Genomic DNA, 72089 nt, shown 5'->3' on the forward strand with positions numbered 1-72089 from the left:
CCTGGTATGGCGTCTCACCGTCGCCCTGACTACAACGTGTACAAGGGAGCGGGTGGCGGTGGTGTTGCTCTCGTGCAGAGCAATGACAGCATTGGCACCACTGTCCAAATTAGTTCCCACTGTGGTGGCCGTCAATCGATTACCTATGGTTACCAAGGCAGCCATGTCTATGGGTCCAGCAACCATGGCACCATGGTGCGCTATAACAGAGGTGCTCGCTTCTACGTCTCCCTCTCTCCTCTCCCCCTGTCATACCTCACTCTCCAGGCTGGAGAAGTGGGCTGACCCTCGACGCGAGCACAGACTCTTGGCTTTAAGTGGCAGGTGAGGTGAGTAGAACCTTCGTGGCTGTGGCACAGAACGGAGTCTCTGGTACTGGAGTTTGGCACTGGCTGAAGCCTGAATTTGGCTCGGGCCGGCCATCCCCACCCCTGCTGGAGGTGAGACCGAAGATGAGGAGGGCGGAGGCGGGATAGGCATAGGGAGGGTAGTAGGAGAAAGAGATGGCTGCTGAGGTGGTGACGGTGGAGGTTGAGGTGCTAGGTCAGAGGGCTGTGTGCTGAGGTTAGATTGGCTGCCTGATTTGGCCTGACTGGGATCTGCTTTTAGAGGAAGAGGTTTGGGCCGAGAGCCCCCGCTGAAACTTCTGCAGTGGGGGAGAAGCTCTTCCTGGCTATGCGATAGTGAGGTGGGTCGCCTTTTGGAATGGGAGGCGCGTGAGCGGCTGTGTGGATGTGGGTAGGGATGGGGATGTGGGTAAAGGCTACAAGAACACATCGTGGCCCGTCGAGCTTCCTCCCCTCTGTCCCTTGCTTGCCTCTTACTTTTCCTACCTCCGGTCTTCCACTTTTTCTCTCCCTTAATAGGAATCTTGTCCATAGACCAGTATCTCCTTGGTGGTGGGAATGCTGAGGGGGGCGGTGGCAACTGTGACCCCAGTCCTCCACTCCCCCCCCCTGATTCCCAACTTACACCGGCCCCTGAACTCCAAAAATCAGTACCAATCCAGCCCTGTGCCCTAGTTCCAAGCAAGGAATCATCCCGACTATTGATACTGCCTCCTCTCTCTCTCGAGGGATATGTGCCAAAGAACCACCCTCCGCCACCTATACCGCCTATCCCAGAGCTGTTCCCCCCACCTCCCTCCCAGTACCTTTCAAAATGGCCGAACTCCCCTGATGAGCCTTCATCTGAGTAACTGTCCTCTGCCCTTCTTTCTATCCTTTCCCTCTCTGTTTCAGACACTGCTCCCCGACCTGCCCTCCTTCCTCTCTGCCCTACCCGATCCCTATCTCTTTCCCTATCCTCCTCTTCCTCATCATCATCATCCTCATCATCATCGGAGTCCCACTCATGTAAGGAAAGCCCCTCTCTGGTCTGTGCTTTCTCTTTTTCATAAGGCATCAACAAAGGACGCCTCTCTCCTCCCCTGCCACTGTCATCTCTATCTATGCCTCCACTTCTTCGTCGCTTGCTGGATGGGAGGAAGGGGTGCAGGGATGTGGGGGGAGTATTTAAGTCATCTTCCCTTCCGTTCACCCAAAATTTGACTGAGGCAGGGAGTTTGTTCAGGTTGGGGTAGCGCTTGCTGGCGGCACGATGTCTGGAATGAGTGTGTGATGATTTGGAATGCCTCTCTCTACTTCTTCCACTGCCCTCCCCTTCCCTGTCATTGCCCTCCTCACCTCCATCTCTTCCCACTCTCTCCCGCTCTCCATCCCACGATTCCCGCCGCTTCTCTCCAAATGTACTCCGATACTGGGCAGAAAAGGAAGAGTAGTCCTGAATTCCTACTTCCCTCTCTCCTTCCACTTCACCTTCCCTCTCTGGCTCTATATCTCCATCTTCTGGCTCTGATCTTTTCCCCCCAGTAGATTTCTTCCTTTTCTTTGTCCTGAGTGCCTTTTTCTTCTTCCTTTTCACTTTTCTTCGTTTCCTTTCTCTCTCACGTTCTCTTTCCCTTTCTTCCCTTTTCTTTCTCTTTTTGTTCTTTTTCTTTTTCCTCTTCTCCTTGTCTTTTCTCCTCTTCTTCTCACGTTTTTGCCTCTCAGCATCTGCCACACCTCCACTCTTCTCTCTCTCACTCCAGCTTGCCCACCACTCTTGAAGTTGAGACAGCTGGCTGCCACCCCTCTCTCGTTCACGTTCTCTGTCACCCCATGATGTGCGTGGTTTCCTTGGCGGTATAGGTGGAGGCAAGCGCCCGTGGCTCAAGGAACGAGGCCGAATGATTGAGCGTTCCCGCTCTCGGCCCCTCCCAAGGAGAAGGCTTGACTCTTCTGTCAGCTCCTCATCATCATCATCATCCTCTTCATCAAGTCCTCCGGCCCTGTCCCGCGTGCTCCTGGAGGAGCTATAAGAGTATGTGGGGGAGGTGGAGCGAGAAGATGAGGCAGATGAGGATGTGGATGTTGACGACGTAGTCGACGAAGAAGATGAGGACGTATAGTGCAAGGATGCTGACGGTGAGGGAGGGGTATAGGAGGGGCTGAGGGGTACCGGCACAGGGAGTGAGAGTGGGGGAGAAAGGGGGCATGCTCTCCTTCCTCCTCCCTCCCTCACTCCATCTCGTGGCACTACCCTCCGCCCCGGGGGCAGAATGTTCTCGTACAGTGGCCCTCCAGGTTCTTTGGGCTTCTTGGGCCTTCGTCTTCTCCAAAAGGATGAGGGGAGAGGGGGAGAGGGGTGTGGCAGTGGAGGTGTAGGAGGCAGAGGGGCTTGACTCTTAGGAGGCAGTCTCGGGGTTCCAAGAGGTTTACCAGCCACTTTCCCCTGACCTCCGCTGCCACTACCCACCACCCTCTTCCCTACCCCATGATCCATGCTCTTTTCAGAATAGAAGGCCACACTGGCTGGAGGGGGCTGGGGGTGGCCCATTGGCATAGTCTTGGGGGTCTGGGACCCTGCCTGCTGCTCCATGCAGGGCCCCAGTCCCTCAGGGTCAATGGGACCATAGTATCTCTTATAGCCATCAAGTCCCCCACCTCCTCCAGCAGTTGAAGCCCAGTTTGGTAGTACCTTTTGAGCAAAAGGTCCCATGTCAGGAATACCACCCCTTACAGCCCTAGGGTTGGTAGCTGTTGCAGATTTGGGCAGTCTCCAGCGATCCACCACAGCCAGTCTGCGATCTGGCCGGGGCAGGAAGGTGGAGCAAGGGAGGGGTGCACCAGCAATGGGGGTGCTGGAGGGACCCACTGCTGTTCCTGAATGCACCACGGTGGGAGGAGAGCCAGGTAGAGGTGTCTTGTAAACCGACTGCGGTTGCTGTTGTGGTGGTTGCTGCTGCTGTGCTACAGCAATAGCTGGACTGGTCATTGACGTTGAGATAACATGTGGTTGAGATGGGACAGGAACCATAGGGGTGTGGTGATGAGAAGTCAATGATTTAGCACCCCCTGGCGCTGTTTCATCTTCAAAGCTACAGCAGCTATACATGCCCTGAGGAGAAGAGAATAAAAATATTTGATAGACACAAAATCTTAGTTCAGTGAAAATACATTAGCATATGACAGTGATAGAGATGTTCAAAGTGATAAACTATTGTTTTTAGCAAATAATAATTAACTTATAATTTTATTGCTGCAACGCATTCCAAAAAAACTGGGACAGGGTCATGTTTACCATTGTGTTACATCACCTTTTCTTTTAACAACATTGAATAAATGTTTGGGAACTGAGGACACTATTTGTTGAAGATTTGTAGGTGGAAGAATTCCATTCCCATTCTTGGTTGATGTACAGCTTCAGCTGTTCAAAAGTCCGGGGTCTCCATTGTCATATTTTACACTTCATAATGCACCGCACATTTTCAATGGGAGACAGGTCTTGACTGCAGGCAGGCCCGCACTCTTTTACTACGAAGCCACACTGTCGTAACACGAGCAGAATGAAAATAAGCAGGGGCGGCCATGAAAAAGATGTTGCTTGGATGGCAGCAAATGTTTCTCCAAAACCTGTATGTACCTTGCAGCATTAATGGTGCCTTCACAGATGTGTAAGTTACCCATGCCATTGGCACTAACACAGCCCCATACCATCACAGATGCTGGCTTTTGAACTTTGCGTCCATAACATTCTGGATAGTTCTTTTTCTCTTTGGCCCGGAGGACACAACGTCCACAATTTCCAAAAATAATTTTAAATGTGGACTCATCGGACCACAGGACACTTTTCCACTTTTCATCAGTCCATTTTAGATGAGCTCAGGCCCAGAGAAGCCGGCAGAGTTTCTGGGTGTTGTTGATAAATGGCTTTTGCTTTCCATAGTAGAGTTTTAAGTTGCACTTACGGCTGTAGCGCCAAACTGTATTTACTGACATTGGTTTTCTGAAGTGGCAGCGCGGTGAACGATTGGTTAGAGCGTCTGCCTCACAGTTCTGAGGACCGGGGTTCAATCAACGGGCCCGCCTGTGTGGAGTTTGCATGTTCTCCCCGTGCCTGCGTGGGTTTTCTCCGGGCACTCCGGTTTCTTCCCACATCCCAAAAACATGCATGGTAGGTTAATTGATAACTCTAAATTGCCCCTAGGTGTGAATGTGAATGCGAATGGTTGTTTGTTTGTATGTACCCTGCAATTAGCTGACAACCAGTTCAGGGTGTACCCCGATGATAACTGGGATAGGCTCCAGCACGCCCACGACCCTACCGAGGAGAAGCGGCTCAGAAAATGGATGGATGGATGGATGGTTTTCTGAAGTGTTCCTGAGCACATGTGGTGATATCCTTTACACATTGATGTTGGTTTTTGATGCAGTGCCGCCTGAGGGATTGAAGGTCACGGGCATTCAATGTTGGTTTTCGGCCTTGCCGCTTACATGCAGTGATTTCTCCAGATTCTCTGAACCTTTTGATGATATTATGGACCGTAGATGATGAAATCCCTAAATTCCTTGCAATTGTACGTTGAGAAACATTGTCCTTAAACTGTTCGACTATTTTCTCACGCACTTGTTCACAAAGAGGTGAACCTCGCCCCATCTTTGCTTGTGAATGACTGAGCAATTCAGGGAAGCTCCTTTTATACCCAATCATGGAACCCACCTGTTCCCAATTAGCCTGTTTACATGTGGGATGTTCCAAACAGGTGTTTGATGAGCATTCCTCAACTTTCTCCGTCTTTTTTGCCACCTGTCCCAGCTTTTTTGGAACATGTTGCAGCCATAAAATTCCAAGTTAATGATTATTTGCAAAAAACAATAAAGTTTATCAGTTTGAACATTAAATATCTTGCCTTTGTAGTGTATTCAATTAAATATAGGTTCAACATGATTTGCAAATCATTGTATTCTGTATTTATTTGTTTAACACAACGTCCCAACTTCATTGGAATTGGGGTTGTACATAAAATAATATAATTACAACTTGGCAAGAAAATATTGTCTCTGAGGATATAATCACATGCATATGGAATGAGACTGCTCTGTCAAGGTCACTGTCAAAGGAACAGGACATCCAGGCTTTGAGCAGAATTAAATTTCAATTAATCTCCTCAATTGACTGAGTGGAATTGAATTGACCCCAGACCTCACACTTTCAAACGCTCACACTCTGTAACAGATGCGAGCAGGACCAGACACACGTGTGTGCATAGAATTATTTAGAAATATTTTTGTTGTATATTTGGTGTCCTGACATTAAGAAAAAAAATTGAGAGAGACTAATACATTGGTTAGATTCAGAGGCGTAACAGTAACAGTTTAAAACTATAAGAAAATGAATGTGATGATTGCTAGTTTGTAAAAATACAACATAAGTTTAAAAAAAACTTACCCTGCTGATAGCTAGGAGGAAGTCAAGTTTGCCTGAGCTCGTGGCCATGCAATGGCGTAACTTCCAGTAGACCAAGTGTTCCCAGGCAAACACCAGTAGGCTGAGGCCCATAGCCACCAGAAGCATGTAGAAGACCCCAGCCATGTTGTCAATATCTAGTTTACTGCTCATCACCTCAATTTTGTCATTATGGCAGATACCTGACAGCCAAAGACGCTCCAGCATTTCAATTTCATCTGCAAAGGGGAAAAGTGGGTCCGGGGGGGAAAAAAAAACAAAGATGAGAAGGGAAATAGTTGAGGCTGAAATAAATAAATAAATAGATAGATAGATAGATAGATAGATAGATAGATAGATAGATAGATAGATAGATAGATAGATAGATAGATAGATAGATAGATAGGTAGGAAATTACAAAAAGGTTAATAGTAAGCAATGTTTCCACAGTATTGTGTTCTTTTTAGTTTCTTATCCACTGTGGCTTCTTGAGGTCAGGGGTCAACAATACAAAACAAGGTATGCCCAAAAATAACAATGAGGAAGGTTACTCTGAGACACTCCAAAACAATAAAGTGGCTCGGAAAGTTAAATGACACCGACAACCTAATCTCAACATAGTAAGCAAGAGAAAATGAGGAGGGGATGAGAAAGGGAGGCCAGGGTGCCCCACAGCGATGGCTGGATCGGCGAGACAAGCATGGAATAGAAGGCAAGGTATTAGGAGAGAGTCCGAAAGAATGTTTATTAAGGTAGCGAGCGAGCAGCATTCTTTCTCGGTACACGCAGGCATCAGGAGAAATGAGACAAACAGACACGGAGGATGAGAGGTTGAGATTGTGTCATAATGACAAACAGCTGGAACACTCCACAAGGCTGAAGGCGATGAGTGCAAAAGGAGGGTGAATGTGAAGAAAGAGCAGATAGGGACTGACAGAAACAGGCAGAAGGGGAAGATCATAATCATTTAATTGTGGTGGTGGATGGTCATAATCGCCATCAAGCTGGTAAACTCTCCATCAGTTAACCTGCCAGCAATCAGGCAAGACTGCTTTACCTAGAACACTGAATTGTCATTAATGAGCTCAGCGACCTAACAAATCTTAACTTCCCTTCCAACCTGATTGACTGCCAGGGTTGCTGGTGTAACCATAGCGATGGCTCACCAGAAGATGCAGCGTATGATTCATGATTGAAACAAAGGGGCGTTCCAACCAACGTAGCTCGCAATGAGAGCTTTCTGTAGCACTAATGGCAGTGGCACTGTTTAAAATTTTCTTTTAAAAAAACATGCCAGAAGGTTGCATTTTGTTGCACATTACAGGCCCCTTGCACAATTCCAAGTCAAATGGCTAAGTCATGCTGCTGCTTTGAACACTACACTGGCCTGTGAACAGCTTTCCAATGGTGCCATCATTATCTGTGCTTGCGTGGCTTACATGAAGCAGGGCTCAGTCATCTGAGTGATCTGGGAAACGAGTCTCCCGTAGCACACCAACATCATTAGCACACCAACAGATGGACACACTGCAGCTCAATGGCAGGTAGTAAGTTGTCATTTTCAGAGTTGCCTTTTAAACACATTCTGTACATTCCAAAACACCAACATCTCATTTTAACTGCACATTTTAACCCTGATGGACGAAATGTATCTCATTCATTGACCTTTAACGTGACTATGTCCAAACATGAAACCATTGTGGGAAAACAGCATGTGCCTTAGCAAAGGTTGCAGTTAGATAGAAAGCCTAGCGTCCTACGCCTCACAGGAATCCTTTCTTTATACTCCCGTGCTCGCGCAGCCAACAACGCCCGCATTGCATCATGTGACCGACGTATTGGCCCGCGCGGCCCCTCTGTGTCAATTAACACGCACGTGGCAAAAATTGTCGCTGCACTTAGAATGCCGCGGAGATCATCTCTCGTGATTGGTCCGTTTCAGTCACATCCTGTGATGACGTACTCAGCCTTCCCCATGGTTCCTTGGTTCCGCCGCCTTCTTGATCGATTTTGCTGCATAATTAAACGTATCATCTGGTCATCTAGGTCCATTTGTTCTAGCAGACACTGTTCCACGGTCGCCATTGTTGTTGCTTTGTTCCTTGTTACGGAAAGGAAAGTAAAAACGGCTACCGGAAATGGCCAAAAAATGCAGAGGAAATTCCACCCTGTGGTGTCCTAGCCACAACCAGCTGTGGCGACACCCTTGAAGGGGAACTGCAGTACATTTTCAAAACTGCACGTGTGGTTTGCGCTCGAGTATAAAGGCAAACTGCGCGCGGGATAGCTGCAATGACGTCAGCGTGATTGTGTGTGTGTGTGACACCATACGAGAGGGCTAATGTTGCCAAAACAACAATAGAAACATCTGCAACTTACCGCAAGGTGTTTTGTCAAGTTGGAAGTGGGCTGAAACATCCAAGTTTGGGCAGTCACCATTTAAGAGCTGCATAACAAAGCTGTTGTTTTTTGGAGTCTGCGGCTGTTTTCTTTTCCCCAAAATTAGTCATTTTGATTGGCTTGCGAAGGATACGTGTGCGGGCATGTGACTGCCTTGTGTCATCTGATTGGAGTCAAATGACATTAGTGATCACGTTGGATTGGCGCAACGGGCGCCCTATGCGGAAGTCGAAGATGGAATCTAAAAATAGAAGCGCACACGCAAGAATAGATAAATAAAAGTAGCGAAAGGCATGTCAATCTTTGTAACGAAGTAAAGGTATAGACCCTTCTTCACATAAATGCCCAAGTAAAAGTCAAAAGAACAGTTCATTTAAAGTACTCTGACAAGTGCAGTTTATCCAAAATGTTACTTGAGTAAATGTAACGGATTAAATGCAACATGTTACTACCGCCCTCTGACCGCTATACAACACTGCACTGCTTAGGGTTGAGCATCGAGAATCGAGAAACGATTGGAACCGGAACTAACGTTCCGGTTCTCCCGGAACCATTCAAATTTTAAAATTTCGGTTCCTAGTTTCGATGCATAGTCCTCCAGCTGCGAAGAAGAAGTGGCGAAAAGCAACGAAGAAGCGGCGTAAACCAACGAAGAAGAACGTGCACAATGACTTGCTTATGCCCAACGGCAGCGAACTAAAGTGTGTCTTAACTTTGTTAAAATGAATGACCACTCGCCTCAATGCAACACTTGGAATAAGAATATATTGTGCAAAGGAGTTTTTCCCCGATGTGCAGCGTCTGATCCGCTCCGAGCCTCAGCCTACACCGTGCGGAGCTTCAGTGAAGTCAACTCTCAGTCAATTGGGTGAGTGAAACAATAAAATACGTCTATGCCAACATTGAGACAGCTAACAAGGTAACTTGCTTGTACTTTTGCACTGGTGGTTTTTAGCGTTCATTTTAGTCTTCAAACCAACGTAAGCGCCGATGACAAAAAAAAAAGAAAGAAACTTAACATTGGGCTAAAACTTCACTGTAGCAAATTTACATCTCAATGAATTGGGACAAAATTCACGGAAACGTCTCACAGTATCACAAACACTAATCTTGTGCCTCATCGGTGGGTAGGGAAGGGAATCAGCATTTTATATCATTTCTTTCCATCCATTTAAAATAAATAAATAAATAAAATCAAAAACAATCGCCGTGTGAAAGTTACTTTTCGTGCCGAAATGCTGAGTTCCAGTGTGTTCCCTTCAAAATAAAAGGTTGCAAGCTTAAAACAAGAAGTCAAGTTAAAACCTGCACATATAAACCATTTGACGTGATGAAACAGAATACAGGGCTGCGCAGCTATATAGCATTGTTAAAATAACTATTTTGAAGTTTTTTAAGTTAACTCTCAGTCAACTGGGTGAGTGAAATAATAAAATAAAATAGTTAAACAGTAAAAATAACTTTTAACAATGCTATATTTAACTTTTAGCTGAAACATTAATTAATGAATATTAAGTCAATTGAGTTAGTTCCACACACATTGCCTTTTAGTTCGTAGGATTGATATTGATAATGGTTATAAAGAACCTCAAGTCAAATGTTCATTTTAGTCTATGCTTTGGGCTGCTAAGAAAATGGATGTTCATAATTTGGACACCCTTTATATAAACCATGCAAACTCTTTTGACCCAGCCCCCTAAAAGAATCGGAATCGAGAATCGTTTGGCACCGGAATCGAACTAATGAACCGGAATCACTCAAATTCAAACGATGCCCAACCCTAGTACTGCTGTATTTTTATTATGAAGAGACTGGAAACCGAAACGTTATTAGTTTTTCATGAACGAAGCACAGAAAAGCTTGGTCAAGGAAAATTTTCTATACTTTTGTTGCTGAGTCTGACATACACTACTAGTTAACTACGCACAAAGTCTAACTTTGTAAACACCGACATTATTGTTAGTATTATTGTTAGTTCGGTTTTGAATCATTAAATGTGAATGTACAACATTGACATCTCTTCTAATAAATATCCACCTTGGCAGTCATTTGTGGTCCGTTTTAAGAATAAATAAATGACATTGACATTCATTGGTTGCAATCGGGCGGCACGGTGGCCGACTGGTTAGAGCGTCAGCCTCACAGTTCTGTGGACCTGGGTTCATTCCCCGGCCCCGCCTCTGTGGAGTTTGCATGTTCTCCCCGTGCCTGCGTGGGTTTTCTCCGGGCACTCTGGTTTCCTCCCACATCCCAAAAACATGCATTAATTGGAGACTCTAAATTGCCCGTAGGCATGACTGTGACTGTGAATGGTTGTTTGTTTCTATGTGCCCTGCGATTGGCAGGCAACCAGTTCAAGGTGTACCCCGCCTCCTGCCGATGACAGCTGGGATAGGCTCCAGCACGCCCGCGACCCTAGTGAGGAGAAGCGGCTCAGAAAATGGATGGATGGATGGTTGCAATCGAACAGCGATGTTAACATTTGGGAGAAACCCGGCGCGCCTACAGAGAACTTAAGCGAAGGAGAACATACGCTGTACAGAAAAAAGGTTGCACCAAAGACCTACTTGCTGTTTGACAACACTGTACCACTGCGCTGCCCTTGTTCACACCGGTGTTCCTAAATAAATTTTCTTGTAAATTGCAAGTGCATGCCAGCTGGTCCTAATTATAATAAGTAAACACACTCCTGTCACCCATAAAAGGACAAAAGGGTCAATGTATCTGGTCATGTTCAAATGCCCCCTGTCTGATTTCTCTGGGAGAGGCAAGGCTTCGGTTAAGAGGTTTAAACCAATTTATGTCTACTATAGTGCATTCTGCGTTGCAAGTCTTTTTTTATATACTGTAATGATGAATAAAGAATTGTAATTTCAATCCTCTAATACTTGACTCCATAGGTCAGAAAATAGGGTTTATTGCATAGCTGGTGTAAGGTATATTTCCATGCTGCTGCTTACAGAACACTACGACACACACACACAAGATTTGTTTGTTAAAACTGATCACCCTATGTTATGAACACAGCGCGCACACACACACTCACGCACGTGCACACACTGATAACATCGCTCTCAAAAGACTATTTTAACTGCTGGTAAATGTGGCCAATTATTCAGAAAAGGAAATTGTTTTTCTGTCTCTAGGCTTGTATACTTCGTTGCCATGTACCAGATGTGGCACGTTGCCAAACATGTCCAGAGAGGCCGAGCTCCTCCACAGATGTGCAGAAAACCGTGACCTCAACAATTGTGTGCTATAATCACAACATGTCAAATACTTTGAGATAAAGCTGCTGAAAAACAGCCAGCCTCCAAAAAAAACCTCTAACCTCAGTTTCCACTGCTTCTTAGTGTCTACTTATTGGATAACATATTCTGGGAATAAAAAAAAAAAAAAAAAAGAGTTTTTAAAAAAATGGAATTGGGGCTGGCAAGAGTGCAAAGTCTACAGTTCAATCGGAAAACGAGATGAAGTAAGATTAATCGACGGTATCAATCCAGGCTATCTGGGAGACATAATCTCGCCAGTGTGTCCGGGGTTGTCCCCAGGGCCTCCACCCGGTGGGACATGTCCGGAACACCTCGCCAGCGAGGCCTCCAGGGGGTAGCCTAACCAGATGCCCGAGCCACTTCATCTGGCTCCTCTTGATGTATGATGTAACCCAGTGACATGTATTAGCCCAGCTGAAGGTGCAACACAAGGGTTGGGATGCAACCTTTGAAGGTCCTTCCGCATCAGACCAAAATAAGCCACTTCCTTAGTCATCGTCTCCAATAAAACCTTGCACTAATTCAACAGTACTCTGAGAGTAGATGCGTCCAATGCAGATAAGCACAGATGCATGCTGAAACATGTCAAGAAACTTACTTGATGCTAAATTCAAACTAGGAATGGGCATATTAGTCGATTAATCAATTAACTGATTGTGAAAAAAATGTGGTTAGTTGTGTGGAGTTGATTCTTGATGAATGAGTCTTGATGTAGGCTACATTAAATGTTGATTCAGTCTCAACTTGTTTGCGTTGTAAAAATGAACAATATGGAGTTGAATAAGGCCTACATCAATACCAAGGCAACTCATATGGGCAGCACGATCAGAACCAACTCACTTTTGCCGTAGTCAACAAAGTCAACTGACCATCTCTCGTCCGCACAGTGTATATAAGAGGTCTACACACCCCTGTTCAAATGCTAGGTTTTTGTGATGTAAAAAAAATGAGACAGAGATAAATCATTTTAAAACATTTTCCACTATTAATGTGACCTACTGTTTAACCTGTACAACACAATAGTTTTTTGTTTTCTCTTTTTGAGAGGATGTAAAAATAAACAACTGAAATGATGTGGTTGCACAAGTATGCAAGTACTCTTGCAACTAAGATGTGGCTGTGTTCACAATTAACAAATCAAATTGCATTTTAACTCATTTGGTGGTCAACAGGGGTCAGCACACACAGCCCATTTGTTCTAGCAGTCTTTTCATGACTTTTTTTTTTTTTTTTAAAGCAGAAGCCTGAAGGTTTTTTGCTTGCACTAAGTACTATTTGAAACTGTTCATAATTCGGACCCATTTTTTAACACATTTTCACAGTTTGGGAGAATTTGTTATGGTCCAATGAAACCAAGGTTGAACTTTTTGGCCATAATTCTGAAAGGGTTTGTATATCAGATATTTTATTATATTTAAAAATTAGACACTGATGCACAAATGTAATGTCATTTCAAGGGAGCAAGGTGAAAAATGTTTTATAAAGTCTATACCTTGGCTGAACATTTCCAAAAGCTCAGTTTTCAGTTCCTCAAAACAAAAAACAAAATCCAATAAAATAATATGCATTTTTAAAAACCAAAATAGGACCTAAGAGAACTAGAAGCGCCGGAATGTCAAGACTGTCTGCGCTCTCTGTTTTTTCCCTTCTCCAAGGCCAGCTATTCAATGGTAGACGCCAGCTTTATTTAATAGATCAGTATGTAAAAAACTAAAGTGTCTGCATGCCAGAAACAACTAAAGGGCTTTGTCCGCTATGCCATAAGCAAAGCGGATTTTGAGCCCTAGGAAAAGCCAAGCAAGTGGCATCCAATTGTGACAATAAATGCGTGTGGGGGACAATGTAAAATGACAATCCAGCATTTGTATGCTGATAGGAAAATGGATTTTCTCAATCACACACACAAGATGCCTCCCATAAGCCCAAATACAGCTTGTGCAGCAGACAGAGAATTCTAATAATGTTTGCCGTTGCTAATTTTCATGTATTATTTTTCCCCCTTTAACTTCAATATCACCTTTAGTTATAGGTATTGGGCTAAATCTTTCTGTAAATGTCCTGAACCCCTGTTTTGACACCAGTCGTATTGATCTGAAGAATGCTGACTGGAAGAGTTGGGTTAATATCACTATAAAGTGCCTTTGGTGTCTTCTTCAGAATCACCCAGTCATCATGAAAATGTAGTAGAATAATTAAACTCTAAAGTCTTATTATAAGTGCTCAAACATGTGCACACTTACCAGAAGAATTATAAGTCCCTTGATGTGTTTTCTTCATTTAATACCATTTTTTTCCATCGTATGTACATGATTTTGGCATTTCACACACATTGCTCTGTTAATGACAGTGTGTGTGCTACGATGTTAAATGATACTAAATAATTTTTTAAAACCAGTTTTGTTGATCATGCATATTCTATTTACGTAAGCCTACTGAATTTTGCATGTGTCCCTGAAATTGCTGTCTTCCCTGTCATCTTGGCGTAACGGCCCCTTTAAGAAACCCTCAGCTGTTTGCAGTGACATTACGGCCAACATTTTGTCTTTCTTCAATACAGGCTGAAGCAGTGGATAGTTGCAGAAACACTTGTGTTTTGTAATTTTCATCATATTATGTTACGTGTGTAGTTGGATGTCATCAAGCTTAACATGTCCACTCTGTCATCGTGAAATATCTAAAAAAACAAACAAACAACTAAATATATTCGTTAAACAATAGAGAGTCATCTCACGAACTGAATCACGTTGCTAAGTGAAGGGCCACCATGTGCTCATTAAATGCTAACATTAGCAAAAAAGTGTCCATTCTGTCAGGAAGTGCACATATTTTGCTGTCTGCATGTACATTGTCTGCTTGGGGTTAATAAAAAAAAAATACAATAAAAAATGAAATTTATTTTTTAAAAGGTGTTGCGTAACTTTTTTGGGGGTGAAACTTCAAAAGGGACTTCCTTGTGATCTTGACTTAGTTTTGTCATAGAAGAGGTGTGTGAATGAAGTTCAGCATCCCAAGTTTTTCTTCTTCTCAATGAGTAACTACAATGAACAAAAATATAAACGCAACACTTTTGTTTTTGCTCCCATTTTTCATGAGCTGGACTGCAAGCTCTAAAACTTTTTCGACATACACAAAAGGCTATTTCTCTCAAATATTGTTCATAAATCTATCTAAATCTGTGTTAGTGAGCATTTCTCCTTTGTCAAGATAATCCATCCCACCTCACAGGTGTGGCATATCAAGATGCTGAATAGACGGCATGATTATTGCACAGGTTGCATTGCCTTAGGCTGACCACAATAAAAGGCCACTCTGAAATGTGCAGTTTTGCTTCATTGTGGGGGTCTGTGGGGTCAGAAAACCAGTCAGTATCTGTTGTGACCACCATTTGCCTCACGCAGTGCAACACATCTCCTTCGCATAGAGTTGATCAGGTTGTCGATTTTGGCCTGTGGAATGTTGGTCCACTCCTCTTCAATGGCTGTGCGAAGTTGCTGGATATTGGTAGGAACTGGAACACGCTGTCATATACGCCGATCCAGAGCATCCCAAACATGCTCAATGGGCGACATGTCCGGGGAGTATGCTGGCCATGCAAGAACTGGGATGTTTTCAGCTTCCAGGAATTGTGGACAGATCCTTGCAACATGGGGCTGTGCATTATCATGCTTGCAACATGAGGTGATGGTCGTGGATGAATGGCACAACAATGGGCCTCAGGATCTTGTCAATGGTATCTCTGTGCATTCAAAATGCCATCAATAAAATGCCCCTGTGTTCGTTGCCCATAACATACGCTGGCCCATACCATAACCCCACCGCCACCATGGGCCACTCGATCCACAACATTGACATCAGTAAACCGCTCAGCCGCACTGACGCCACACACCCTGTCTGCCATCTGACCTGACCAGTGAAAACCGGGATTCATCCGTGAAGAGAACACCTCTCCAACATCTGTGGCATTGTGCTGTGTGATAAAACTGCACATTTCAGAGTGGCCTTTTATTGTGACCAGCATATGGCAACCCTGTGCAATAATCATGCTGTCTAATCAGCATCTTGATATGCCACACCTGTGAGGTGGGATGAACGCTCACTAACACAGATTTAGACAGATTTGTGAACAATATTTGAGGGAAATGGTCTTTTGTGTATGGAGAAAAAGTTTTAGATCTTGGGAGTCCAACTCACGAAAGATGGGAGCAAAAACAAAAGTGTTGCATTTATATTTTTGTCCAGTATATTTGCGACAAAATCAAGAGCACCATTGTTTGTTGCAATCAAGAACTGCTCTCAATTTAGCCTCAATTTCCTCAAGACACGATTAAGTAACAATCAACTCCATGCAATTGATACAACCAATTGATTGAACATTTGACATTGGATTACTATTCTCATTCTTAGTCGCCCATATCCCATGTCTTGGACTTTGTCTTTTATATTTTTTCCCCTTAGACTCCCTGTCTTCGTTAGTGTCAGCTCATCTCAAGTCATGATGGTCCATTTCGACACTGATTGGCCGAGAAAATGTCCTTTTTTTCCCTTTTTTTTTTTAACCCGTCTCAGCAGGGAAAGAGTACTGAGATTCAGAGCACAAAAATAAGGGAAGGCTTTTGTTGCTGTGTACCAAAAGAACTGTGTTACTCATGCAATCTTTTAAATGAACAATCATATTCCTCTTGGTGCCATTCCCTTTTTTATTTCCCACTCACGGCCTGACAGTAAAGAGACCTTTTAGGCATCTCCATAACCACCATCACCTCTCCTACACACCATTATTCCCCTTGTCACGATCAAAACACCTTACAACCATCTCTTTCTCCTAACAGCCTCTCCATCATCTACACCCTGTGTCCTCCCGTGCTCTCTCACCCGGTCCCCGGTGAGTCATTTTGCCCACCGCCTTCCCTTTGCCCCTCAATTGACTTAATTATTTCCTCTGCGCTCTCCCCTCTTCGTCGTTCTCACCATCTCCCACCAGCTGCAGAAGGGCCAAGTCAAGAGGACGTTTCCAGCGTGAGTTTTTGTGCAGGGCGATACCGTAGCCTGTGGTGGCAAAAACCTTCCCCGAGCCTATGGTCATCACCTTGGAGGAAAAATAAAGGACAACGGGCACATTAAACAAAGCTGAGTATATATGTCAACTACTCTGTATTTATGTCCACAGTGCGTAAGAACAGCGTGTGCTTGGGAGTTGGTTCGTACCTTACAACCTTCGTCCTTCCTGGCCATGTAGTTCAATACTGCAGCATCGTAAATAAAAGCATCCAGTTTCCTGTAAAGGGACCAAGGGAAAATGCATTCATCATTGAATGGGAGTAGCAGCAGAGCGATCGAGGGTGTTGGCAGAGGCAAGGGAGGATGTAGGGATGAAACGGTTACTAAGCATAATCACGGTAAAGATTTCAGACATATTTCATATATCTTGGCACCAAATTGGCACTAACAAACTAATTGCTTCTGGTTAGGGAGTTTGCGGTGCAAAAATATTCAGTAGACAGGCTCACAGAACGAGAGTAACGGCATGGAAAGTTAAGTCTTAGCATCTAAAGCGAGAATGGGTGGAATAGCAAAGCAGGTTTGGCAGAGAGGGCAAAAACAAGGAGAATAAAATGAGGCAGAGATGAGGGAAATGTACGTGTAGGAGGCAGAGGGGAGGATGGGGATTTATACTTTGTGAAGAGCGCAGCGACAAGGGGGAAAATAGAGAGAGAGGAGGAAAAAGATTTACACACTTCAGGGGGGAAAGACACGGGCTGGAGTGGTGAGGATTATAAAGTTTAAATACAGACATAGCGAGAAAACATACTTGAAGGGGAAAATGAAAAGCCCAAATAGAGAAGAAGCATGGATGTAAGATGAATGATTGGATAAAAAGTGACATTAGGTTGGGGGGAAAAGATGTAAGCAACAAACAAAACAGTAGGATACCAGCTGGCAATAGGTTCAATTATTTAAAACGCAACAACAGTGAGTTATATTTGTGGTGAAACGGCTTCAAGGTGGGACGCACGATGACAGGCTTGGGGTAAAGTATTCTGGGATTACCCAAAACACATTCGCTGGTGATGGAGATTTTTTACTGGAAATAGAAAAAGGAGGTGCTGTGCCGGTGATACAGTCTTGAAGGGGTTGGGAGTGATAGCGAAGGTGATAGAGTTTGCACGTAGAAGAAGGAAAAGCGTGACAAAAGATTAAAATGTGAGTTGAAAAGAATGCCACTGTGAGCTTTCCACATAATACAGCTGTCACACGGCAGGTGTGAGGGAAGTAAGAATAAGGACGATTGCAGGAGTCCATCGGGTTCAGTGTAAAATACAGGATCTGCTGTCACAACTAAAATTCATGCTTTTTACATAATTTTTTTCATGGCCTAGTACTGTGTGCTGTTTTTACTCAATGCTTGCTTGAATTTCTGTCATTCTCGGCTACCCAATTTGTTCTTTGTTTGTTTTGAACTCTCTCTACATCGGGCACTTTCCTTAATTATTCATTAATCTATGACCTATAGATCTGGCCATTTCATTTTCTTTCTCATTTGGATTTCCTTCTAAAGCTTAGGAACTGAGGTAAGTCTCTCCTTTGGTTTTATTTCTGTTTGCACTTGTTGTTTTTTATGCTTGAATAATAAAGATCCATCCATCCATTTTCAACACCACTTATCCTGGTTATGGTCGCAGGGCGCTGGAGCCTATCCGAGCTGACTTCGGGCGGAAGGCAGACTACACCCTGAACTGGTCGCCAGCCAATCGCAGGGCACATATAGACACGGTCAACCAGTCGCACTCACATTCACACCGTCACTGAGTGGGAACTGAACCCACGCTGCCCGCACCAAAGTCAGGCGAGTGTACCGCTACACCATCAGTGACTTGCTAACTGAATAACAGAGATGAGCATCCCATTTCTATGTGCTTGGTTTCTTTACTGGCTCAATACGGTACACTAAAATCTACTGACATAAATCAATTGTTAATCAAAGAAACTCTACTTGGCAGCAATACTTACAATGTTTCTTGTTTTGGGCGGCACGTGGACGACTGGTTAGAGCGTCTGCCTCACAGTTCTGAGGACCGGGGTTCAATCCCCGGCCCTGCTTGTGTGGCGTTTGCATGTTCTCCCCGTGCCTGCGTGGGCACTCCGGTTTCCTCCCACATCCCAAAAACATGCATGGTAGGTTAATTGAAGTCTCTAAATTGTCCCTAGGTGTGAATGTGAGTGCGAATGGTTGTTTGTTTATGTGTGAACTGCGATTGGCTGGGAACCAATTCAGGGTGTACCCCGCCTCCTGCCCGATGATCGCTGAGATGGGCGCCAGCACGCCCGCGACCCTTGTGAGGATAAGCGGCTCAGAAAATGGATGGATGGATGGATGGATGGATTCTTGTTTTGTGTTTTTGGCAGGTTTTGATGTAAGACCCCACTGTGTAATTACAGTTGGACTAACTCTAATCAAAGTCCTTTTTTAGTCTCATACTGTGGTATTACTGGTTTATAAATACATCTTCCAGTCAACGCAAAAATATTTTGGACATGTAAACACTTTTAAGTTTAAATAGAGGCAATTTTGTGTATCCAAGAATAGCAGATGCACATTGGCTGCATTCAAAGAGCAAGTGAGTCCATCACTTAATGTCGGTTGCCAGAGCAACTGAAATATCATTCCCATCTTGTAATATGTGCGAGAAAAACAATAACTAGCCATAACTCTTTAAATGTGTCTCCAGAGTAACAAATAAGGAGCGATAAACAATCTTTGTGAAAGAAAAATCACATTATAAGGCTAAACATTTTATGATGTACAGCTTTAATGAGGAAATTGTCATGGTCTGTGTTTTGGTTTGGGTTTTGTTTTGTTCCACGTTTTCCTGTGTTCCATGTTTGTCGTGTGCTCATTTGGTTGTTGTGTCCACCTGTTCTCAGTCAACCTTCTACCTTGTGTTGACCAATCAGCTCTCTCCAGCCACTCGTGTCTTGTCCAGGTATTCCTCGTTGTCTCGTCAATCTGTTTGTCCCTGGTTTCTTTCAGTTCTTGTCGGTTCATTGTCTTTGCAGTATGTCATTGTCAGGTGTCATTGTCCCTATCTGTACCATGTCCTACTTGTGATAGTTTGTTTCCAGTTTTAGGTATTTAAGTGTTTCTTTACTTTGGTTTGGTTGTGGAACTTTTAGTTTTGCTTTATCCACGTTCCTTGTTGGCCGTTTTTGAAGATTAAATATTTTTTTTTAGACTCCCGCACTCCTGCCTTGCCTCCCTGCTTCCCTGTACTTGGGTCCTCCATGTTTTTTGTCTTGCCTTCCTCGGCTTTGACCACCCCAACCGTGACAGAAATATCTTGTTGTCAAGAACTAACCCACCATCAAGGACATGAGAGCTAGTTTTTCAATGATGTCCCACACCTCTTGACACACCTGCGGCTGCCGTCTTGAAGGTGGATACATTGTTTCGTTCTGGTGTTTGAATAGATAAATTTGATAGCCAACAACACAAAATGGTAAATTACTTTGCATTGTTTTGCTGGGACAAAGTCTCATTTCAGCATTTGCTGACACCAGTTTGGGATCAGGGCAGGAAAACTGAACATTGGTCAAGGAAAAGATGGAAATTATGACTTTTACAAATCTGCAAAGATGATTTCACTCCAGCCGGATGGCCAGTCCAGTATGTTTGTTCTGAACACTTCGTTAAAAGTAAGCTTTAACGCGTGTGTTAGTGTTAGAAAATGCATGTTACATTCTATACATTGCTCCAATTTTTCAATGCTTACATTTTAGTTCAGTACTTTTCAGTAACAGATTTATATAATGTACATCTTACGTTAGATACCAGTCGATTGTTCCCATGGTATTATATTAAATGTTCATATACGTCGGAAAGGTTGGATTTTTTTTTTTTTTTTTTTTTTTTTTTTTAATTTCCGGAATGGCAGTTGACTCCCACCATGCTAACCGTTATCTAGCCTTGAGGCTAATGTTAGACAAAGTCAATATTGTTTTAGCTGAAGTGAACTTGTCAACTGGTCTGTAAGTGAAACAGTCTGTTTTAGCACCACTTGTCTTCACACACAGAGAGATGCTTGAATTTTTGCACCGGACTATTGCTATATTAGTCATTCAAAGTGCTCGAGGACTTTTCATCTTTTTGCACAATTGTCCAAAAAAAAACAAAAAAAACATTGTAACGGCATTAAAAGATAACTAGCAACCCTTTATTGCTCAGTGACTGTTTTTGTCAGTGTCTTTGTCTCAAATGTCTTTGTCAATTGACTGTCTGTCATACTAGAGCGGCTCCAACTACCGGAGACAAATTCCTTTTGTGTTTTTTGGACATACTTGGCAAATAAAGATCATTCTGATTCTGACTTGCATAGGGATTGTAGTTTGTCATGATGGCCACTTTGTGATCGTTTCGTCTCTTTGACACTGCATCCAAAGGTTTTCTCTACGCTGTGTACTTTTTAGCCCTCATCTTAGCACATCTAAGGAGGAACATTTATAACAGCTGATATTAACTGATTAGAGTTATAAAGAAAAAAAATGAGCGAAAATGAGTCTGTCTACTAGTGTTTCTGTTTCAATGCTAGCTTACCCTCCCGATCTGGACCTCCAACAGGACGTACAAGGAAATACCGATCAGGTGATTGAAAAACTATTTACCATATACCCAACTATGCTCTAAAACTCTAACGATGGAACCATTGTTTTCTTCTTGGATTTATTCGGGTAGCTGCCATGTACTGCTCGTCATCTGTCTATCAGATTTCTTTGCTCCCATTGTTTAGCTTGATTTAGTCATTTTGGTGGTGGGTCCATATTTCATTTAACTTTTTGCAGTTTTTTTGAGTAACAAGCATATTACAAAAAACACAAATATACTCCCTTGCATTTTTAAAGTTTGTTTGTGCTTCTTTATTGAGTGTGACTGTTCAATTAGCTACCATGAGGCCAAAGAAAGTTCCAAGTGCCGGCCCATTGATGGTGATAAAAACCATACATTTTAAGAAAGAACTGCAGAAAAGTATGAAAATGGTGCATTCTCCTTCAAAAGAATAACCTCATGGCATCAAGAGTCTTTAATAGAGCTACAAGTGATGTTTGTTCATTTTTCCACTTCATTGGCCATTTCTATTAATTTCACATTGTTTTCCGTATGTTAAACTATAGTTATTCTCTATAAAATGTATTAACATTTTTGGGTGTCTGGAATGGATTAATTGGATTTACATGATTTCCTTCGGGAAATATTGCTTCAGTTTTAAAATTGATTTTAGCCAAACTTTTTGGAACGGATTAATCACAAAAAATCCAGCTCCCATTGTAAATGAAATGATTGAATTTGAGAAGGATGGTTGAATAAAAAATGGCACAGAAAAACACTGAATGAACAGGATCATGTTAAAGCAAACAAACCCAGTCTTGAGGTTGATAATGGCGTCCTCCACTCCTCTCTGGTTGTATTTACCCATGTACTGGTGCATGTCTGGGTAGTTGGAGCGGATATTTTTTTCTGTGCTCCCGTTGGGCACCGTGCCAAACTTTAGCGGTGGGTACTGCTCCTCGGGATGCTGAAACTAACGGAGATGGAAGGGGCATGAGACACCTCAAGCTGTGCACCAATCTGTTTGACCTATTTCTGTCCCCATTCCAGACTAAGTTGTTACACTTTGAGCACAGTCAAATCTTTGGGGGAAAAAGGTCAAGCAGCGGCCTTTATGTTGCATTTATAAACTGGCTTTTATAGATTCAAGAACTGTGATAATGAAGTAATGTTAAATTAGATTTTATCCTTTTCTTAAAGCCCTCCACTGTAATCAATTTTAACTTTTAAATTCATGGGAATTGAATCCCTTAAAAACTTCAATTTGCCTTTTTACCAGTCCGGTTCATTAGCATTCAAGCAATAAAGTACCTTCTTGTCTGAGAGCCCTGACACCGTGTCAATGTACTCCTCCTGGATCATGAAGGCTGCCAGGTTAGCAGTGTACGAGGCCAGGAAGATAACGGCGAAGAAGGCCCAGATCAGCACCATGATCTTGCTCGTTGTTCCTCTGGGGTTTTCCACGGGCACAGAGTTATTGAAGACAATGGCCCATAAAAGCCACACAGACTTTCCAATAGTGAATGTAGACCCTCCTGTCTCTGTCCGGAGAGATGAGAGTGGGAAGGGAAATGGTTAGTGGTTGTAAAATTGCTGTGCACGAGCATGTGGCTGCACAGAAGCGTTCAAATGAAACCTCATGAATGATGTGTAAAATGGGTTCACTGTAAATAAAAATATCTAGCAACCACATTGACACCAAAGCTCATAATTCATTGACTGCACATTCTGAGCATAGCAGCTACATAATGTTACAAATAATGTAACCTCATTGTACAAATCACCATTCAAGCTCTTCTGATGCGCTGCCATCATATGGCAGTCGGGAGTAAAGGAGGAAGTAAGGCGAGTGTGCGGGAAGATGACTCAGTTAAATCTATGCAAAGTGTAGCAATCATGCAGTACAAGAGGCGAGAATGGCCTATGCATCAGAGACATTAAATATCACAGGAGTAGAAACTATGCTGCTGAATAATAGATTGCCTCTTCAATGTCAGACATACTCCGATGCAATTCAACAACTGTCTTCACCACACTCGACAGTCAAAAGGCACCGCTTGTGGTTGATTTGAACAATCAGGTGATTTATGTTGCGAACTCCCACTCAGTAGGGGGCAGCATATTATGTTAAAGTCGACTAAGCTTTTCAACAATCACCTGGAGGCAGTCCTGACGCATCAAGGACCGCTCCAAAATGATACTGCTCATATTTTCTGAGCACTGGGAGGCCGACCAACCTCTGCCTGCCCGCATGCGTGGTAGCATCAAGGAAGCACGACGCTGCCTCTTAACCATAATTGTCTGCGACACCTTACTGAGAAACTTGTAAAAAAAAAAAAATAATTAAGGACACACGGAAACTCCGAGGGAAGTACATTTTTAAAAAGGCAGGTGCCGGTTTTTTAACACTTTTTTTATTTTTTTTATGAACGTTATCTTCTCAATACTTCCACTCCTTTACTGTGGTGCAGAAATATAACAGCTGCGATTATTCACTATTGGCATATTTTCGGTATTGAGGGAATGTTAGCTTACGTTACAGGCCTGCAGATGAGTTGCAGCCTCCTGATACTGTTCGACTTTCAAGTGTAAACGAACCTCTGAGCTATCGTGACTACCGTAATTTCTCGTGTATAATGCACATTTACCTCCCCCCCCCCCCCCCAAAATTTTTTTAAAAAAGTAAATAGGGCAAATTATACAAAGGAAAATGGAAAGAACTTTCACATTTTATATACGTATGGCATGTAGAGGTTATGAACAAAGTGGACACTTTAATTCCAATATGCCACCGCAACCTAGCGGTTATGAAAAAGGAGTAGCCGACACTTTCATTCCAATATCACAGGGGTATGTATGACTGCATAATATGTACAGTTATGCTCATAAGTCTACATACCCTGGCAGAATTTGTGAAATGTTTTTTTTTTTTTTTTTTTAAATACGACTGATGACTGAACAACAACCATCATTCATTTCTTTATGGTTATGTTTTGTTTAATGATAATGCTTTTCTGAAATCCTTGACAGTTTAATTTGAATACCATTAAAATCAAATTATACGTGTATTGCCCGGCCCTTCATGTTTTCTATAAAGAATTGTACCCATCTTACAAATTCTGCCTGGGTAATCAGACATATGAGCACAACTGTGTGTTTTCTCATTTACTAAATAAAAGTAGGGCTGTGAATTTCAAAATAAGAGCAAGTAAATAAAAAGAAAGTATCACGTGTTCAAATAAAGTGCTTAACTTGAGAATAATTCTTTGAAAAAAAAAAAAAAATACAAATAATACTTAATGTTTTCATCTTATGGGTAGAAGCAAAATAATGCATTGTAAAAATGCATTATACACAGTGAGAAGGGTTTTCCAGAATTTTGAGGTCAACTTCGGGGGTGCGTATTATACATGGGTGTGCATTATACACGAGAAATTACAGTAATTATCACCCCTTTAAGGAACAGAGTAGTGCTGTGAGATATGAACACATTTTATATCCCAATGTAGGTAATTTTATACCCTAATAACAATATATTTCTCAATATATAGTTTTTCCTTAAAATTACATGTAAGAATATAAATTTTCTCTTATCTTTTCTCCATGTATTCATAAACATATTTTATATAGAAAACAATAAAATGAATAAAAGATAAATATAAATAAAATAAAATGCAAATATCCACCGTATATATAAATACATACCATTCAAAATATCTGGTACTAGATTTGAAGGAATGAAGTAAAGTGCAAAGGAAAAGGATAAATACAATAACAACCATTTAACCAGTAAAATTGCTAATACGTAAATAAACTGTTACAGCAGTTGAGTTTTAGGAACACAAGTTTGTTAACTTGTTCTGAAGACCCTAGTTTACCTGACTGGTGTCTCAGTCTGAACACTAGGGGCACCATGTAAAAGGAGTACTGTACATAGACAACAGATGTAGATGAGAAGAACAAGAAATAAGAGCTGAAGAAGAAAGTAGAGTCTTATGAATATACAAGTAGATATATAGTTTCCACTTTAGCTCTGTGGCTGACCTGTCATTAAAGTGAATAAAAAACTGCTTCTTAAGAATACCACATCGAGTAAACCCAACCGTGCGGAACATGTGACCCTACTAAGCTGATCCTCGCTCAGCTTGTCCGTCAATGAAGGACGCAGCTAGCTGAAAGAACTAATGTGAATTAGCAGGACACATTGATCATCGACACTTTGACCACACCTTGGAGCACCCAACTGGTTGGATACCTAAAGGGCTGCCCTAAAAGAGGTGCATTCATCCAACTTGTCAAGTTTGGTTCAGATAAATCAAATCTTATTGCAATTACACTCCGACAAATGCTCCTTTTCCATTGTATCCTCGCTCAGCTTGTGCGTCAATGAAGGACGCAGCTAGCTGCAAGAACTAATGTGAATTGCAGGACACATTGATCATCGACACTTTGACCACACCTTGGAGCACCCAACTGGTTGGATACCTAAAGGGCTGCCCTAAAAGAGGTGCATTCATCCAACTTGTCAAGTTTGGTTCAGATAAATCAAATCTTATTGCAATTACACTCCGACAAATGCTTCCTTTTCCATTGTATCGGTTCTACTCTCAACCAGCCTCGCTACGCCCCGTGTGGTCACTTCTCCAGTGCACTTTCTCGAGGTCGAGCGGTGACATTGCCACCGCCTTTCAGAACCTCCTCCGACCGAGTTCTGAAACGCAGGCCGAGGAGGGCCGTGACGTAACTGTTATCTGACTGGCCGATAGATGTACCGTATTTTCACGACCATAAGGCGCACTTAGAAGTCTTAAACTTTCTCCAAAGTGGACGGGGGCGCCTTATAATGCGGCACACCTTATGTGTGCACCGAGTTCCAAAATCTGTCAAATGTTGTGTGATGAGCACTCCGCTTGACTGACTGGGAGCATTTCCTGCTGACACGCTGCTTATATAGTGGAAAAGCGGACATGGCTGAGGACAGCATGCAGCCGTTAAATGAGGAAGGGTGCGCGTGAAGGAGGACGCTAAAGGCACGCCCCCAGTAGATATATACCGCTGGTATGTGCATTGTGCAAAACATTGGTTTGGCTAAGGACCCCCAAAAATGGCACTGACAAAGAGATACGCTTACGAAGCACAGTTTAAACTGTAAGCTATCAGTTACGTGGAGGAAAATTGTTAATCGACCAGCCGCGAGAGAATTCAAGATCAACGAATCCATGGTTCGCAAGTGGATGAAGCAGGAAAACGAGCTTTGCCAAGTCAAAAAGACAAAGCTGAGTTTCCGTGGAAACAAGGTGAGGTGGCCCGAGTTGGGAGACAAACTCGAGCAATGGATTCATCAGCAAAGAACAGCCGGGAGAAGCGTCTCTACAGTCACCATTTGACTTAGTGCAATAACTCGGAGCTTGCTATCATTCCGGGAAGCTTGATGAAGGAAATCCAACCGCTGGACATCGGTGTAAACAGGGCGTTCAAAGTGAAGTTGCGAGCGGCGTGGGAACGATGGATGACAGATGGCGAGGACAGCTTTACTAAAACTAGGAACCAGCGCCGGGCGAGTTAAGCCCGGCGCTGGCCCATCCACAATCCAATGGCCCATCCACAATCCAATTGGCCCATCCACAATCCAATTTGTGAATGGATTGTGGATGCTTGGGCTATCGTGTCTGCTTGCACTGTTGTCCGAGCTTTCGTAAAAGTGGGCATCATTTCTGAGGAGCAGCACGGCAACGAGACTGACTCCGACGATGACGAGAGGGAACCTGGCGTGTTTGATGTAGAACCTGCCCAGCTGTTCATTTCGGATACAGAAAATGAGGACTTTGATGGATTTGTGGATGAGGATTGATAAAAAAATAACGTGAGTACATTGTTAAATACTTCAATGCAGTCCTATGAGGGGCACAAGTCAGTGCAAACTGTAGGTGGGTCCCAAGCCCGGATAAATGCAGATGGTTGCGTCAGGAAGGGCATCGGGCTTAAAACCTTGCCAAACAAATATGAGCGTTCATCCAAGGAATTCCATACCGGATCGGTCGTGGCCCGGGTTAACAACATCCGCCACCAGCGCCGTCCACCTGCGGGGCGCCGTTGGAAATTCAGCAACTGTGGGTCGAAGTCAAAGAAGAAGAAGAGGTGGAAAGCGGGTTCTTCGGCAGAAAGAGAAGAGGAAAGCACAGACCCTAGAACTGAATGTGGGGACTTTGAATGTTGGGAATATGACAGGAAAATCTCGGGAGTTGGTTGACATGATGATTAGGAGAAAGGTTGATATATTGTGTGTCCAGGAGACCAGGTGGAAAGGCGGTAAGGCTAGAAGTTTAGGGGCAGGGTTTAAATAATTTTACCATGGTGTAGATGGGAAGAGAAATGGAATCGGGACTATTTTAAAAGAAGAGTTGGCTAAGAATGTCCTGGAGGTGAGAAGAGCATTAGATCAAGTGATGAGGCTGAAACTTGAAATTGAGGGTGTTATGTGTAATGTGATTAGTGGCTATGCCCCACAGGTAGGATGTGACCTAGAGGTGAAAGAGACATTCTGGAAGGAGCTCGACGAAGTAGTTCTGAGCATCCCAGACAGAGAGAGAGTCGTAATTGGTGCAGATTGTAATGGACATGTTGGTGAAGGTAATAGGGGTGATGAAGAAGTGATGGGTAAGTACGGCATCCAGGAAAGGAACTTGGAGGGACAGATGGTGGTAGACTTTGCAACAAGGATGCAAATGGCTGTAGTGAACACTTTTTTACAGAAGAGGCATGAACATAGGGTGACCTACAAGAACGGAGGTAGAAGCATGCAGGTGGATTACATCTTGTGCAGACAATGTAATCTGAAGGAAGTTACCAACTGTAAGGTAGTTGTAGGGGAGAGTGTGGCTAGACAGCATAGGATGGTGGTGTGTAAGAAGACTCTGGTGGTGGGGAGGAAGATTCGGAAGACAAAGGCAGAGAAGAGAACCATGTGGTGGAAGCTGAGACAGGACGAGTGTTGTGCAGCTTTTCGGGAAGAGGTAAGACAGGCTCTCGGTGGACGGGAGGAGCTTCCAGAAGACTGGACCACTGCAGCCAAGGTGATCAGAGAAGCAGGCAGGAGAGTAGTGGTGTATCTTCTGGCAGGAAAGGAGAGAAGGAGACTTGGTGGTGGAACCTCACAGTACAGGAAATCATACAAGGAAAAAGGTAAGCTAAGAAGAAGTGGGACACTGACAGGACCGAGGAGAGGCGAAAGGAATACATTGAGATGTGACACAGGGCAAAGGTAGAGGTGGCACAGGCCAAACAAGAGGCATATGATGACATGTATGGCAGGTGGCAATGATTAGTAAGGGGGAAGTTAGAAAGGCATTAAAGAGGATGAAAAATGGATAGGCAGTTGGTCCTGATGACATTCCTGTGGAGGTATGGAAGCATCTAGGAGAGGTGGCTGTGGAGTTTTTGACCAGCTTGTTCAATAGAATTCTAGTGTGTGAGAAGATGCCTGAGGAATGGAGGAAAAGTGTACTGATGCCCATTTTTAAGAACAAAGGTGATGTGCAGAGCTGTGGCAACTATAGAGGAATAAAGTTGATGAGCCACACAATGAAGTTATGGGAAAGAGCAGTGGAGGCTTGACTCAGGACAGTAGTGAGTATTTGCGAGCAACAGTATGGTTTCATGCCTAGAAAGAGTACCATAGATGCATTATTTGCCTTGAGGATGTTGATGGAAAAGTAGGTCAGAAGGAGCTACAGTGTGTTTTTGTAGATCTAGAGAAAGCCTATGACAGAGTACCCAGAGAGGAACTGTGGTACTGCATGAGGAAGTCTGGAGTGGCAGAGAAGTATGTTAGAATAATACAGGATATGTACGAGGGCAGCAGAACAGCGGTGAGGTGTGCTGTAGGTGTGACAGACGAATTTAAGGTGGACGTGGGACTGCATCAGGGATCAGCCCTGAGCCCCTTCCTTTTTGCAGTGGTGATGGATAGGCTAACAGATGAGGTTAGACTGGAATCCCCGTGGACCATGATGTTTGCAGATGACATTGTGATCTGCAGTGAAAGGAGGGAGCAGCTGGAGGAACAGTTAGAAAGATGGAGGCATGCACTGGAAAGCAGAGGAATGAAGATTAGCCGAAGTAAAACAGAACATATGTGCATGAATGAGAGGGGTGGTGGAGGAAGAGTGAGGCTACAGGGAGAAGAGATAGCAAGGGTGGAGGACTTTAAATACTTGAGGTCAACCGTCCAGAGCAATGGTGAGTGTGGTCAGGAAGTAGAAGAAACGGGTCCACGCGGGTTGGAACGGGTGGAGGAAGGTGTCAGGTGTGTTATGTGACAGAAGAGTTTCTGCTAGGATGAAGGGCAAAGTTTATAAAACAGTGATGAGGCCAGCCATGATGTACGGATGAGAGACAGTGGCAATGAAGAGACAACAGGAAGCAGAGTTGGAGGTGGCGGAAATGAAGATGTTGAGGTTCGCTCTCGGAGTGACCAGGTTGGATAAAATTAGAAATGAGCTCATCAGAGGGACAGCCAAGGTTCGATGTTTTGGAGACAAAGTTAGAGAGAGCAGACTTCAATGGTTTGGACACGTCCAGAGGAGAAATAGTGAGTATATTGGTAGAAGGATGATGAGGATGGAGCTGCCAGGCAAGAGAGCTAGAGGAAGAACAAAGAGAAGGTTGATGGATGTCGTGAGGGAAGACATGAGGGCAGTTGGTGTTCGAGAGGAGGATGCAGGAGATAGGCTTACATGGAAAAGGATGACGCGCTGTGGCGACCCCTAACGGGACAAGCCGAAAGGAAGAGAAGAAGAAGATTGTTAAATACTTCAATAAAGTACAACCGAACTCAGTTTTGCTCCCACTGGCTTTTTAAAAACATTGTTTTACCTTGCATGCATGCTACCGTATGTTTTAAGCTAGCGTATGTTTTACCATGCCTGCGCTCAATAATACGGTGCGCCTTATATGTGTTAAATACAGAAATAGACCCTGCTGCATCAAGCCATTTAAATAGTATACAAAGCATAAAATATCGTGTTTTATATCAATATTTAACTATATTCATAATGTATATTGCACCTGTGGATGAAAAACCAAAGCTTGTGACCATAATGTATGCAAACTTACGTACACGCTGGCTTCTTCCTTAACTATTAATCTATCTTTTTATGGTTTAAGGAATGTGATAAAGTACAAGAATACTGAATACAAAGCATGTCAGAACCACTGTCTCATTGCACCTTTATTCCATCAATTATGGTTCTTTTTCAAAATACAATTTTGAAATTTTTTTATTGACATGTGATCCAACAGATAGCAGTAGGAAGTTTGAAAGTTTGAGCGCCATCACACAATACAGTCCAATCTGGTTGCTATCCACATAATTTGTATTGGGCCACTTTTGGTGTAATGATAAAAATGCGTTGTGACGTTAAAGCAACCTGGGCCAAACATGTCAATGCTGCCAAACAGGAAAGACAGAGAAGCTCGAAGCAAAAAATAATGAAGACTGATCGCAATATTGCAATACTATTTATAGTTACAACACTGACAGGTAGCGATACATTACATAGCCGGTGTTTTCAGCCTCAGGAATGACTCACTTGACCATGGACATGGTCATTAGTTTATTTTGTTCCGGTTAGCTTGCGCAGCGTGCAGTGCTGTTCCATCTTAAACAAAGCTGTCAATGTTCAACAGTTAAGAATTGGAGTTTAATTTCTTCTGAGAACATAGATTTTATTGTGGGAAAACAAAAAATAAAATTGAATCAGTTATTGATTGGAATTTTCCCGTTTGCTTCAGTCATTTTTTTCACCAAATGCCTTTTCTTTAGTTTGAAACCCCATCCCAGTTGTGTGTTCGCTATTTGTCCATTTGATCTGTGCAGTGACAGTGATGGACTACATTCACACTTATCTATCAGGCGGGGAAAAACAGACAGAGCGGACTCATCACTCACTCTTGCCAGTTTGTAGACTGCGGTTGTAGCCCACAGGACTGAAAAACTCGAAGATGAAGACAGTCACAGCCACTACGGTCAGGCACATGACGAACATCATCACCCACACTGCTGGGCTGTAGGGCTCTTCGGGGGAAAACAGAAGACTCTAGTCAACGCACTTGCATTATATGATGTACAGTAAGTCACTTTGTGTGCAGGCAGGTCAGCTAAGAATAGGATTGTCTTACTGTATTGTGTTACCGTTTATTCAATAAAGCGATTGAAACAGCACCAGCGGCTGGTTCCATCCTCCCTCTATCCAAACCACCAGTTATGGATTTGTTTTAACTAGCTGTGATAGGCTATACTCAATTAGCTAACTAAGTTCACTTTACCACAGACGTGCGGTTGTGTAACTTAAGATAGCTGTACTTTCACATAAGCACATTTCACGTTTGATGATTTATTTAATTGTGAAACGATCGCAGACTTTGGACATTCGCTGTCTTTAAAGCAGTCTTTCCTCCTTGCTTGCGCTTATTGCGACATGAGTCAGCAGTCACAGTGTGTGTAGAAAAATAATCACTGCAAAATCCCTCAACATAGTGAGTAATCCGCAGTATAAGTAAAATACAATAATACCCGACGACTGTAGCAGTTCATGTGGTGAAACATTTAAGGGGGGAAAAAAAAACATTTTCCAGAAGGCTATAGTCTCTTCTTACAATCTTCAGTGCAGTCTATAGCTAAAAACACGCCATCGAAACTGTGAATTTGCAGACAAATTGAACTTCGAGTTAACAAGACATATGCGACAAAGAAAGAATAACAGTCGCAGTCTTTTTATTTTACATTTTTCGCTAACTCAACAGTATATACACAACATTTGTTTCTATACATCACATAGAATAGGCCTCTTACCTAGGAAAGCAGATGGTGATACAGTTCCGTTGCTACGGGAGACCATGACACTGATCCCCGTTTCCACAAAAGGGACAGAGAAATCCACAACCTCTGATCTCTCCTCATTGATAGTCAGAGAGCCAATGGCCATATCTGCCCGTTTGTATACCACCTAAAAGGGACAGGAACCAGCGACAGGAGAGAAATCAAATTATCTTAGCCCCTTTAATTATGATTCTACACTCTGACCATTTGTAGACCTGTAAAATGTGCGTGTATTCACTGCACAATATGGTACAAATGCAAATGTGTCTCCATTCTGTATGCATCTCTTTAGCATACAGAATGAGCCCATGCCCGTCTCCTCCCTGCCACCGTTTAGAAAAAAAACCCTGAAAAGTCAACTGATTGTATAAGTGAAATGTTAATCTACATTAGACGTGGCACAGCCACTCTTCTGAGCAAATCAGCAGAAAAATGAAGCGAAGCGGAACGCAGAGCGCTTTCCCCTCAATTTTGCCAAGTCTGGATTACCTGATCAAAGAATGGCAGGCTTTGGAACATCTGATCAAAAGGTGCACGCCAGTCTGAGACAACATTTGCTCAGCCCTTTCCGTGTGAAAATAGATTTGACAGACAGCTCTGGCCGGGGTTCAAATCATAAATGATAGTGCAGAAGAAGAGCACAGTGGAAACGGTTTTAGATCAGTGACAACTGGGGGTCAAAGATAGAGAAAAAGCTGGGTACTGCAATGAAACATAGATCTTAAAGAGAAAGTGCAGTCTCTGACCAAAGGCGCTTCACTCACTGATGCACATGAGCGTGATTCTCAAACACGGCCATTTATAATGGCATGCGATTATGAAAGTGCGTATTTGTGATAGTCACAGAGAATGCTGTCCAGCTTTGACAAAATAGCAGTGCCAACATTCCCAATGTACTGTAGCAATAGCCCTGTAAATAAGATGACATTAGCTACGGCTGCTATGCTGATAGCATTAGTTGTTCTGTTATTTGTAGTAGATTGTAACTGTTACACTATACTTTATCGGTTTGAATTTAAATTTTTTGGGAATGTACAATCAATTTAAGCTTCAAAGTTCAAGGCTCAAGGTGCTTTTATTGTCAATTCTTCAATATGCGTAACACATACAGAGGTTTGAAATTACGGTACTCAAATGCCCGCGGTGCTACAGAAGACAAATACAAATAATAACATCAATGTAAAAAGCTAAATAGAACTATGGTATTTACAGTATAAAAAGTCAAAATCAAAAGACGTAATAAACATCCTGTCAAGCATAAAAGTTCCGTCGCTTGTGAATCCTTAGGCGCCTGAGGTCCCTTACCTTGCTTCTTTTTGCGAGTCTTATTCCCAGTTGTTAGCAGATGAGGAATGGGCATTTTAAAAATCTATATATTTTTCAGAGGTGGATATTCCAACAGTGACACGGTGGACGACTGGGTAGAGCGTCTGCCTCACAGTTCTGAGGTCCGGGGTTCAATCCCCAGCCCAGCCTGTGTGGAGTATGCATGTTCTCCCTGTGCCCGCGTGGGTTTTCTCCGGGCACTCCGGTTTCCTCCCACATCCCAAAGACATGCATGGTAGGTTAATTGAAGACTCTAAATTGCCTGTAGGTGTGAATGTGAGTGCGAATGGTTGTTTGTTTATGTGTACCCTGCGATTGGCTGGAAACCAGTTCAGGGTGTACCCCGCCTCCTGCCCGATGATAGCTGGGATAGGCTCCAGGACGCCTCCGACCCTTGTGAGGATAAAGCGAAAAGCCAAAGCTAACAGGTCAGCACAAGGCTACAAGGCCGTGCCGGAGACCAGCTATGAGTGTGCCCGGAAGTACAAGGCAAATTTGACACTTTGTCAGTCATGCCTTCTGTCTCTGATTGGTTGTTTTTCCTCTGGCACGCGGTTTCTTAAAAATCTAAAGAAAACCCACGCAGGTACGGGGAGAACATGCAAACTCCACACAGGGGGGCCGGGGATTGAACCCGGGTCCTCAAAACTGTGAGGCAGACGTTCTAACCAGTCGTTCACCGTGCAGCCCTCCATCAATCCATCCATCAATTTTTATACCAGTTATCCTGTTCAGGGTCGCCGGTGAGCTGGAGCCAATCCCAGCTGACTTCGGGTGAAAGGCGTACTACACCCTGGACTGGTCAGTCGCGGGGCACATCTAGAGACAGACAACCGTTCACTCTCAAATTCACACCGTCACTAACAGGGAACTGAACCCACAAATGTACAACCCCCAATTCCAATGAAGTTGGGACGTTGTGTTAAACATAAATAAAAACAGAATGCAATGATTTGCAAATCATATTCAACCTATATTTAATTGAAGACACTACAAAGACAAGATATTTTATGTTCAAACTGATAAACTTTATTGTTTTTAGCAAGTAATCATTAACTTAGAATTTTATGGCTGCAACACGTTCCAAAAAAGCTGGGACAGGTGGCAAAAAAGACTGTGAAAGTTGAGGAAAGCTCATCAAACACCATGTTTGGAACATCCCACAGGTGAACAGGATAATTGGGAACAGGTAGGTGCCATGATTGGGTATAAAAGGAGCTTCCCTGAATTGCTGTCATTCACAAGCAAAGATGGGGCGAGGTTCACCTCTTTGTGAACAAGTGCGTGAGAAAATAGTTGAACAGTTTAAGGAGAATGTTCCTCAATGTACAATTGCAAGTAATTTAGGGATTTCATCATCTACGGTCCATAATATCATCAAAAGGTTTAGAGAATCTGGAGAAATCACTGCATGTAAGCGGCAAGGCCGAAAACCAACATTGAATGCCCGTGACCTTCAATCCCTCAGGCGGCACTGCATCAAAAACCGACATTAATGTGTAAAGCATATCACCACATGGGATCAGGAACACTTCAGAAAACCACATCAGTAAATACAGTTCGGCGCTAGTTCAGTGCAACTTGAAACTCTACTACACAAAGCAAGAGCCATTTATCAATAACATCCAGTAACGCCGCTGGCCTTCATCTAAGATGGACTTATGCAAAGTGGAAAAGTGTTCTGTGGTCCAACGAATTGTTTTTGGAAATTGTTGACATCGTGTCCTCCGGTCAAAAGAGGAAAATAATAACGATCCAGACTGTTATGGACGCAAAGTTCAAAAGCCAGCATCTGTGATGGTACGGGGCTGTGTTAGTGCCAATGGCATGGGTAACTTACACATCTGTGAAGGCACCATTAATGCTGAAAGGTACATACAGGTTTTGGAGAAATATATGCTGCCATCTAAGCAATGTCTTTTTCATGGACGCCCCTGCTTATTTCAGCAAGACAATGCCAAACTACATTCTGCACGTGTTACAACAGCGTGCCTTCGTAGTAAAAGAGTGCGGGTACTAGACTGGACTGCAATCCAGACCTGTATCCCATTGAAAATGTGTGGCGCATTATGAAGCGTAAAATACGACAACGGAGACCCCGGACTGTTGAACAGCTGAAGCCGTACATCAAGCAAGAATGGAAAAGAATTCCACCGACAAAGCTTCAACAATTAGTGTCCTCAGTTCCCAACCGTTATTGAATGTTGTTAAAAGAAAAGGTAATGTAACACAGTGGTAAACATGACCCTGTCCCAGCTTTTTTGAAACGTGTTGCAGCCATAAAATTCTAAGTTAATGATTATTTGCTAAAAACAATAAGGTTTATCAGTTTGAACATTAAATATCTTGTCTTTATAGTGTATTCAATTAAATATAGGTTGAACATAATTTGCAAATCATTGTATTCTGTTTTTATTTATGTTTAACAGAACGTCCCAACTTCATTGGAATTGGGGTTGTACAAATACACCACTAAATTAAGCTGGTATTGCGAAGAAAATATCAAGGACAGATCAAACTAGCCAGAAGGTCTCTGACAATGTTGACTGCGAGTGTTTCGTTAGATAAACACACTGGGATGTGCTTGCAGGAGCGTGTGTTTACCATCATGCTTGTCCATCTAATTAGTGTGACTTTCTGCTTTCCCCCGTTCTCGCTCTATCCCTGTCAGTGTATTCTTGTGTTTAATGGTCACCCAGGGGGCTGACGAATGTTGCCATACGGCTTATTGACAGAAAATTCAGCACAAGCAAACAAGCCAGCAGGCACAAATAACCAAACAACACAATAGCAGCGCACACTCGCCTCTCCAATCATGCCGTTCCAAATGCCGTCAATTTTCTTCCCATGCTTCCCGTTGGTCACCAGATAAAGGTCGTAGGTGAAACCGACTATCTTAGCCAATCTCTTGAGTATGTCGATGCAGAAGCCCTTGCAGCATTGCTTCATGGGAGCCACTCCTTCATGGTTTGCGCTGGGAACAAATCACAGGGATTAAAAAGAGAAGGTATGTCAAATTAAAGTGAGCCCGAACTGACAAGTTTGATTGATCGGTTTGGGGTAGGTGCTGTCATGCCTTTAGGAGATGATGAACTATAAGGCTTCATTGTGGTCATGTGCAATTCCCAAAACCTCTGAGTCATTCCTCTCATCCCCCTTGAGAGAAGCCTGACATTGATTATGGTCAAGATGTGAAGAGACCACAGTTTGGGCAGGTGACTGATGTTGGAGGGCATCTTGATGGCTCAGGAACCTCCCTTTATAATTTGAGAAGTAGGCATGCTAAGGCTACAGCGAATCCCCAGCATACTAAAACAATCCATTCCGGGAGGCTATTTGACTTATGATTTGTGAGAAAATCAAATGAATTTCCTTCAAAGGAAATTATGGGCCAAGCTTTTGCCATCATTAAAGTGTTCAATATATATATTAGACTTTACGCCGATCTGATCGGTTTGCTCGGTATCGACCGATAATTAGCATTTCACGCTGATCGGCTGATCAGCTTTCATGTCATAATTTCGCCGATCTGATCAATGATGTCATTGATCGGCTCCGCACAAGACATTTAACTCCACGTCTGCGTCGCATATGAATCCAAAAGCTAGTTTATTTTTAGCCTTGTCACGTGTCTTGTGGCGCAGTACTGTAACTATCTGACAGCCAATAAAGTTTTTCCAATCTTGTCGGTGAAAAAACACGTTGTCGGTGCGGGACTATTTTGCGGTGTCTCAGACAAAGTTATTTGCAGTCTGTGCACAACTGAAGTACGTCATCTAAATGCTTCAACACAAATAATTTTGAAGGTACATTAGTCAGTATACAGTACACAAGTATATACAACAAATGACTAAGTCATACAGTACACAAGTATATACAATAAATGAATAAGCCATGTAAATAGACACATTGTTTCACATTTTGCATTTAGTTTTTTACTTTTAAAAGGTAATAATGGTTGAATGATTCGGTGCACAAGTGAAACATGCATAAGTGAAACCCATTATTTGGGAAGGCTGAAGGGAATTTTTTTCACGCAAAATCCACCTAAGGCCTGCCGCCCACCGAGCAACTTGGCTGAACGGGCCTGAAGTGAACCATTGCGAAAAAAATTACAATTGGCAACACTCTCTCCACACACTCAGCGACTGAGCACTGAACAGCTAATGACACGCTGCAATGGAAAAACTGCAACCTGTTTATTGGGTTATGAGGCTCTACAAACAACATACTGTACGGTATTATTTTTAATTGAACCACAAAAAACATGGCATCATTGTCAAGGAAGAAGCAGATTGCCATGAAGAGAGGAAAGGAGTTTGGATATTTTGATAGGCTGTTGGCAATAATCAATCGGCCCATTCACTGACTACACCCATGCATTTTGACGACAGAGTCTCTCCACCCTTTGCTGTCTATCCACAGCTAGATATGAAATTATAATTATAATTACGTTTTATTGAAAAACACAATATATATGTCTGTACTGAATTGGTATAGTATCCGGAAATATATTTTGTGAAATGTTTTGTACATTTTTAATTGGGCTGTTACATTCACAATTAAATATATATATTCTGTAAAAAGCAAAACGCAAAACTCGTAGCCAACAGTCGGTCAGTCATTAAAACTAGTTGCAGAACGCCAAACACTGTTCATTCGGGTTCAACGCGTCTCTCGGCTTGTGACAGACCTGACAGGAGACCTGGCCTCCTGGTTGCAACAGTTGTATACAGTAGGTCTCTTGCGGTTTTAATGACTGTAAAAGTAAACAGAGAGAGAGCCAGATATAGAGGTAGATTCTTAATATTGTTGTACATTGTCTTGTGGTTGTTCAACTTTGTTCTGGAATCGGTATGCGTTAGCTTCCATCTTTATTTGTTCTGCAACCTTCAAAGACATACTGCACATTCTTCTTTCTGAACTGACACCTTTTTTTTCATAAACTGGATAAAATGTTTTTCCAGGAAGTGCAGACAGTGGACGTGTTGGTTCTGAAATCTTGACAGTCTGAACAAAAGTAAAAAGGGGCAGTGGGTCTTCTCAGTTTTTAGTATTCGACCACCAAACCATCTGCATTCCAAGGGTCTACAACATGTGTGTCAAACTCAAGGCCCAGGGGCCAAATATGGCCCGCCAAGTCATTTTATGTGGTCCGCGAATGCAAATCATCTGTGTCAATTTCCATGATTCTTGCTGAAATTCTCATATGTAATAAAGAGTATCGTTGAGATACTGCAAGCATTTTCTAAACAATGTAATAAATAGTATTGTTGAGATCTTGCAAACATTTTCTGAATAGTTGAACAAACTATTATCCTTGACTTCTGATTTCAAAACTAGGTATCCATCAATTTGTTGTGTGTATGTATTAATATTATGAGGTGACTAAACATTTATATGGTTTCACATTCAACAACCCTCTGAGGGAAACCGTGACTACGATGAGGCCCGTGACAAAAATGAGTTTGACACACCTGGTCTACAACATTGAATTTTTAAATTCACTGCTTTGTTTGTAGAAAGATCACATCATTCTCAGAGCTCTATCTCTAAAAGGCATCAAACCTGGCATTGAGGGGCCGTCTGCAGGGCACTGAGTCTCGGATGCAAGTTCCAGATGCAGGGTCTGCCAGCTCCACAATGACGAATGGTCGTTCCTCCAGGGTGACAACACGCAGGTGCTGGGCATCGTCTGGAGGTTTAAGGAAAGGCCCATAGCGGGACCAAGCTGGGTATCGCAGCCTTAGTACGCCATTCTCCCACCAGCCTACCTAGGAAGACAGATGAGCAGAATGAAACAGAGGCACAATTGCATCTGTTTGCATCATATTTTGCATTTCTTGAAACAGACAATGGATTTAGTTATACCGTTCACTTGCAAAATTGAAACATCATGAGAATGCCACTTGTATGCCAATTAAATAAGCTATTTTGATGTAAACATTAGCTATAACAGTTTTGACTATCACCCTGTAATATACAATCTTAAGTAAAGTCATGCTACAATGTGCTATAGAATTAAGCAATTTGGGCTCTCTTATTGAGCCACTGCATCTTCAACTTAAAATCTCTAATTTCCTTTTAAGAAATGTTTTCTTTACATTAAAAGGAGAACGGTGTTTTTACTGAGTCTTTTTACAGTGAAAGGAGGGACAGCAAAACCAATAGACTGTGACTCAAACAGTCCTATTCTAAGGCAGACCACCAATCATTGTATGAGATTGGTTCATTTCATCCTCCTTATGCTGCTAAAATGAACTTGTACAGAGCAGCTACATGGCCACAAAATGACCACTGAGATTAATGACCAAGTCTGTGACAGTCTCAATAAAAAATGAACGTTATTATCTCCATAAAGGTACTATTTACTGCAGGCATGGCTGTGCTGGTAGTTTCCATTATATTGTTAGGGGCCATTCACCTTACTTGGAAACACACTGCTCCAAATTATAATTGTTGTGCTGGATGGGAGCAATTATCTGGCAAATTCATGCACATGCAAAGGCTACACTGATTGATGGCAACAGACTCATAATCCAGATTTGTTGCACTCGTCATTCGTTGATACATTGAGCTGCATAATAATAACATTGACAGAGTAAAATGTAATGCAGATACACGTAACAGCAAAAGAAATGGCTTACAGACAAACCATGGTGGACATGGTCAAAGATGTAGGCTGAAGTAAACAATCTTTATTTTAGTTTTCTTTATGTCATATTTCTGCCAAATCAAACTTCAAATAAGCAACATATTTAGTTACAAGCTGTCCAAATGTGAAAATTGGATAAAACATGTATCCCCAAGCCCATGCTTCATTAAAAATGTATCAGTTCCAATTAAAATCTAACACTTCAATCATAGGCTGAGCAAACGACCTACAGGGGACAACATGTGTTAAGCCTATATCAGCCATTAGCGAGCACCCGCCATGTTGTGCTCTGACTCACGTGTCGCTTTATTCTTGGTCACAATTGCACTTTTTCTACACGAGAAATGTTTTTGGCATTTGGAAGGTGAAGAAACTTTGATGCGAAATTAGAACTTTTTGTCATATCAAATATCATATCATGTCAGATATTTGAACTCCTCCACATTCCTGACAATACTGTATGTTGAGCCCAATTTGGGAAGTCGCCCACGATAGTAAATCGGGCCAATAACGGGACTAAAATCCTGTAGTTCCAGATGCAGGGTCTGATCCTGGCATTAGCCAATGCAACATTATGCAGTTTAAGCATTAACTCTGCGTAAATACAGGGAAGAAAAAAAAAACTGTACTTGAGGAACCTATAAAGTAGTTTGATAGATTTATTTCTAAATACATAATACATGTTTAAATTCTCTGCGATTGGCTGGCAACCAGTTCAGGGTGTACCCCGCCGTTTGCCCAATAATAGCTGGGATAGGCTCCAGCACTTCCGCGACCCTTGTGAGGATGAGCGGCTCAGAAAATGGATGGATGGATGTTTAAATTCTGTTGAAAATGGGCAAAGACAGAGAACTGCATGTGTAGTGCTCAATTGTGGAGATATAACGTGTTTTTCAGCATTCCTGATGTATAACAGCAGGAGTCGCCCCTCTCCGACTATTTAAGAACTTGAGCGCCTTTCTACACATCAGCGGTTATCCGGCACAATTGAGATGTGCAGTTAGCTAGCCAGCTATGCCTACCCCCCAAAAAAATTGTTATCGTCCCTTCCGATATTCTGCTGGCGTGGCCGCTTTAGAGCGCCTAGCTGTCGGCTGTGAGTGCGCGCACGTCACGCAAAGAAGGCAGAAAAGTGAGGGGACAAAACAAGGTCAATGTAACGTCTGGACAGGGACGTTGCGCTGGTGTGGCGGCTTTTCGGCAATCGCCTCATTGTTGTGGCATGGAAAAGCCCTGCAATGACCCCATATGATCTATTCCAGCAACTGAATGCTTTCAGCAGATATATCTTAGTGGCTCAAACATGTACTTACGTGTAGGCATAAGAAAGCAAATATGCTAGACCAAGTAGAATTCATATTTCCAGGTCGTACAAGTGGTAATTTACTGATAGTTGACAACTGAACGGGGCATGGTTTAAGGACATTCTGCAAATGCACCCACAGCATTTGAAAGCAGACTTGATTTTTCACGATTTTGAAGCCTCATTTTATATACAGAGTAAAAATTTTAAACCTTTCAAATTTGGCAGGGTTGTTACCAACACTGTGGTGTCTGAAATTTAGAAGACATATCTATTTTGACTTTATGAGGACTTTCGATTAGGGCTGGGGGGGAAATCTAATAAATCGGCTAAGTTGACTTCAAAAATAGGTCGACGCAAAATTTCTGCCTCAAAGCTCCGCCGGGATCTAAAGTTAAAAAATAAAAAAAAAGAGAAAAAAATGGGAACAGTTTTTTGCACCTACGGAACCAATGTTTCACACGGACATTTACTGCAGACGGATGGGCCACTGATAAACTTGGCCAAAAATGACAGAGGAGCGCCTGTAAGTGATTTTTAAGAAACTTAGATGTGTAATGTACATATAACATGATGTATGAGTGAACTGAATGGTAGTTAGTGTTTTTTTTAACCTAAAATAAATGGTAATTGCTAGCGCGCTAAAGCTAATCGCGTATGCTAACCTTTAACAAATGCAGATTATGTTGTCTCAAAATCTGCACAGTTTATACCATACACTCAGTACCAACATATGCACTCAGTACCAACATATGCAGTTTAATTGATGTCCATCCCTCAGAAATGCGAATAAAATGCATGTTAGTAGTTAGATAAATAAATATCAATAGGATAATTGATTTTAAAAAGATTCTTACTTTAGATAATGATTCATTAAAAACGTCCATCCATCCATCCATTTTCTGAGCCGCTTCTCCTCACTAGGGACGCAGGCGTGCCTGAGCCAATCCCAGCTATCATCGGGCAGGAGGCAGGGTACACCCCGAACTGGTCGCCAGCCAATCACAGGGCACATACAAACAAACAACCATTCACACTCACAGTCACACCTACGGGCAATTTAGAGTCTCCAATTAATGCATGTTTTTTTGGGGATGTGGCCCGGAGAAAACCCACGCAGGCACGGGGAGAACGTGCAAACTCCAGACAGGCGGGGCATCGAGCTCCGGATCTCAGAACTGTGAGGCAGACGCTCTAACCAGTCGTCCATCGTGCCGCCTCATTAAAAACGTATCACACATGAAAGTTAAATAGAAATTGTACCTAAATAAATGTTGAAAAACAAACAGTTCTTAAAGATTACATGCAAGTGTATTGAACATAAAAGTTAAATACAAGTGACCTGTACTTATAGAGTAATGCTTTTGCATACCGCTATAGGGAGCCTGCATACTACTAGTGGTGCTCATACAACACTTTGAGAATCACTGCTCCACAGTATTCCAACACCAAATTACATTTAGCTCTTGAGATCCACTCTTTTACTGTTTGTAAAGCCCGATTGTATGATTTGAGTCATTGGTAGCAATGGAACTGCATTAAACACCAAGAAGTGAGGCTGAATACTTTGTCCTACTCACTACACTGAACAGTGTAAAATACATAAATACCATAAATGTGGAGAGCTCGCAAAAAAGTGATTTTACTTCAATTAGTCCACCTCTTAGCACCACACACTATTGACTTGAGTGAAGCAAGTCCAGTAAAACTCTGGCTCTAATTTGGGTTCATGCTTCCAGTGAGAATCAGTGTGTGTAATGTAAAGCATTCAGCTCCACTAGAAAAGAGTTTAAATCTTTTTTTAAACAGCCTATTGTGTGATGTGGGTGCAATGCTAAATTGTTCTTGAATAACTTTCACTTTAACTCAGACTGTATTTGAGTGTTGGATAGGGCTGATTGCCAGCTGTAATCAGCTCAAGAATCTGCTCTCTGACAGCCAGTGTAAATGCGTTGAATTCCGCTGAACCACTGTGCGTTGGTGTGCTAAGAAAATTAGTGTGGTTGAGGTGGCTGAGCGGCAGGAAAAAATCTCCATCCTTGTCAATTTGCCTCGGTTTGACGGATATATTTTTATGCCTGCGGGTGCTGGTCTGCTCTAAATGCATATTCACCACAGACCTCGGTTTAAGATTCATTGACGCTTTGAGACTGCATTGTTTTATTTGCTCTATTGGTTTGAAGATGTATGCATCTGAAATTTGCATTCTTGTTTGGCTTTGTGTTGTCATATGCTCCTGTGTGTGGAATGTTAAAGCTATGGAAAGTACCGTATGTTCTGCATGTTCACCTGATAATAAAAGTTACCTTAAGCGTTGTGACAACCGTGACTAAAGCGACAATGCAAAAAAAAGGGCTGTACTTACGTACAGTAGGCACATACATAACAATACATGAATATAGTGAGGACGGAGTTTACAGTGGCTGCCTAAGCCGGTTGAGAAAAGCCTGGCAGCTTTGCGCAGATTGTCTGTAAGTCAAACACTGACGGCAAGAGGAAGAGGCGGCTGCTACACTGACAGCTTGCCACTTCGACCACAGCCGTGTAACAGGCATTGAATCAAAGCACAGCCAGCACAAAAATATTTGCATTCTCAACTCTTATAAAGGAAACACGGACAGAAAAAGAACATCCATGAATACAATGGATAGGTATAATTAGTCTATTAATTAATCATTGAGAATTCCTGGAATTGTGTTGAGTCGATTCTTGGTTGAACGCATCTTGATGTGATTGATGCAAAAATTTGGCTGCAACCAACAAAGGTGCTGTGCGATTGTGGCTCTCCTTTCCTACATGCGAAGGCATGACACGAAATAAGTATACTGTAAAAAAGGTCACTAAAAGGTCCCCTTACATCAGAATCCATTATTTTCATTGAGCCACTCCTTAGTATGGCGGCGTGAGAACAACTTCCGGGGCGCTTTTTATGTTTCGCGGAGTGAGGAGCTAGGAACGTTTCAATTAAGAGACCTTAGCGTCCTCAATTAACATAGCATGCACCCCTATGACGAACAGAAGTATTGGATTGCGTTTTCCCTTGACACGGGTCACCAGGGCCCCCCTCCTGAGCCAGGCCAGGATTTGGGGCTCGAAGGCGAGCGCCTGGTGGCCGGCCGGGCCTGCACCCATGGGGCCCGACTGAGCACAGCCCGAAAGGGTAACGTGGGTCCCCCTTCCCATGGGCCCATCACCTGCGGAAGGGGCCACAAGGGTCGGGTGCATTGTGAGCTGGGCGGTGACCGAAGGCAGGGACCTTGGCGATCCGATCCCCGGCTACAGAAGCTAGCTCTAGGGACGTGGAACGTCACCTCTCTGGGAGGGAAGGAGCCCGAGCTGGTGTGCGAGGTCGAGAAGTTCCGACTAGATATAGTCGGGCTCACCTCCATACACAGCTTGGGCTCTGGTACCAGTCCTCTCGAGAGGGGTTGGACGCTCTTCCACTCTGGAGTTGCCTACGGTGAGAGGTGCTGAGCAGGTGTGGGTATACTTATTGCCCCCCGGCTCGGCGCCTGTACATTGGGGTTCACTCCGTTGGACGAGAGGGTAGCCTCCCTCCGCCTTCGGGTGGGGGGACGGGTCCCGAATGTTGTTTGTGCCTATGCACCAAACAGCAGTTCAGAGTACCCACCCTTTTTGGAGTCGTTGGAGGGGGTGCTGGAGAGCGCTCCCGCTGGTGACTCCATCGTTTTGCTGGGGGATTCAATGCTCACGTGGGCAATGACAGTGAGACCTGGAAGAGCGTGATTGGGAGGAACGGCCCCCCCGATCAGAACCTGAGCGGTGTTCTGTTATTGGACTTCTCTGCTCATCACGGATTGTCCATAACGAACACCATGTTCAAACATAAGGGTGTTCACACGTGCACTTGGCACCAGGACACCCGAGGTTGCAGTTCGATGATCGACTTTGTGGTCGTGTCATCGGATGCCGCATGTCTTAGACACTCGGGTGAAGAGAGGTGCGGCGCTCTCAACTGATCACCACCTGGTGGTGAGTTGGCTCTGATGGTAGGGGAAGATGCCAGTCCGACCTGGCAGGGCCAAACGTATTCTGAGGGTCTCCTGGGAACGTCTGGCAGAATCCCCTGTCAGAAGGCGTTTCAACTCCCACCTCCGGCAGATCTTCACCCACGTCTCGGGGGAGGCGGGGGGCATTGACTCCGAGTGGACCATGTTCTGAGCCTCCATTGCTGACCCTGCTGACCGGAGCTGTGGCCGTAAGGTAGTCTGTGCCTGTCGTGGCGGAAATCCTCGAACTCGTTGGTGGACACCAGCGGTGAAGGATGCCGTCAAGCTGAAGGAGTCCTATCGGGCCTTTTTGGCCTGTGCGACACCTGAGGCAGCTGATGGGTACCGGCTGGCCAAGCGGAATGCAGCTTTGGTGGTTGCTGAGACAAAAACTCGGACGTGGGAGGAGTTTGGTGAGGCCATGAAGAACGATTTTCGAATGGCTTCGAGGAAATTCTGGTCCACCATCCGGCGTCCCACCGGGAGAAGACCCCGAGGACGACCCAGGACACGCTGGAGAGACTATGTCTCTCAGCTGGCCTGGGATCCCCTCAGAAGAGCTGGAGGAAGTGGCTATGGAGAGGGAAGTCTGGGCTTCCCTGCTGAGGCTGCTGGCCCCGCGACCCGACTTCGGATAAGGGGAGGAAAATGGATTGATGGATGGCATGTTTTTAGAATTTGTGAGAAAGCCAAAGTAAAATCGGCGAAAAATCATACAAAACTGGGTAGAGTAAGTAAACCCCTCACAGAAGGGCCTGAACTGAGCTCTTAAGACATTATACGATATATCCACGATTATTCTTGAAATAAATATATATATTTGTATATAAGGGGAAGAAAATGGATGGATGGATGGTGTGTAAAAAAACTTGATACTACTGATATCATTACATAACCTAGGCTATAAGTAGGCTACCATGCAACAAGTGCTGCCTTGAAAAACAACTACCAATTAATTGATTCTTAATTTTCCCTGTTGTCAAACATTTTTTCAGGAATGTCAAACCTTTTTTCAGGAATTCTATAATGCTGAAGGTTTTCTGTTTTGTGTATGAGAATTAGTAGATCTTGGGCTGTGTTTTTTTTTTTAACAGGCGACCGTGAATGTTCATTAATGTTGTGTTAAAATCATGGAGCATCTGTGCACTTTTCCCATAGCTTCACACAGCCTGGCCGAGGCCTGACAACCTTCAGTGCAGCATTTCAGCAGCCGAGCCCGGGTGCTCCTGGGCTTTAGGTAATGGTGCAGTCATTGTAAAGCGAACATTAAATATTCAGGGAGCGCCAACAGCGTGGATGTGCATAGTAGGCAGATACGGGGTCTTATCCTCTTTTTGTATATTTGTGTGCAGGAGGATTCTAGAAATGAGGGGAGTGCGCATACAGATTGTGCTCTCATTTGTGTGCACGCATATGGGTGTCTATGTCAACGCTCTATTCGTGTGTGTGTGTGTGTGTGTGTGTGTGTGTGTGTGTGTATTTGTGTGGGCGGATACGGTACCCTTGGTTTGAGTCGGAGGACATACGAAGGAGCATCTAATTGAAAGGGATTTCAGAGATATGGCAAGAGTCAGCAGGTGACTGCATGCAGTGACTCTGGTGGGCTGTTCAGACGAGCGGGGCGCTGAGAACCTCCAAATGTGTTTATTTGTGCTCGTACGACTATATACTGTACGGTAGAGTCTACGGTTCCTCTTGTTAGAATGATGTTTGTAATCATGTAAATGGCGGCGTGAGGGTATTGACAAAATGTGAATTACTCTTTTTTTTTGTCACGACCAGTGTAAAAATATTTGTTGGCCTTCATACTGGAAAAGAAACAATGACAAGATTTTGTAAAAGAAACCTCAGCTATGTAGAACATCCACAATATGCCAGGCGAAACGTACACAATCTATATGCATAGATGCTCAGCAGCCACTACAATTTTCTCTAAATTTGACATGTAAGAACTGAGAGTGCAGGCAACAAATGAGAACAATCAGTGTCTATTGATCAAAGCAGCTTTCTTTCATTTCTTTCAAAATGAACCTTGAAATAAATGTGTGAGTATATATTTATGACTACAAGGCTGTAATTTGTTTCTTATCGATTAAAGAAAAGGTGTCTTTTGTACCAGAATACAACTCTTGCATATACTCGTATGCCACATTGCAACGCTTACTTGATGACTGTAATCATTCTTACACTACCAACAGGATGAACATGACAACATTTGGAAGGTAAATTATTTGTCAGCACCTGAGGACAGCCATTTAATTATTTTGCTGAAGCTAACGCTACTCATGTTTTCGACTCTTGCACCAGTAATGTATTTCTTTTAATTCTCTCAGAGGATGTAAAATGTGCGAAACTTTAAAATCGCAACGCCTCAAAGGTCGTAAAATAGACACACAAAAACGTCAGAGCATCATCATGCATGAAGTTGAATGCTACCTCAATGTACTTCACTACAGAGCTTGGTTCAACCACCATTAAAGACCGTGTAAATTCAGAAATTAGTTTCTACATACATTATAAATGTTTGAAGAAAATTGCTGAAAACATGCGAAGACTGAGAACTATGTAGTACTCAATTGTGGAGATATTGCATTGAACTGTTTTTCACCATTTCAGCTTTTTGAATCTTTTTTGGGTGTGGCTAAAGCGGTGACCAGTGACGGACACAGGCCCAGGAGTCGCCCCACACTATATAAGAACTTGAGCACATTCATTAGTAAGCTAACTATGTCTACACCCGGAAAATGCATCTTTCCTTTGGATAGTCCACTAGCGTGGCCGCTTAAGAGTTCCTTGTTGTTGGCTGTGAGCGTACGTACATCATGCAGGTAAAAGTGGAAGTGCGAGGAGGACAGAATTTGTTTTGTTTTTTTTAAATGTCAAGGACGTGACAGCCACTGTGTGGACTGGGGCTTTGGGCTGGCATGGTCGCTTTAGCGCGCCTTGTTGTCGTAATAGTGTTATCATACTGCAGGTACTGTGTTATTGTTGTTATATTACACAGTACAACTTAACTTGTTTTTTTTTAACTTGTGACAGTTAAAAAAGGTGACTTTTATTATTGCACCCTGCTCATTTATTATTGAAGATAAAAGATTAACAGGTAAAATAGTATTTTGTCATACTTGTACGGCTGTTAAGAAGATTAAAACCTTTAAAATTGCCCTCACAGTTAATCAATGTTTTATGGCATCAGTTTGGCCTTGGAATGAACTAAATCAATTTCTAAATTAAATTTGCAAACATTGGAGGTCAACCAGTGTCCCTACACATATTGGAACAAACCTTTCTAGGTTTCGCTGTCCAAAATGATCAAAACGTGAAGTTTTCTGACAGCCCAAGTGCAGATACAGCGAGACCGCAGTCGAAAGATGCAGCCAGTATCTCTCTCCCACCTCGGGCACTTGGAGGAATATTGAACTTTATGTGAACATAAACCCCTGTGACCTTTCCGATCCTCACTGTCAGGTTTATGTTTCTACGTGCCAGTGCTGCATGCACAGATTTGTTCTTCCAGCATGTAAGGAAATAAACACACAAGAACATCAGCACAAATTCTCCTTTGACTGCTTTTATCCCCTCGTAGTTACAACAGCACACGAATGCAGAAATTCATTACAACTAAAGCTCTTCTCATTCTTTCTTCCTGACTCGAGAAACAGTACAGACCCTGTCAAGTGAATTTAGAGATTTGTTTCTAAATACGTTAGGCTGTACATCTGTGATGATAATTGCTGAAAATGTGTGAAGACAGTATTTAATTGTGGTGATAAAACGTTAAACTGTTTTTCACCATTTCTGTATTATGTTTTTGGCAATCACTAAAACTGGTGCCCAGTGACCAGGAAGAGCCCCCCTTGAGCTAAAACAACTGAAGTGATTTTACACACACAGACACACACACACAGAGACACACACACACACGCACGCACGCGTAGGAAAAAAAACCGATGACATGTCCTTACATCTTCCCATCCTCTCCCAGGTGTCCAGGATATGACATCTAGGAATGGATTGCCTAGGTAGCCGTCAGCGTCAAAGGAGTAATCTCGGCCACCGAGCGTGATGTTGCTGAAGTACCTGAGTGGAGATACATGGAGGAGACAGAAAGAGACGGTAACATTTTAAAAGCAAACATATCCTTTCTGATGGCTGTCAGACTTCATTTGGTGATTAGATCTACGCTCAAATAATCAGATGCACTGTGTTGTGAGGATTTGGACTGTGAAGCGACGAATAAATTCTTTTGTCTGATAATCCCACTGGACAGACGTTTTCATTGTCTGTTCATGTCAACTCGTCTGCTTGGGAGCTGCACAGTGGAGTGGCAGCATGTAGTTGCAGACAGTGAACAGCAGATAGCAGTGCGAATAAAAATGGCAACCAGCGTATCATCTGTTAACTGGACGTGGTTCATAAGTAAATGAGAGCAATCCATTAATCATTTCCCTTTAATTGCCACACTTTCACTGTGATTCATTTACAAATGTCACAGCATATCAAATAATGAATTTCATCTTTGCCTCCTTTTCCTACCTAATCTAGCAACACAATGTGGTGTTTGCAGTATATATAAGGAGCTAGAATGATTGGCATTAAAAGTGAACAGAGTTGATAAGCACGAGCACTTGGGCTACCTGTTAGAGTGCACTGCTGTCTGTTTGCACAGGCTATGAAGAATATATTAAAGGGGGTCATTAATATACATGAGACATGGTCTGCTTGCTACAGATGCTGGGGTAATTTTGCCAACCTGCAACCATACACAGAAACAACATCTATTTTGCATGGATGGTAGCCAGCTCCAAAATTCAGATATCCTCTCAGTGCCCGCACTGACTCTCTAGTCCAGCGACTCCACCCATATTCCCTCCAGCTTCTCCTGGAACCCCACCAACTAATTTCCCTGCATTCACTTTATTCTCTCTCAATTCCTTTGCCGTCCTTTTTCAATTTTTCTGTCTGCACCCTGCCTGTTGTCTCTTACTTCCAACCCAACCTTCTCCTGGCCTGCTTCCCTCACCTCATCCTGCCCCGCATTCTCTGGGTCTGATTGGCATCCGTCATGCAGTTGGTGACAAAGTTCGGCCCGCCCGTTGTCCCGTAATCCTTGCGCATGGCCACGGCCCCGTGCGTCAGCACCGACACTCCCCGCGCAATCCTCCGGCGGGGTTCATCCCTCCATCCCTGGGGCCGCACGGCAAACAGAGCCCTCGGCAGGCTCTCCATGCCTAAACCTGAGAGCGCTGGCCCAACGGCGAACCACATGTGTGAGGCTCCGGCCTGACCGGCGGCCCAGGCTGCTCGGAAGACCAGCTCGGCCTCCTCTTGGGAGCAGTACAGCAAGCGGACCTGCAGGACAGCAGGAAAGTGGGGAGGGATCAGGGAGGGGGGGAGACACAGACACACACACGCACACACACACACACACACCACACACACACACATACAAGCTAGTGAGATAAGGAGGGGACAGGGGAGACATGGAGAGAGACAGGGTTGGAGAGGTAAGGGAGAAAGATAGAGCTGGAGCAGAGGTGCACCTGAACAGGAGGCGAGGAGGAGCTGGGATAGGCAAGGCCATATTGAGAGATAACAAAGGTGCCGGGTGAGAAAAGGAGGAGAGACAGCGGTAAAGTGATGTGATAAGGCTCAAGCGAGACTGAATGGAAGGAACTAATCGGAGATGGGAAAACAAGTCATTCCTTGGAGAATGGAAATGAGGAGAAGGATTGTGGGAAAGGATAAGCAAAAGATGACATACTTGAGTCAAATTGCGGCCTAGTGAGATAAAGGATATTTGCGTAAGAGATCATGTTGGGAATGCTATGAATAAGAAGACAGAAGGAAGGCATCAGTGGAAAAAAAGCATCAGCAATATCACTGGAGCTCTAGATGGACAGGGGGTGGGGGTGGTGGATTGACCAAAGGGGATCTGTAAAGGGTTAGAAGGAGGAGATAGACTAAAAGCGCATTTTGAGAATTCCACCTTCATTGAATTTTTAACTGCAATGGCTTGGCAAAACAATCATGCCTGCATGCTAATAAAGTAATGAATTAAGCAAGTGATGAGACCGACAGGGGAGGAGGAGGATATTCACCGAAATACAGAACGGCAGACTACATTAAGCGTGGAAGGAGATAATCTGTGTTATAAGCACACACGGAAAGTGGAGAAAGAGAGAAGCACACAACGGCGAGCGAGAGAAATACTGACGAGGCAGAAGCTGCAGAAGGAATGGAACAAAAGATATATTTTAAGAAATTCAAGTAAAAATTGATCCAGAGATGAGGCCATTTACAATGTAGAGGACATTATCATAAAATGCACGTATCAAGGAGTGGAAGAGCGGGGAGAGAGGGGGAAGCATGTAATGCAAACTCACACAGCATCACTAAACGATCACAAGCGTTTATTAGCCCTTTCACTGGAGAACATCTCAAAGAAAAGCTGGAGCTCCATGGAGGTAACAAGCCGCAGGCAGTGTGTGTTATATTAATGGTGGCACTAGCAGAGTGCGGCCTTGGAAATACAAAACACATGCCCTTCACAATCACGCATACAAACACACTCTGCTGCTGCGGCCATGCCGGGACATTAGCAGTGACATTGAGACCCTGACCGAAGGCATGCTGCAAGAGGGACGGCGGACCAGGCACCAGTAATAAAGAAAGGACACACAGATACGTGTTGACATGGAGGTATACAGGGCAGCAGGGGAGGAATGTGAACTTGTCTCCGGGCAAAGAACCGCATAAGGGAGTAAAGAATAAGGAGACAAAAGATGTGTGTAATTTTAAGGAGCAGTACGGGGTTAAAGCGGGAGTTTAAGGAGAATGAATGGAGGGAAGATGGAGGCAGGTGTATAAAAGGTGGACCATAAGTTAGAAAGTGAGAGGTTTGAGAGCAACGAGGCAGTTGGGAGCAGGCATACAAGAAGAGAATGAGGTACAAGTCAAAACCATGAGTCTTTCCGGTCAAGGTTAGTGCTCAGCCAGATGGTTTTCGCGAAAAATTACTTCTCAGCAATGACCGCACTTATTTTCTGTTCAACAAAGAGTCCCTCACCCAGACCGTATACATATTTTAAAACATTGAATTAGCACACGCAAGATGATGTCGCATCTATTTAAACTCGACATGATCTCTGGAGAATTGATTAGCAAATCAAATGAAGCATTAAACATTGTATTACATTTACAACTGGGCTATTTTCCACTTATATGCATCTCACTGTTGGTGTGCACCATTTAAAAAATGTCCTGCAGCAGCACACTCCATAAACATGCATCATGAAAATGCAAATTTGTACATCCATACAGCCATTGCAAAAGACAAACTCAAAATACCGTATGTCTGTAATTTAATAATTATGATGCATCACTTTTTGTACAAAATCCTTTAACAGTCTCTCAAGAATAGCAATCTTCGTTTTCAGGCTGAAACCATTAAATATTATTTATGTATTTATTTTCTTTATTAAAGCATGTACCAAGTACATTTTTACTTTTTCTAGTACTTGGTCAGCCTAGTTTATAAAATGTGTCTAGCCAATTCCATCATCGTCATGTAAACCATCAGATCATTGTAGCATTTGAGAAGACGTGACTACAAATGACAAAAATAATAATGTGTGCTGAGCTGTGGATACTGCAGTATTATACTCCAATTTTTTTAAACAGCATTCGATAGGTGATAGCTAGCTGCAATATCTATATAGATCAATAGATAGCTAGACAGACAGACAGACCAGTTTTCCGCATGTGCTGTCTCAAGTTTTAAACGCAATCATATGCAGGCTGGGCAGATGCTGTACATCCCATTCCCACGCACTCGGGATTAATTAAATCTAAGAAGACATGGCTTTTATGCACTTTCTGTTTTAGCTATAGCTTTCGTTGCCCTACTTCGAAATCTGTGTGTCTCTCTTCCACTAACACTTCCAACTCCATCACGTCAAGCTTCATTTTGCACTCATGGTACTCTCCCAGATGTTCCATGGTGAAAACCATCAAAGCTACCTAAAACGCAAAACCATCTTTTAAACCTGGCGCTAACAGCACTCACAATCTGTTAGACTAAGTGTATTAGAGTAAGCAATTTAGTGCCTGCCATTTGGGATCTTAGTAAAAGATCGCAATATCAGTAGATCACATGCAACATGTCTATCAACAGTGCACAAACTCTCTTCGAGTAAACACTTGGCAATTAGGCACCCGCTATTTGGGATCTTAGTAAATTAGGTCTTACATGTATCATAAATTAGTAGAAAGAGAAACATTGAAGATCACAGTATTATCAAAGCGTGTCTCATGTCAAACTGTACACCTACAACTTTTTGCATAAAAATAAAATAGATACAGATCGCAGAATATGCTGATAAAATCTCTCTGCGGGTTTACATAAAGGCATGTTAATCTTAAATCACAATGTTGTACGTTTTAGGCAAGGATTACAATTATTGTCTTGTCAAACTGAATTTTGTATTAGTTTAAAAAAAATCCATTCCAACTCCATGATTGTTTGAATTTCTTTGTCCCCAATTATTTAGCTTCTAACGGGGGACGAGGGAAAAACCTGTGTTAAATCTTTAGCACCATGTTCATAATATAATAATTCTTGATGCAAGAATGACTTATTATTTTTTGTTGCGCTATTGAACAGTGATGTTGGATGTCGAGGGGAGAGCAGAACGGAGGGATAGAGGAGAGAGGGGGGAGAGAGAGCGAGTGATGCGGAGGGACCGAGGGAGAGACCAAGAAGGAAGGAAAAAGCCGGGAGGCCGCCTGTCACCGAGGCCCCACCCCACTTTCAGTGATACTCGCTGCACTTCCTCCCCCATTTTCCCCCTCGCTCCCCCCTGTCTCACCTGCGCCTCGTTCTCCTTCAGCAGCCTGCGCGTGCGCGCACCCCCGGGATCGTCAGTTACGTTCAGGATGACCACGCTCTTCTTTTCCCAGCCGATGAATGAGCCGTCCGTCAGGCCCTCCACCACCGACAGGAAATCCTGGTAGCCATGGTGACGCGTGGACACCACAGAGAAGGAGGTCCAGTCGTACTCCTCCAGCACCTCAAATATGACCTCCAGTTGGAGGACCGTAGAGGAGCTGAACTGGAGAAAGATGGAACCTGATTCCTGATTTGGGGGAAGACATCAGCAGACTAGGTTAAAAAAAAAAAAAAAATCGCAAAAGAAACCAAAAAGTCACACCGTGGTATAAAACTGTGGCTAAAACACCGCCATTACGCACGAGAATACCTCTTTAAAGAGTTTTAACTCTCTTGACTAAAGGGATTTATTTATGCACAACACTGAGGCATCGCAGGGCTTGAAGTTTTAATGGAGCTTGTGCAGCTGCAGGGCTAAAACATCTTGGATTGTCGCATGGATTCCTGTAAAGTCCAGATGGGAGTGTTGCTAAAAAAGTATGTTCACAACAGGAAGGAGGGGGAGCAGGATGACACAAGGCGACGACGTGTCTTTCAAGGAAGTTCATCAAAAGTGCTGGAATTGAATTCACTTGCAAAATGCGAATGCAGGCTTTAACAGAAAGCCTTTGAGAAATTATTTTATATCCTTCAGATCCAGCTTACGGTACATGTACCTGTACGCTTTGTCCTCACTAGTACAATTCAGCTCACTAGTAGAATGACTAGAGCGCACTAGTGGAACAACTGTCTTACTACTGCTTTCCGCTAATGTATGACATTTCTGCACATTAGTAGGACAAATTTGGCATACAAGTAGGACAACTACATATTACTTGTGTGGCAAAACTGCACTAGTTGGCATCTGTGCGCTACTAGTACTTATAGAGAAGCACTAGATAACTTCATTTGCATAGCACCTTTAAAACCCATTTAAAAAATTGCTTTGGCAGACAGCATATAGTGTACATATATGTTAACTAGTAGTACTAGTAGCAAATACTTGTCAACTAGTGCACAGTTTTGTTTCACATGTACAGTAGTTGTCCTACAAGTGTCATGAACCTGTTTTTCTGTGGGCTGAACTGTTTCTGTTTTTTTTCCAGTCTCCTGCGCTGGAGAGATGGAAGCAAGCTGCCGGAATATTGTTTATGTCATGGGTGTGTGTTCTGGTTGTTGTCTTCCCCCTGTCTCATACACACCTGCTCCTGAGAGCATCTTCCCCACCTGTGCCTCGTTTACCCTAATTACCCCATGCATTTAACCTCGTGTCTCATTCTTTCTGGTCGCCAGTTCATTGTACCATGCTGTCACGTTCCAGCATTCCTTGTTTCCACGTCACCGACTCATAGTAAGCATAGACCCTGTTCTGATAATTGACCTTGCCTTTTTTTGCGGATTGCCTGTCTGTGTACCGACCTCTGCCCGTTTATTAAACCTCTCTTTTTGAAACTGTCCATTTGAAGTGGAGTCGTGCATTTTGGGTCCTGTCCTTTGTTCCGTTCATGACAGATTACACTTTTTCATTGGTCCAAATTCAGTCGTATGCTTTTTCTCCCCCACATTTTCGCCTCTTTTCTCTGTTTCCCATGTAAATAATTTCGTTTTCCTATATTTAGCAGAGATGGGGGTACTCGAGTCAATTGACTTGACTTGAGTTGTCTCGAGTTGCCAGTTTTATGACTTGCGACTTGCTTGCCAAATACTGTCTTTCAGTATTTGATTTGTATTTTGATTTGATTTCTGTATTTGATTTGACTTTGACTTGGTAGCCAAGAGACTTGACTTGAATTTGACTTGAACTACATGACTTGACAAGTCATCTCGTTTAGAGTTGGAAATCTGCATTTTAATTGAGAGTTTGCCTTGTTTTGGGGGGGTCATTCCCGCCAACCAGGCAACACGGTCTGCATTGTTGCGCACTTGCCAGTGTGACGTAAGCACCTGCATGGACAATGATGTGAGGAGCTCCAAAGATGATACAATTTGGGTTTGAGGATTGTGTTGTCGATGAAGTCTGTAAAAAGAGGATGGGAACCATCATAGCTTCCAACTCTCACTTTAAAGACACAATAAGAACAACGTCGAACTTCATCTGTCACTACAAAACTCACAAAGACAGGTAAGCTAATTTAACAGTTTAGCTAGCTGGTCAAAGCTGGTCAAACAACTCGTTTGGGACGATTAAAAATAAAAATGATGTCGAAACCTTTCGTCACAATTCATAGCCACGCAAAAGTCTCTCTTTTATTCTCTGTCTCTCATGCACGCTAGAGCAGAAAGTAGCGCCTAAAATATAATGCCAACCGCAGAATACAAAAGAAGTGAAGCGGCATTACTAGCGTTGTGGAGATTAAAAAAAAAAAATTCAAACATTTTTAAAAAAGGTACGGCAACGTTTGCGGGCATGACGAAAGAGTCAGCGCTAGAAGATGCCAGGTGGTTACAGGTCTGCTGTATGGGATCACACTTAGGATTTGAGACTAGCTTGTGACTTGCGCATACTGTATGTGACTTACTCCCGTCTTTGATATTTCGTACTCAGTGTTTATTCTTGTGTAGTCTGGATCCGTTGTCTTGTGGGGTGTCTTCAGTCTCATGTCTACGTCGGTGCAGTTTAAAAACTATATCTTTGTTAGCTCTACTTCTCATTGTCCTTTCTTGTGTAGTTAGGGCTTCTTTTTTGCACTTTTTGATGTTATCATATATCTTACTTTCTCCTGTTGAGCTGAGTTTTTTGTTATCCCTTATTGCTGCAGTACCGTTATATTTATTTTCATTTTAGTCCTTTAGTTTTAGCTCCCATCGTGTTTCGACTGGACACCCACCATCCTTAGTTTATTCAATTGTTTTCTCGTGTCAACCTTTTGCTGACGTAGTTTTTCATTTGTATTTTATTCCTTGCTCATGTTGTCATGTTCCCTTTTTGTGTGGCTCTGCTTTGGGGTTCAATATTTTGAGTACTTGTCTGTCATAACTAGTATGCCAACGTTGTCCTACGAGTGAAGACAAATAGTGCACTAGTACATGCACCTTAAGATGGATATTAAGGATAGTGAAGCAATTTGAGTATACTTTCAATTTCCTTAATAGCAATGTTTTTTGAGCAAAAAAAATACATTACCAGTAAAGGTAAAGGCACTAGTACATACACCTTAAGCTGGATATCAAGGGCATCAAATACATGCTGAAACGGCTTTCTGGAATGCTGTAAAATGGACGTTAAGATGGATATCAAGGATATGGAATACTGTAACTGCTCAAATTGTGTTCGATCGGCCTTCTTCTCACTCTAGTTTTCTTTTAGTGGTTAGAAGCAAGTGACACATCAGCGCGAACAGTCACGTATGCTCGACGCCTTCCTCCCACCCGGAACATCACAGACGGTGTGACAGGCTCACTTGGTGCCATTTACAGATCAAACACAGGCGACTTGCTGCAAGCTTGACCTTCAGGTTCTCCCTCGCGCCCCCAAAGCCAGCGCTTTCCCAAACCTTTGTCATCTTCACTGAGGGCATACACAACATTGTGACATTCCAAGTCGGCGCGGTTATGTAATGTGCTGTCCCTTTCTTTTGCTGTTGTTTGTACTGTCAAATCACAGTGCCTTACTTTACAACAGACAGCTGACCAAGTTATGACAAATAAGGTTATATATTGGTTTGGTTTGTGTTTGTTGGTTAGTTACTTGGCGGGAAAACTACTTAATTGATTAGTCCAACAAGGAAGAATCCATAGAATTTTGGTACAGAGCAAGGATTTAAAAAGATAAATATTTGTAAACGTTTGACTGTTTGATTCATTACATGCAAATGGAACAAAGCCCAACAAAGTAATAATAGCACCGTGCGGATATTTGTAACATATTAATTAATTATCTTAAAGTCCCTGTAAAGTGAAAATAAATGTCTTTTAAATTTGCAACACCACAGATAATGTTTTTGAATTATTGAGAAAACTGCCAGGTATATAAAATGAGGTTTCAAAATCATGAAAAATCAAGCCGTTGTCTCTCCTCTCAGTCAGCTTTCAACAGTTAGCTAGCAAATACCACTGCAATTACCTTGAAAAATTGATCTTATTTCGTCTAGCATCTCACACATAACTACATGTTGAGGCAACAAAAATATATCCGCTGAAAGCCTCCGGTGATAAAGTTTAAAGTCTTAAAGTTAGACTTTGTCTCAGAAGCCAAAGGTTTAGACCAACAAATTGTCAATGTGCCGGCCAGCATGTCAAAGGACACACCCTCGTTGCGAAGACGCAGACCGGTCTGCCAGATTGGCAAACATGCTGTGAGCCTTGCGCTTTTATGAAAATCAAGATACGCCGGTTCTTGTGCTCAGACGCAGTTGTCCAGTCCACAAAAATGGAGCACTTCATCTCCACAACCTAGTACTAAAAAGTTCTCGGCCTTTACATGTTTTCAGCAATTATCTTCAAACATTTATAATGTACTGCATTTACAAACATATCTCTGAATCCACTTGTTGAGGCTGGTTCTTTGTTTAGGAAAATGCCACCAAAAAACATGGAAAAAGCTAAATGGAAGCACAAATGCTTAAGTCAACCATTTGGTATGTTCTGAACTAAATTTGTCAGCTGAGGTTGCAAAAAAAAAAAGCCAAAGAAGCAAAACACGCAGAGGTAATCCTTACACATGCATGACAGCAATTATTACGGAATTGTTTTTTGGTGATGTCAGAAGCATATTTTACTCTCAAATTGTTGTCAAATTACAAACTGCGCTACTTCTGGGGCTTTCTCCTTTCGAGGTTCCACTATATAGCCTGGTTATTACCAACGGACAAGTAAAAAAATAAATAAATAGGTGATTCACAATTTTTTCCCCTCCAGTTTCTGATTATCACCTAGATGGTTCTATACTTCCCTGCACTGTTTCCTTTAGCCCGCCCCTCCCCCCCTCCCCACGCGCGCACACACACACACACACACACACACACACACACACACACACACGATCATCTCCTCCTCACCCACCCAATCACAACCTCCCCCCTCCTACCTGTGGCATTCTCCCCAGCCCCGCTCCCCCTCCTACTGCCACTATGGGCAGTCCCGTTTGCGCCGACACAAACTCCAGCATGGGGGCCAGAGGACCCCAGGCCGTGCGCGGGGGCCTCTCCTCTTCGTAAACCAGACCCTGCAGGGGCCGAGCAGCCAGCAGCTCACACAGCTGGGACAGCACCGTCTTAGGGCTGCTGTCGTTCACCTTCAGAATGGAGGGCAGGAAGTGATGTGAGAGAGGAGAACACAGGGGGACAAAAAGAGTTACCAGGCGAAATCAGCGTGTCTTGACTTTGTGTTACAGATATGGAAGGTGTATATAATATGCATGAGGTGAACAATACGGGATTTTGTCAAAGAGACAACTTGCTCATTCTGAAAAGCCTGCAGCACCGCGCTCCCATTCAGCTCGTATAATGAATGGTATTGCACAATGGCCAGTCATTGTCATCCCCTCCCTTCAAGTGAGGCTGAATGAGCAGAGAGTAGAGTCGCATTCTCCAACCTGTAGCCAGATGACGTTTGCAGAGCCCCACTGGGTGACCACGCTCTCCCCCAGGGAACCGTACACTCTGCCGAAACCGGGATAGAGCACCCGTCCCCCGGGTCCGGCCACCGCTGCCTCCGCCTGCACTGTTGCGCCGGCGTGGATCACGGCGATGTTAAAGTTCATCATTGCTCCCGCGTCGCGCTCCCGCGGGCTGGGGCGCAGCAGCAGGTGGGGGGAGGCATTCGCCGGACCTCTCCACTCTGCTAGGACCAATAGGAGAAAGAGGGTGGGTATGGCGACCATGGCAACCTGCCGAGGGGGGAGGCAGATATGTATGGCCCAAAGAGAGGGTGCCTGAAAGAAAGAAAAGTCGGTCGGGGAGAAGAAGAAACAAGGGAGATTGAGTTAGTCTGAAATGCTTTTTCCTCCAATATCCACTATAGAGGACATTAAATCAGATCAATAGAGGAAAATAATGAGAAGAAGGTCGCTGAGAGAAAGACAGACAGGAAGCGAGGTGGGTAGGAAGGGCGACTGAGATTTCACTCAGGTAAGACTTGAAAATAGGTGCAAAACATCAGAAGCACTAACCTACATTTACAATCTAATATTTATTCTGTGAAATTGTATTGATTTATTCCCCACATTCTTAATTTAGTTTTTCTCTTGACTCCACTTCTTTCATTTTTTTTTTTTGTCCAATCATACTTCAGCCTAGGCGGCATGGTGGACAACTGGTTAGAGCGTCAGCCTCACAGTTCTGAGGACCCTGGTTCAATCCCCGGCCCCGCATGTGTGGAGTTTGCATGTTCTCCCCGTGCCTGCGTGGGTTTTCTCCGGGCACTCCGGTTTCCTCCCACATCCCAAAAACATGCATGAATTGGAGACTCTAATTTGTCCGTAGGTGTGAATGTGGTTGTTTGTTTGTATGTGCCCTGCGATTGGCTGGCAACCAGTTCAGGGTGTACCCCGCCTCCTGCCCGATGATAGCTGGCATAGGCTCCAGCACGCCCGCGACCCTATTGAGGAGAAGCGGCTCAGAAAATGGATGGATGGATGGATACTTCAGCCTATAAGTGTTGCCACGTCAATCCAATCTGCTTAGGGCCCTCAGAAACAGTAGTGCTGGCCAATGTAACTCAAACTCTGTTAGCAATGGGACCGTTTCTTTTTACTAATCAGATTTTGAATTCATCCTCATTGTGCCAGAATGCTGGCCCCAAATGACAATACTGTCAGCATTTTTACATCCATTGCTCGGTTGGTTAGAGTCAAATTTGTTACCCAATTTCGACTGACACGTCTGTAGAGATCTGTACACATGAATACATTTTATAATCAGTATATCTGATGATTACGGTGTATTTGCAAAATGTATGGTTTTTTCATTTAAATACAAGTAGATAAATACTAATGGTGAACTGCTCTGGATGATGTTGCGTTAGTGAAGTATTGATAGTTTCTATAATTGTGACTTGAATCGGGTAATCATTATTGAAGGCACAGGTTCCAAATGCAAGACCCGCCACTGGCGCAAACACATGATGGGGAATATGGCCCACATATGGGAAGAGGGACACTGGAGAGAGGGAAGCGAGATAGAGAGGGGAAAAGATTAAATTGTTGCTATTTAGGTTTCAGGTTGCAAAGGAACAATATGAGAAGATGGGAAAATAGAAGCGGACATTTCAAGGGAAGCAGGGCAAGAGAGTTAATAGATGGCAGAGGCAAAGATGGGGGCGGAGTTAGTCATTGTGCTGCATGAATAATAACAACAATTAAGATCACTTTTAAGACACTCACCCTCACAGCTGCAAGCATGCTCAGGCGTGCGTGTGTTGGAATGCACACACAAAATGAATACATGGCTACAACATGCCCGTAGAGCTGCTTAATGATCCTGAGATGTGAGGGTTAATACGGTGCACGTACACACAAGATAATGACTATCGGGGAAATAGCGGGGTTAAAACACATTGCGTCGTATTCAATTTACTTGGGATGCCAACTGCCCTGCCTCCATTTCTCCATTTCCTACCCACTTTCTCCTGAAACAGCCCCATCTCCCCATTTCCATCACTCCCCCCTCCACCAAACACAATTGCACTGATTAACAAGGGCCGCGACAGCATTGATATTCCCCTAAAAGTGACTCTCCCTCGTTGTGCCCTTCCTCTTCTCTATGATTGTCGCTCCATCTTCATCCAACTCTCCCCTCTTCTTGCCTCAGTCTGATTATTCTTTTAACATCATCGGTCTTTTAGGTGGGAAGAGGAAAATGAGAACACAGCTAAAATACAGCAAATATGACCCCAGATGGAGCAAGGATGCGGTCGAGGAGAGGAGGGAACAAAAAAATGAAGCATGGTGAGGGACCTAATGTGAGGTTAGATGCATGAAAAAGGGTATTGATTACTTGGGCGGCATGTACGTGTTCCGCCTAAATAAATAAGCAGCCAAACCTCCTGTTTTGAGTGACGGGGCTGCATGTGTACTGTATGTGTGTGTGCGCAGTAGTGGAGTCCCACTAAAAGAAGGGGAGTGTGTGAGGCACATAAGAAAAAGACATTGAGGTGTGTCGAAATGTGAATGAAGGAGGGACGTGAGGAAAAAAAACGGGTATATATTTATTTTATTTTATTTTATTTTTTTTAGTGCTCGGTAAGGCGTGGAGGATGTGCCAGGAACTGTGGGAAGAACAGCAGCAGAAATATGATACATCGTATAATTTGAAGGAGATGTATTCTTTACTGTACCAAGCTGTGCACCGTTCACTGTTAGGCTTGTCACAGTATTTCACTCTCGGGAGACGCAGCCCAGCTCTGCCAATGTGTGCCAAAGTCAGCCTTGTTGGAAGTGTGAATGCAGTGTAGAGAATGTCCTCTGGCAGTGCGTTGTCATGAGATATTTAGGAGGGAATTGTACAAAAAAAGTTATGTACCCCCTCAGCGGTAGAGTATATTCCCAAAACTAGAGTATTTAGTATAGCACAGAACTCCACCATGGCCTAACATCTGTGCCCTATTGTGGTGGTTTCTGGTATGTGCAATATGTGCAGCAGCACAGGGCCCCAAAGGAAAGATGCAACATGAAATGGTTTCTTATTGGCACCCTGGCATGTAAAATCTTTGGCATTTGTATGGGGAATTTGCACCACTTTTGGAAACATAAGGGCTCTTCAACAATTTTGCCCTAAAAACATTAAAGTGAGAAGTAATTGATGTCATGGAAGTAGGACATCTTCCTTGTTTGATGATCTCTGTATTTGGGTGAGGAGCTCAGGTTAGCTAGTTGTTGGTAAATGTGAGTGTGTCATGGTTGCTTGTGTATGTTCTTGCTTTGCATAGAGTTTAATTAAAAAACACAAACTAACAGGCAATGGCTTCTTTTGGGGTATGTTCTTCTTATCACGTTTTTTTTCCTTTAACACCTCTTGCTCAGACTGGTGCTTGCTTTTCAATAAGTGTCACAAAAAGCAAAACGTAAGAGTTAATCCTTTGCGAGCTGTGAAATACTCGGAAGTCTTGCATGTTAACTACGATAGCGGTAAATCATTTTGTAACAAAAACGTCCCAAAACTGCAAATTAATCCTTTGACTCTCGCTGAACGGATGTTTCACAAGACTTACTGTTGTGTTACTTAAATTAGGGGCCACATACAGTCTAATTTGATGCCACTAAAATGATATCCCCCTCCTTGAGCCGTCACCTTGTCGTGGTGGAGGGGTTTGTGTGTCCCAGTGATCCTAAGAGCTAAGTTGTCTGGGGCTTTATGCCCCTGGCAAGGTCACCCATGACAAAACAGGTCCTAGGTGAGGGACCAGACAAAGCACGGCTCAAAGACCCTAATGATGACAACAAACAATGGACTTCGTTTTCCCTTGCCCGGACCCGGGTCACCGGGGCCCCCCACTGGAGCCAGGCCTGGTGGTGGGGCTCGAAGGTGAGCGCCTGGTGGCCGGGCTTGCACCCACGCTTGTGACCCTCGTGAGGATAAGCTGTATGGAAAATGGATGGATGGATATTCCACTTGCATTAATGTGATCGCATGATTTAAGCCAGCTGTGTCAAAAGTAGGGCCCACAGGCCACAATCAGCCCACTAAGGGGTACAACCCGGGTCCAGGATGAAATTGAAAGTGAAAAAATACATAAGAAATTGTGGTGGTAACGACTATGGATAATTTTGAGAATTATTATGCTCATGTAGAAAATAGAATGGTAATAATTCCTACATCTTCATACATTGATTTAATTTTAAAATACAATACTATACTTTTCAGTTTTTTATACCTGTGACTTAAAGTTTTGCACCTTAAACTACAATCACTGTGATTAGTTATATGCAAAACATGTAGATGTCAAACTGAAGCAAAATTTTCTCAATAAATCTGAGGTTGTTTTGTGAAATGATTTTTAAAAAATGTCATTTAATCAATGTAGTGAAAACGTATTCTTTTTCATTATTATATTAAGTATGATATCATTTTATCCATCCATTTTCTACCGCTTATCCGGGTCGGGTCGCGGGGGCAGTAGCTTTAGCAGGGACGCCCAGACTTCCCTCTCCCCAGCCACTTCATCCAGCTCTTCCGGGGGGATCCCGAGGCGTTCCCAGGCCAGCTGAAGGACGTAGTCTCTCCAGCGTGTCCTGGGTCGTCCCCGGGGTCTCCGCCCGGTGGGACGTGCCCGGAACACCTCACCAGGGAGGCGTCCAGGAGGCATCCGAATCAGATGCCCCAGCCACCTCATCTGGCTCCTCTCAATGCGGAGGAGCAGCGGCTCTACTCTGAGTTCCTACCGGATGACCGAGCTTCTCACCCTGTCTCTAAGGGAAAGCCCGGACACCCTGTGGAGGAAACTCATTTCGGGCCGCTTGTATCCGCGATCTTGTTCTTTCGGTCACGACCCACAGCTCATGACCATAGGTGAGGGTAGGAACGTAGATCGACCGGTAAATAGAGAGCTTCGCCTTTTGGCTTAGCTCCTTCTTCACCACAATGGACCGATACAAAGTCAGCATCACTGCAGATGCTGCACCGATCCACCTGTCGATCTCGCGTTGCATTCTTCCCTCACTCTTGAACAAGACCCAGAGCTATTTGAACTCCTCCACTTGGGGAAGGATCTCATCCCCGACCTGGAGAGGGCCCTCCACCCTTTTCCGACTGAGGACCATGGTCTCAGATTGAGAGGTGCTGATTCTCATCCCAGCCGCTTCACACTCTGCTGCGAACCGCTCCAGTGAGAGTTGGAGATCACGGCTAGATGAAGCCAACAGAACTACATCATCTGCAAAAAGCAGAGCTGCAATACTGAGGCCATCAAACCGGACCCCCTCTACGCCTCGTCTGCGCCTAGAAATTGTCTCCATAAAAGTTATGAACAGAATCGGTGACAAAGAGCAGCCTTGGCGGAGTCCAACCGTCACTGGAAACGAGTGCGACTTACTGCTGGCAATGCGGACCAAACTCTGACACTGGTCGTACAGAGACCCAACAGCCCGTATCAGGGGGTTTTGTACCCCATACTCCCGAAGCACCGCCCAGAGGACTCCACGAGGGACACGGTCGAACGCCTTCTCCAAGTCCACAAAACACATGTAGATTGGTTAGGCCAACTCCCATGCACCCTCGAGGACCCTGCCGAGGGTGAAGAGCTGTTCCACTGTTCCACGGCCAGGACAAAAACCACACTGCTCCTCCTGAGTCTGAGATTCGACTTCCCGACGGACCCTCCCTCTCCAGCACCCCTGAATAGACCTTACCAAGGAGGCTGAGGAGTGTGATCCCTCTGTAATTGGAAAACACCCTCCAGTCCCCCATCTTAAAGGCAAACTTATTTTAAATATGTATGTTTTATATTTAGTTTAACTGTAACAGTAAACTTCAACTGGGAATGGCTATAAACAGATTGAAGCCTCTTTTTTGAAGAATTATTTCTATCTGCCAAACTGCTGTTTGTTGTGAAGTGAATTGCGTTGAGTTTACTCCCACCATACAGTGCTGAAATCTCAAATAGTTGTTCCTCTAAGTCAGAGCCAAAAAATTAGCCCAACGACTACTCGCATCTTGAGAAACGTTCTTACCAAACCAACTTTGTATAGTATTTGGGTTGTAATATTGTCTCTATGGTGCCTCAATAAACATCTTAAATATGAATTTAAATCTTGCACGCATTCCTGAGTTCCAGACGTTTTTCTGCAGAGAGGCCCAAAATCAGGTCATTTGAATTTATCGAGCTTATCTATAGTATGTCACTAACAAAGAGCTCCGCCTACCTCTCCTCTCCCGAATCAGCACTGTCGACACGTGCTCTCACAAGTGCGTCTTCTACACGGAGGCAACCAATCAGAGAAAAAGGGGCGGTCTTAGCCAAATATGGACAACATCGATACAAAACTGGGTCATACAGAAGTAGCTGTCAGAGGGGCCTTTTCTGGACACTTGTATGACAAAACCAAGGTTTTTTTTCTAAATGAAATTCACATGTCCATGTTAGAGAATCACTCTCTGGAGGTCTAAATAGCCAAAATATGGGAGCTTTAGGGCACCACTCTACATACATATATAACCATACTAAGAATGACAATTTTGAGTAACCCAACAAATTAACATATGAACATTGCTTAAATGAAATATTTAATTAATATTTGTATAAAGACGGACTAACTTCTTGTGAGAACAGGCTGTCTGTGAGCATGCAATCACAGCTTACCGAACAAGGCTGCAGTGAAGTAAATCCTCATCTACATTATCTGACTACAGCAAATCCAATCTGCAATACTGCAAACAGAACAATGAAAAGCGTGTGTGGAAGCTGGCAGTAAACAGAAACTAAGGAGAGCTGAGGTTGAACGAGAATTGTTTCACTTGACTTTCTGCCTCCGATGAATCTTTTGTTGCAATACAAATCTTCACATTTTCCCCTCCAGCTCCCTCATATGAAAAATAAATAGTATAAAAAACATCTCTTGGCAAAGGGCTGCTAACGTGACCTTCGAGTTTAGCATTATCTTAATGAGATGTTGTAAACTTTTGATTGATCAGTATTCAAACAGATACTGTATTTTATTTTGTCAACAAGCAGCTGACTATATTGAATTTTTTTTTTTCCAGTTATTTTTTGCTACGATCAAACATGTCAACAATTGTGAGAAGCCAGCTCAAAAGCACCTTCAGGAATACTTAGTGTTATTTAAAAAGAGAAACGTTAACGCAGGCTGCCTCCAAGTACACTTCAACCATTTCAAATGCACTGCACCATATAGTCACTTAGATTCCCAATGTTTATCCACATGAAGCTGTTGCTGGTGCGTGTGCAGGTCTCAAAGCAACACCTGCACTAGTTTGAAACTTTATTGCGCTTTTAAGTAGCTGAAGGCAAATTATCTTCTTTTGAAGGTGTGTCATTCTATGGTGGGGAGCAGCAAGGGGAGAAATTGTGTTGCAGAAAGAGAAAACTGGGAGGTAGGAAATATCCTCTCACGAGTTCCAAGTGTTGTTAGTGAAAAAGTAATTTGACTGTCAGCAGCCCAGACAACAAACCTAATCTTTTTTGGCAGTATCGTATTTTTTTTTTTTTTCTTTCACTTAACGTAAAGAGAATACGGGAACATATCTGCCCAACAATAGCCATGCAAAACAGATTGTGTTCAATGACGATGTGGCGTACAACCGATCAATACTCATAACAATAGTTTATGGAGTCCTCATACAGTGGAAACTCAAAGACGTTTTCTAATGTACAACACATTAGGGTTGAGAGGCAGGGTACACCCTGGGCTGGTTGGCAGTCAATCTCAGGCCACATACAGTACTGTAGAGACAAACATTCACACCTATGAACAATTTAAAGTCTTTGATTTACCAAATACAGTGGTACCTTGACTTGCGAGTTAAAATTTTTCCTTGACTAAGCTTGTCACTCAATTTCACTCATATAGCGGGACAATTTGAATTCAATTGCCATTCATCCGTTCAGCCCCCCACTAAATCAAATAAAATCAAATCAAACTTTATTTGTATAGCTTGGAGGGCACTAGGACCATGCCTCTTACCCATCAGTCAGGGAGGTGGAGGGGTGTGCAATCTGTTTTGGCGCAGAAGAGAGTTTTGGCGCAATGTTGTATACAGTTTGCAGTCAAGGAATAAAGAAGTTTTTACCCAAGTACATGCGTTCCTTTTATCCTGCCACATTGGTGACCCTGACGTGATGTTCCTAGCAGCTGATGAAGATGTGTCTTCCTCGGTCATGGTGTCAACCTAACTGTCGCAACTCGGGTTGAGGCTGCCGGAGTTTTGGCAAAATGACCCGGTTTCGTGGTTTTAGCATGTCGAAGCGCTGTTCCACCTAAGAGGAATCACCGCAGATGAACCAAAGAATTACATGGTCATTACGGCCCTCGACCAACAGACAACCCGTTGCGCTATCCAGCTGTTGCGCGCACCTTAGAGTAATGGAAAATATGATGCGCTTAAGGGACCTTTGCTCAGGAGGTACAGTCACTCTGACTCGGAGAGGCTAGATAGGCTCCTTTCCCTCCCCGGGTTGGGCGATGGCACAGCAGTAGACAGCTAACCTACAATTCCATTGCAACATGCTGCCAATTTGTTTGTCCCGAGTTTTTTGTCACATTTCTGTCGGGCCAATTATACATACTCGTGCACTCACTGTAGTAGTCTCGCCACGCTGCACTATTTGCATATCTGTTGTTGACCAATATTGGCCACTCATGCCATCTGCAACATTTGCACAATCAACATTGTCCCAGATTATCGCGCTACTAGTCACTTTAAACTGCATACACTCCTTGAAGTCTCGGCGCCCTTTGCACAATGGTCATTGCACCGGACTATTGCTATATTAGTAGTCATTCAAACTGCTCTAAGTGATTGAGTGCATCTTTTTGCACAATTGTCAAAAAAATATATATATTTACCGGCATTACCAGATAACTAGCAACCCTTTATTCCTCTGTGACTGTTTTTTTTTTGTCAATGTCTTTATGTCTCAAAAGTGTCTGGTCAATTGACTGTCTGTTGTCGTACTAGAGCGGCTCCAACTACCGGAGACAAATTCCTTGTGTGTTTTTTTTTGGACATACTTGGCATCCATCCATCCATCCATCCATTTTCCAAGCCGCTTATCCTCACAAGGGTCGCGGGCGTGCTGGAACCTATCCCAGCTGTCTTCGGGCAGGAGGCGGGTTACACCCTGAACTGGGTGCCAGCCAATCGCAGACATACTTGGCAAATAAAGATGATTCTGATTATATTGTAACCGTTCTATTGGGACTGGAACATATCCTCTGTGATAAACTAGGGTTCACAGTACATTCAAATTCACTGTTCCTCTTTTAAGATGACACATTTCCAATCTCCCAGTTCTCTGAATTGGAGCTTTGTATCTGCAACTGCCAAGCCCCCTCCACCGTCCCACTCCCCCACCCCCACCCACCCGCCAAACAAAAACAAATTCTCTGTATGATTTTGAGTAAACCATCATCACAATGTTCTCAGATGACCCTCCTTTCTCGTTCACTGTACATCTGCACCGAGTGCCCTGCGCTGACAATTGCAGGGAGTGACAGGAGGGCGGGAGAGAGACAGGAAGCAACGGATCTGCCGTCCGTCCACACCTCTCGGAGCCCTTTCTTTTTGCCTCCTCCCAACGGAGGCGCTGTGCCAGACACCACGCGGTGTCACATCTGCGGGTGGGGAAACATGAATGAGGATGGGAGCATGGTACACTGTGGAAGTGCAATGTTCAGCGTTGTTATTAGGCCATGTGCAGCTTCATTCCGTTCTGTCATGCAGAGTAATGGAGCTGCTCGCTGTTGCCTTTGGCTGCAGCTAAAGTCAATCAGGCTGGGCTCCTCTGGACAGTCAATACAGTACAACACACGTGAAATATATGCACGGCGCCGTAGAGATTGAGAGAAGATGTAGAGCCCTCTTAGAGAAGGGGTCCTTTCTTGAAGACTATATGTTTGTTCTTTTTTTTACTTGTACACATTGAAGTGTGCTAGACAAGTGTGGCCTCTGTAATTTTCTTCCCCCATAGCTATAGCGTACTATAGCAATATAATATCACAGATGATAAGACTAAGCAACAGCCCAGTGTGCCGTCCAGTGTGCATATATTTGTGTGTGTGTGTGTAGGTGTGCGTGTGATATGGCATTGTACGGGAGCTTAGGAATGAAGAGAAGAGTGCAGCTGGAGCTCAGTGCTCCTCGTGTTAATTGGCCCATACTTCAATCACAGCCTGTGGAGTGTGTCCTCTATCGCAATAGATCCACTCTCTCTCTGTCCTGCGCACACACACACACACACACACACACACACACACGCACACACACACACACATTGACACAAACATATCCACAGACACACGCAGCCCGCACTGGTTTGTGTATAAACTCTTTGGTTCATGCCTCCCTTCCATCATCCCCTCTGCAGCATGTTGATCTCCATTCACTGTGTTTTTTCCTTCTCCATGGCATGCACGTCTTTATCTTTGCCTTCTTTTGCTCTGCCTTACTCCCACTCCCACCCGTTCCCCTTCTTCCCACTATGATCCATTTCATGTCGACGAGCGGCCATTGAACAGAGTGATCAGTGCAGCAGCATGTGGACAGTGGGTTGGGCGATATGGCCTAAAATTCATATAACGGTATAAATTGAATCGCTTCATGGGAACAGTATATTTTGGGATGTAATGTTAAGCATCAAAATTATACAGTGGTGTCTTTAGATATGAGTTTATTTCATTCCTTGACCACACTCGTAACTCAAAACACGTAACCCAAAAAAATTGCAATGGAATTTTCTTTAACAAGAAAATCGCACTCTATAACATTATAATTTATCCAAACATACAGTAATGACATAATGAATCAGATTGAATAAGTATTAAACTGTTTTTGTTACACTCTCTTATTCAATTCAAGAAGGCAGTATAAAGGCCAATTCATACTTTACACTTACTTTCCTGCCTGGATGCAACATCCAATCATATTGCAGCTGGGTGTGTCCTGCCTAAATCTCAAGGGGGATTCATATGGTTATTCTTTGTAGAGAATAAATAATGCCGTTTATGACTGTGAGTACTGTTTTATTGTCTGGCTATACCGTTTGTATTCATCCGTTGCTTAAAGGGTTATAACACAGCCACATAGATGCTAATCATTGCCGATGATAGCATTAGCGAGCAGACACAGAGTAAGCTATGTGGTTGTTTTAAATACATAATTTGGAATTGTGTTTGTTTTACTCTACAGTATGTTTAGTTTGACAGTAAACTTCAACTGACAGTGGCAATAAACAGCATAAAAGACATATTTTGAAAATTCCATCTGACGCTGCCACCGTACACCGGTCGTATCTCAAGTTTGTGCTAACGAGTCAAAGCAAAACACGGCTGAATGACGGCTCGTATCTCAAAAAAGTGTAAGTCACATCACTTGTATTTCAAGGCACCGCTATAATGGAAGTATTTCTGAATGGGCAATATATAGTCCCTTCGCAAAGCTAAATTGATTAAAACAACAAACCAAAACCAAAGATACTGTATATTGCAATTTTGAGGACATTCACTGTGCAGACCTAAAATTTAAATTTAGCGCTCTATGGTGCAACATAGTGCAAATTAACACAAATTGCTGATATGATACATATTTACAGTAAAATACTTTTGACATTATAGGCTCCTTCTCCTGGCTGACGTACGCTTTAATAATTTTGTAATTCATTTCCAGTTTGCAGACGTGTGTGTTTACCGTGTTACCGTGCATTATTATTTTTCCTCTTGACACATTAATTTACATGCTAATTTGCTGTTCATAGTTGGCTAATCAGCGCTGTAACGTGGTTCCAGCCACGTGCTCTGTATCGGTGCCCGGTAACTACCATCATCCCTTACATTGTTAGGTTTTTCATCATTTTTCTTTGGTATATGTATTGTCACCCCCTTCACTTATCTACTGTATATCCAGAAACATTTAAACACACCCACAGTCGCATTCACATTCGCATTTGTCTGTCTTATGTATTGTTGCTGGACAATAAAACAACAACAATAAAAACAAGCATTATCGCAATTGGTCAGTAAAGTCCAAATCTCCACCGCAGGCCAAACTTGTACCATTTACCGCATATATCGTATATACTGTGCACCCCTAGCACTCAGTGCTGCCTGTTGTTGTATTTATTTATTTTACAGCATGGTTACTCTGCTGCCTTCTTTCACTCCTGTAGGAGACTCTATCAAATTCACAAGTCATCAATCAAGGTCCTCTGCTGCCAGGTCCTTGCAGGTACAAATATTCATAAGGAAGAAAAAAAACATGCCACGGGCTGATAACTCCTTTAGTGCTAGATGCTTTCATGAATGTTTTCTTTTTCTTATATGGAACAGTTACAGTCGAGAGGGT

At 43.3% G+C, this 72089-nt stretch overlaps 1 protein-coding gene across 1 annotated transcript; it reads right to left on the minus strand.

Annotated features, from left to right (window-relative positions):
* Positions 1-249: 249 nt before the first annotated feature.
* Positions 250-59776, minus strand: LOC133401938 (glutamate receptor ionotropic, NMDA 2D; the record flags this gene model as incomplete). The annotated part of the gene is made up of 17 exons (XM_061675469.1): positions 250-697; positions 1154-2759; positions 2871-3438; positions 5770-6005; positions 16407-16524; positions 16644-16713; positions 21849-22009; positions 22348-22577; positions 30986-31111; positions 31889-32042; positions 36047-36215; positions 38810-39015; positions 49175-49289; positions 50233-50561; positions 54080-54346; positions 59165-59371; positions 59672-59776. Coding segments are annotated over 17 exons (5115 nt in total), but the record flags the coding sequence as incomplete, so codon positions are not given.
* Between the last annotated feature and the right edge of the window lie 12313 nt (positions 59777-72089).

This window comes from Phycodurus eques, chromosome 4 (assembly GCF_024500275.1).
Source record: "Phycodurus eques isolate BA_2022a chromosome 4, UOR_Pequ_1.1, whole genome shotgun sequence".
In the NCBI taxonomy this organism is placed as follows: domain Eukaryota; kingdom Metazoa; phylum Chordata; class Actinopteri; order Syngnathiformes; family Syngnathidae; genus Phycodurus; species Phycodurus eques.